At 33.1% G+C, this 72,089-nt stretch overlaps 3 protein-coding genes across 21 annotated transcripts; 2 read left to right on the forward strand and 1 right to left on the reverse strand.

The window, feature by feature from the left end:
* Positions 1 to 26,817: 26,817 nt before the first annotated feature.
* Positions 26,818 to 35,874, forward strand: LOC112292505 (uncharacterized). Of its 8 annotated transcripts, none has more exons than XM_024541054.3 (16): positions 26,824 to 27,432; positions 27,839 to 27,881; positions 27,980 to 28,488; positions 28,629 to 29,091; positions 29,363 to 29,524; positions 29,730 to 29,909; positions 30,179 to 30,331; positions 30,521 to 30,700; positions 31,205 to 31,387; positions 31,594 to 31,776; positions 32,321 to 32,617; positions 32,808 to 34,077; positions 34,330 to 34,507; positions 34,676 to 34,790; positions 35,048 to 35,149; positions 35,271 to 35,874. In XM_024541054.3, exons 3-16 carry the CDS (start codon positions 28,139 to 28,141, stop codon positions 35,340 to 35,342), a joined length of 3,888 nt encoding a protein of 1,295 aa, XP_024396822.1. In that variant the 5' UTR covers positions 26,824 to 27,432; positions 27,839 to 27,881; positions 27,980 to 28,138; the 3' UTR covers positions 35,343 to 35,874. The 8 variants fall into 8 exon arrangements, with proteins under 8 accessions (XP_090112242.1, XP_073395366.1, XP_073395365.1 ...); XM_073539267.2 differs by having other exon boundaries at positions 28,070 to 28,488; XM_090256117.1 differs by lacking the exon at positions 26,824 to 27,432 and having other exon boundaries at positions 27,823 to 27,881; positions 27,980 to 28,183; positions 28,410 to 28,488.
* Positions 35,875 to 38,951: 3,077 nt separating this feature from the next.
* Positions 38,952 to 44,150, reverse strand: LOC112292842 (uncharacterized). The gene is made up of 10 exons (XM_090256119.1): positions 44,024 to 44,150; positions 42,943 to 43,096; positions 42,589 to 42,643; positions 42,037 to 42,373; positions 41,496 to 41,654; positions 40,556 to 41,013; positions 40,160 to 40,339; positions 39,770 to 39,935; positions 39,539 to 39,672; positions 38,952 to 39,392 (listed from the first exon to the last, which is right to left on the reverse strand). Exons 2-10 carry the CDS (start codon positions 43,065 to 43,067, stop codon positions 39,192 to 39,194), a joined length of 1,815 nt encoding a protein of 604 aa, XP_090112245.1. The 5' UTR covers positions 43,068 to 43,096; positions 44,024 to 44,150; the 3' UTR covers positions 38,952 to 39,191.
* Positions 44,151 to 46,327: 2,177 nt separating this feature from the next.
* On the forward strand, positions 46,328 to 50,086 carry LOC112292883 (ureide permease 1). 12 transcript variants are annotated; one of them, XM_073539313.2, is made up of 6 exons: positions 46,328 to 47,911; positions 48,181 to 48,346; positions 48,711 to 48,793; positions 48,984 to 49,268; positions 49,410 to 49,522; positions 49,726 to 50,086. In XM_073539313.2, the coding sequence occupies exons 1-6, from the start codon at positions 47,536 to 47,538 to the stop codon at positions 49,894 to 49,896; spliced, it is 1,194 nt and encodes a 397-aa protein (XP_073395414.2). In that variant the 5' UTR covers positions 46,328 to 47,535; the 3' UTR covers positions 49,897 to 50,086. The 12 variants fall into 12 exon arrangements, with proteins under 12 accessions (XP_073395414.2, XP_090112250.1, XP_090112247.1 ...); XM_090256124.1 differs by having other exon boundaries at positions 49,212 to 49,268; XM_090256121.1 differs by having other exon boundaries at positions 46,328 to 46,784; positions 47,551 to 47,806; positions 48,984 to 49,522.
* Positions 50,087 to 72,089: the final 22,003 nt, after the last annotated feature.

Genomic DNA, 72,089 nt, shown 5'->3' on the forward strand with positions numbered 1-72,089 from the left:
CTGTCGAGAGTAGGTCTTGTTGGAATTGGCTGCCAAGAGCAGGTTCAATTGGAATCGGCTGCCAAGAGCAGGTCTAGTTCGAATTGGCTGCCAAGAACAGGTTCAATTGGAATTGCCTGCCAAGAGCAGGTTCAATTGGAATCGGCTGCCAAGAGCAGGTCCAGTTGGAATTGGCTTCTATGAGCAGGTTCAATTGGAATCGGCTGCCAAGAGCAGAACCGGTTGGAATTGGCTTCAAAGAGCAGGTTCAATTAGAATCGGCTACCAACAACTCAATGCATGTCTGCCAATTAGAATTGCATGGCCGACAATTAGAATTGGCCGCCTTTTCTTGCTACCATTGCTCCTTTTTAGGGCCTGGCATGAAGTAACTTTAGGAGGTTGGCAAGCATAAAGGAATCGGCCAACATAACGACAGGGACGGTGGCTGGCGTTGATGGCAATGAACACGATGGCATGAGACGAGGAATGAATGCACCGTATGGCTATTGGCACTGCAATGCCCAATTGGGTGTGAATTGCGGAGCAGGGTGGAGGGACAGGTGGGGGATTGAAAAATGTCTATCGGAGCATGAGTCCTTCGTATTTGCTCCACATTTTCTCAGACCGGGTCCTGACGCCTCCTTATCGCACGTTTTATAATATGCATTTCAATGTTGGAAGCACAGGTGCTGGTCGTACCCTAAACGCTTGAGCAATGCGGTTAAGCTTCAACAACAACAACAACATTAAGATCGAAGACGCAGATTACTACGAAGTCTGGAAGCCATCCACTCATAACCATATGAGCTGCACAAAGCTCCTAAACCTTGGTCGCAAATGGTGATGTCCAAAGCTGATGATCTCACAATAGATCAATACCTTGGTTTAGGGTACACAATTTATAGTCTTAGTCTTCGAAATAAAAGCTTTTAGTGGCAATTTATAGGTCCAAAGTATACCCTACAAACAAGAGATGATCTGGATTTCTATTCCTAAACCTAAGTACCCTATAGTTAGTCGGAGAGGAAGATGGAATACGTAGAAATATATGAGGTCATATGGCTAAAATCAGGTTTAATGAAGGAGCTTGGAACTATAGTGTCAAAAGCAAAAGACACAAGTGAAGTCTGAGAGAAGTGGTCGACCATGAGTGTGACACCCAGTTGAGAGCAGTCCTCTTTTTTCGCAGTTCATCTCGCTCGTCGTTGTCACGGTGGAGGTTCAAGTCATGACAAGGGATGGCTGCTGCAAAGCGTTTGTCTTGGGTCGTCGAAACTGGCCACAGGAGTAGTCGTAGACTGAGTAAAGCCGGCCATTTCGACAGTTGTGAACAGGAGGGGAATGAGGTGAATACAGTTGTGAAACACAACTCCCTCGCCATATCACCCTTGTGTAGCAATAATCCACTTGCTGGATGCCATTTGTACTTCCAATATCAAGACTGAAAATGCTTAGAGATACACTTTAGTTCCAGCTGCAGAAGAACAATACCAGTTCAATAATGCCACCACTACACCTCCATTCAAAAAAGTACGATTTTTGCGCAAAGAATCTATGTGTGTTGATTGAGAGAGAGTTTCCACCTTGAGTGCCATGGGTCATAATCAAGAGGCGACCTCTTCGTCTTCCTTCACCCAAACCAACACCCTCATCTACTACCGTTTCCGTAAGGACCCGAACCATTATAAGTAGATAGTTGACAATTATCTCAACTCAAACATGAGGCGAAGCACAAAACTGTGAGCCGAACACACGAGCAGGTAACCATGCTGTGAAAATTATGAATTCATAGATGCGGGTTCGTAGAAGTGAATATCACCTGTGAGGTCCCAGTCGTGATCAGGTTTACACCCAAAAGCGGGCACTTGCGCCCGCACAAGAGAAAGGCACATGAAGGGCACCGTCCATCCCATACTGCCACTATTCCTTGGATGCCACTCTCATTACCCTTTCCCCTTCTACGGGCTGGTCCAAAACCTGGTCGCCTAGTCTTCCAATCGAAGGCTGCCTTAGGCTTCACAGAAGAGCAAGATAGTGCGGCGCATGTCTCAACGAACACATCGTTCAGGTTTGTTGCAATGCACGGAGAGAATGAGCGGTCGGAGGGCAGTTCGAGGTTGGGAGAGACGGAAGTATGGCCAATGAGATGCAACCAAGGGAAGGGGGTGGAGAAAGACGTGGAGTGAAGAGGAGCAGGGGCTTGCGAGGGAGACAATGGCAGTTTTGGAGAGGCAGCAGGTTTAGGGTTTCGTGGGGGGAGGAAAAAAGTCACCGTTTATGAGCGACGGAGCGGGGAGACTGGCATCGGTGGACGGGGGAGTTGGTGGTGGCCATCGTTGTATGAATCGATGGGTGACTACATGCCTATGTCGTAGGATGTGCAAGCGCAGCATGCAATTCGGCGGTGGACCTCGTTCTTACTCGCGGCAATGCACGATGCAGAGGCGCCTCGAGATGATGCGTTGGATGGGGTGTACCAGAGGAGCCACAGCTTTTGGGGGTAGGATTTAGGGTTGCACGCATTCAACAATTTCTTTTGGAGCCCGCCGAGGTCGTCGATGTCCAAGGGTGAAATTTCGAGGTTTTCGATGGCAAAGGAGGAGTCGCAGATCGAGGCGGGGAGTGGTGAAGGGGGCTTTTTTGAGGAGGCAGGAAGGGAGCAAGTCGATCGGACATGCAAGGATTGAAGTTGGGATCGGCGTCACTGTTGGGGGTCGAGGGACCTGGTCGCTAGGATTACAGACATTTTTTGATGAGTCGTTCAACAATTTTGTGTCATCGAACAACGAGGACGAGGAAGCGTGGGCAGTGATAGACATGTACGGGTGCAATGAATTCCGGATGTTGGAATTCTAGGTGAGGCGATGTATGAGAGAGAGGAGCCATGATTGGACAGAGGGCCCATTTGCCCACCCGGGCGAGAAAGCCAGGCGTTACAATCCGCGGCGGTACGAGGACTCGGGGACAGCGTGTTGGGAGTTTCGAAAAAGGGAGCTCTCGGAGAGGCGATGCGTGCGAGTTTGGGTGCATTTAAGTATTTGAGTATTGGCTGCATTTGGCTCAGTACTTGGACGCAGCCATGCAAGGATGGGCAGAATTAGCATCGTGGAGTGTGGTTTTTGGTGCATACGTCGGAGCAGCTGCGGTGGATACCTGCTGCGGCACAGGAGGCACAGGAAGCGACGACAAGAGATCGGAGCACAAGGCGTTACGAAGGATTGCCGCAAGCCGGTGCACCGGGGAGCTACGATCGAGCGTCGAGGTACAAGGACTTGTCTTACGACGGACCATCGGGACGTGACGGTCTGAGCCAGTCGTTGGAGCATTCGAGGTCGGCCCAGTGGAGTGCAGGGTGTGCGGCATTGTAGAATTCATTGCCTAGGTCGATGCTGGTCGGGCTCGCACAGTACCCGCTGTCGCTGAGCCCTCTGTTGTTGGAGTCGGTTGAGAAATGGGCATGAGTGCGAGGTGATTAACGAGCGTGTCGATGTCTGATTTTGCAGAATTTGTAATGTGAGTATAGGCGACACTGCAGTAAGCGGCGTAGTCTTGAAGGCTGCACTCATGGATGCATTAGGGGTAGGCACCTTGATCGCCTGCGGGAGTCTTGCAGAAGTCGACGATGGAGCTGATATTGACTCCGTCAATGATGGTCCTGATGGAAGGAGAGCCGGTGGTGCAGTAGGTGGAGAGCGGGCAAATATATAGGGGCGAGCAGCTTGAAGGACTCTCTGGACTTGGACTAGGTGAACTATCTATCTATGGGGGATTGCTTTGAGTAAGCAGTGTTCTGTATGCATTTAGACTCCATACACAGTTCTTTCGTGAGAAAAAATATGCAAGTGAGAACTCTAATCAGGGTTTAAAGACCCTAATTAGGATTTTCAAACCCTAAATTACAGAAAACGAAACACATTTTTTTGAAAAACAAAAATTTTTATAGAGGTCTTTAGGTGATTGTAAGCCTTGGCAAAATTTTATAATAGAAAAAGCTGTGATATATTGAGAGATATTGAGGATCAAAAACCTCTAGGACACCCATGTAACCCTAAACCCTAAATCCTAAATCCTAAATCCTAACTCCTAACCCCTAACTCCTAACTCCTAACCCCTAAACCCTAAATCCTAAACCTGGTATGGAGGATACTTGGTTCCATGATGCCAGTGGAGTATATTACAGATACCTCTGTTGTTCCTTCTCGTAGTTCTGGGGGTTTGATGCAGACCCTTGATTAAAATTAGAACTTTGAAAGTTATTGAATGTTCGATTTTGTCCATTAAATCGATTTCCATTCCATCCATAGGTATTTTCTATTTGAACTTGATTGACTTTCCATTGAGTCGATGGGATCATGGTCTGATTATTGAATTATTATTGCCTTTGTAAATGCGAGTAATTTTAGGTAGGATAATTTCCTCCACAAAATATACATTGAACACCCATTTATTTGAGTAATGGACATTCCATATCAAAATGACCTTGTCCCTTATAATTATTACACTATATATTAGGTCTCGTATTAGAAGGCTTATGTCATTTCTCCTTGTCTTTAGCCAAATTCACAACCAATTCTTCCATCTTCTTTGTTAGATTTAATAACAAGGCTTCATTTAGATCTTTAATAGTCACATTTGTAAACAATTTCGGTTGTTGATAGGTTGGCGATGTAAAATAAGGTGTCATTAATATTGGCGCTATTGCTTGGACTGGTGTAGCATTAATTGATTTTTGCAACATAACATTCTTCATGTTGGAATCAGCCATTTGTGGATAATTACCTATCAATACATTTCTTGATTGTATTTTTTGGATTTCTGAACTTGGAATCATCGTGGCCCCCACTATTAATAATTGGTCATAATGACATTCTTTCCACACCTTTGCTCGTGCCAATGATGCTTCTACCAGGTAGCTGATCGAGCCTCTTTTACAAACATTTTTAATTCTGGTGGATGCAAACCATTGATTAATATCGACAATATAAATGCATCTAGCATTTGATTATTTGACCATTTACAAAGTATATCCATGATCCGGCCATAATAAGACTCTACTGATTCCTTCGCAAACATCTTGCTATTCATAAAACTTTATTCTAAGCCGATCTTCAAATCCAATCGGTCTAAAATGGATTAGGAAGGCATTCTTCAAGGCCTTCCAGTTGAGAAATCTATCCACTGGTTACCGATTATATCATTCAAAAGTTGTATCTTTTAAAGTTGCTAGCAATCATCTCAATCAAATGTCTTCAATTCTACCATTATTAGCTATGTAGGCTGCCAAGAATTGAGATATATGGTGATCGGGATCAAAGCTCGACGAACCACTAAAAGTAGGTAATGGTGCCACACTTGTAGTTTGATCTCTTACTACTCTCATTTGTATCGCAATTGATACTTCTCGCACTCCCACGGCCATTGGTGTTATCACTGGTCTCTTTGCTATTTGAATTTGAATTTTTCTTTCTTTGGTTTTACTTGGACCTACAATTCCTTTTTGTTATTTCCATAGGATATTTCTTATGCGTAATCGTTCCTATCTTTCTTTTGCTTGTCGATTAATTCTTTGATAATCCTCTCTTTCATGATTATTACTCATAATCTTTCATTCTTCTTATACAATTAATTTCTAACATTTCATATTGTTATCATTTCCCCGGCAGCAGTGCCAAAATGTTGTTCTCGTTGTGTTCAAGCTTCAATATACCAAAGTAATTGAATTAATAGAGGTAGATTCAAATATAGAAAAAGACTGGTTATATGAATTGGGTCTGTTAGTGTGACAATTGACTGTACTCTGGCTATCTGAAATCAGTTATCAAACTACAAAACACCAAGGCTTATTACTTCTATCTTAATTCAATACATAATCCATTCTACGAATATCAATTCAATAATACTTCCATATTCTTATCAGTTCCTGTCCTGCATATTCTCTTTCGATTGTTATATATTCAATTAGTGATCTTCAGCTTACCTATTGTATTCAATTTCTCAATTCATCACTTAGAATTCAATATCTTCACTTAATACAACACAATTCAATAATCTCAATTCATCACTTAGAATTCAATATCTTCACTTAACACAACATAATTCAATAATCTCAATTCTCAAGGTTACAGATTTTTTCCAAAACGATCAGTCCAAAATCATATTCCACAATATTCTAATCACAGTTTCAAGAATACTTCTCTCAATCACAATTCTTCATCAAAAAATAATAAAAGCAAAGAAAACAAAGAGGTAGCATCAAGCTTATCCTAGCTTACGACTCTCACGATCTGGCTCTCAGCTTACAACTCTTACAGTCTGGCTCTCAACTTACGACTCTCACTGTCTGGCTTTGATCTCTCTTTCCTCAACCTATTTATCTTACCAAAAAGATGATCTCTCGGCCAGTGGATTTCAAAGGTTATGATCCTTTGAATTCTTAACCATTTATTCCACTAACAACCTATTGTTACTAACTAAACTGCCTAACCATCAGTCTAATTCTCAAGGTTATGAATAACCAACCAGTAACTTACCACAAAGTTTATTTTCCTATTCCACACTCTGCAACTTCTAATGTCAAAAAAAAATTTTACAAAGAGAGGTGATCTATTTTGTTAAAAAAAAAAATTAAGATTTAAAAAATTAAAAAATATTAGATTATAGATAAGTTATCTAAAACCTTCAAATACAACAATAGGAGTGAAATAATCCACTTACTCCTAAAATAAAAAATATAAAAAATGAATCCTTTACTCTTATTAAATTGTCAAAGATATGAATCAAAATAAGAAGAATCTTAAAATATTCTTATATAAATCAAAAAAAATAAATATTTATTTTAAGAGTATTATAGTATTGAGATTAAAATAACTATTGCCAAAAATAAAAAGAATATAGACTCTTGAAAATAGACTAAGAACAAGAAAGATGTTTATAAGAGTAAAGAAAGCTTGATTCTTGCCTCTATATATACTATCTAACAAGAAGCTATGTGACAACATTCTATAATATCTTTGAGACATGTTCAAATTATGAGACATATGTCTTAACTTTCAAGACAAGTATCTTATATGTGTGCATTATTGTTTGCTTGTACCACAAGTTTTCAATATGTATGACAAGTGGCTAACTTGTTGACTAAATTTTTAATCTATTAATTATCTATAGTCACATATAAAAATAAATTTATATTTATGAAGCTTCTAAAAAGCTTTATTATAATTTATTATCAAATTAACCTACTTTTATCTATTTATAATATCTAAATAACTATTAAAGAAAATATATATGTTTATAATATTTTATAGCATTTTTAGAATAAAGTTGAAGATTTTAGATATAAAGTCAATAATTGACTATTTTATATAATAATATTAAGCACAAATGGATTCTTTTGTTTCAACAAAAATAAATTTATTTGATTATAGAATTCATTGAAAGACAAATATTTTATAATTTTTTAAATTCAATAATTTTCAACTTCAATCATATAGGTTTACAAAACATATTATACACAAAATGTGTAATAAAATTGGCTATAGATAATTGGATTTTAAATCAATTATTGACTAATATTTATTTAAAGTTAAAATCTATTAAGAATTGTGTTATGACATTCTTTCTTTAATATAAAAGCAGATGCTTGACAAGATACTTTTTAATATATACATAGTGTTGAAGATCAATAAGATCTTGCATAGTTGCCATGACATAGATTTAAACCATTGTAAGTTGGAAATAGTTAAAAGATAGCTAGGAATTAAAATAAGATATTATGGTATTGGCTAAAATTCTACATAGCAACTAGGTTAAGCAAAATCTAGAATTTGATTCGATGTAATAAAGTGTCAAGGATAAAAACTTGATGAAAGAAAATAAACAAGTAAAACTTTCTTAAAGAATTATGAAAAAAAAGAAATAAAAAAGTATCTTTATTAAAAAATAAATTGAAATAGCTATTGTCAAAAGATAAGAAAATTAGAGTTTCTTGAAACTAGACTAGAAGCAAGAAAGGAGTTGATAAGGTAGTTAATAGATCTTTTCAACTATTGCTAATGTCTCATTTTAGAATAAAAAGACCACCTTATTATTTGACCATTGTTGAAACCTTTGTAATTTTTTTCAAACAAAATATTTGTAATACTATCAGGAATTATTTCTATCTCTAATAAAATCACCAAACATTGAGAGTTTCTTCTCAGGTCATGATACCAAACATATTGTATCTTGCCATCTATTCAAAGAAGAATATTTCATTCTTGAAGTTCTTTATCTCTATTATATTCTCTTAAAGGATGTGATAAACATAGTATCTCATCAAATAAGTTAGCAAATAATGGCTCTAACATTGAATCCATTGATTATTGATTTTCTACCTCTTTAAAGCTATAATTATATAGAAACTACAAACAAGGATAAAAAGTAGAATTCAATCTTTTCTAAATTGTGTTTCTTTTATAGAAAAAATTTGCTAACTTTCATCTTAATTTTGATGGATGTTGTTGATAAAAAGCTTTGATCTTCTTGACTGTATTTGTAAGATTTTTTTGCTAACTTCGATGTGAATTTTCTAATATTGTATTTGTACTAATGAATATGATATTCTAACCTTTATCAACACTGCCTTGAGTTTAAGGCTTCTTCCACCTCAAATTCTTGATTATTATCTACTTTTATAGGAGGCGATGATATTTGTCTTTTTTCCAAGATATTTACTATCTTATATGGCTCTAAAAGAGATGCATAAAATATGAGATGGATTTTCATATACTCCAATAGATGTAATTAATAAGTGACTAAATTGACTTATTTATAAAGAAGAAATGATCCAAGTCTATAATAATCCAATTTGTGATAAGAGCGAATAGTTTTAATATTACAACAAAGTAATCATAGCTTATCATCAATGTAGAAATGTGGTTGTTCTTTACAATAAGCATCTACATTATTCTTTTGTAGTTCTTGAGCCTCTTTTAGTTGTACCTTCATTATTGTATGTAGCTCAGATAAATAATTTGTCAAATCTTTTATTGTAAGATTATCAAGTTTTTAAAAGTCAAAAGCATCAAATCATAGATAATAACCATAATTAATAAAAAAAGATATTTTTTACACAAAAAAATGTACTATTATCATATTATATGTCATCATATTTGGAAATGCACCAAGTATTTGGTTGTGGAAGGTGAAATTGTATTTTACAAGTATTCAAGAATTTTAATATGTTTTACTCTTACTAGAAGAATACAATTTGAATTTTAATTCAAAAGTGCTTAAATCCAATACAAAGTGCTCAAAAATACTCTTCATAGTAAACTCAATTATACAAAAACTCCAATTTCCTTATTACTTTTATAATTAGGCAATTTTGATTTTTCTTTGGAAGCCCTAATCCTAATCAGTAAGCTTTAATAAGCTGTAGCTCTTAAACTAACTATCCACTTGGAAAAAAAATTATACACAAATGCTACTATAAGTCTTTTATAAGCTCAAAAAGAATTCACTCCAATTTAACTTATAGATCATGAGAAAATATCCAAAAACCATACTAATGTTACTTGGCAACTAACTAGAAAGTTGATACAAATCTTTCAACATCAATTCATTCCTTTTCAACTATTAACTTCAATCTAAAAATTAGCTCCTAGCTTCATCTTTAAGTCTTCTATTAATGTGCCAAATTTCACTTTGATCCAATTAGTAGAACTTTAGATATTATAGAAACTCTATTCAACCTCAAACTACCAACTTTCGATACCTTCTTGTACCAAAACCTACATATCTCTCAATTGCATTGTTAGATTATTACAAAATTTCACACATATTTAGTACACCCAATTAACCAAGTATTTTCAAATTATGAACTATAGATGTAACACCAATTTTACAAACTAGCTAAGAGTGCTAGTTTTATTTGTATTGCGTAAATTCCAAGTCACCAATATAAACTTTGATTTTAAATAATAATTGCTAAGTCAAATCAAACCCTATAAAAACAAAACTTATATTTTTATAATAAATTTTAAGCTAGCTCTCAAATTCTAATTGTTAATCTTCAAATGTTCCTCTATTTTGCCCTAGGTCATTGTTTTAGTAGTCAGAAGTCTGATTTCAACCTTATTTCTCAAATAGTCTATCCCCAAGTATCAATTTAACCTATCCTAGGGAATTTTTAGCCCAATCCTATCTTTAATTTAATCTTAGTATCAACTATGTTAATTATTTATCTCTTTTAATATGATTTTATTAAATTATGGTCTTTTTAATGTTGTAAAAGAGACTTTATAGCCTTGAAAATAAAATTACAAACCAACCTTTAATCTATTAACTATTAAGAAAAAAATAAATTAAGTGACTTTTATATAAACTATATTTAAATATCTTAAATTATTATTAAATCAAGATAATTAGATATCAATTAGAAATTTATTTTTGATATAAACCTAAATCCTTGTCTTAATAGCTAATAGTTTATTTCACCATATAGTCATATTACAACATGACATCCACCTCCTTTAAACTTGTGCATCCTCTGGTATATGCCAAATGAATCATATGTCACAATTGGCATCACACCATCTCTTCATTTTTTGCATCAAATTTTTTATTACTATTTTTACCATATTTTAACTACATATTAACTAATAGTCTAATATATTACTATTTAAATTACTATCATAAATAAATATCCAATCATCTTTTTTAATTATTCTAGGCATCAATTGATGTTGCTTATCAAATCAAGTCTTATTTTTCTAACATTGCCTTTTATAATCGTTTTAATGCTAATTCTACAACTTTTGATCTTTGTTCAAGTTATCAAATTTTAATAGCCAACAATTCTTCCATTGACAATCCATCTTTCTATTGTAGAATACTCCAAGTTGGCTCATGTTCTTCAATTGGCATAATTGGTTTTTGACTTGTTATAAGTTCCACCGACATATATCTCATCATTGAACTATATATTGTTTGATTAGTCCATAATGCATAAGGCAAAATTTAAGGCCATTCTTTCACTCTTTTATTGCAAGCTTGAACCAAGGCTTTTATAATTGATAGATGTCCACATTCATTCTTTGCATTCCTCTCTAGATTATAAGCAGTAGTCAATGATAATTTAATTCTATATCTTTTAAAGAATTCATGAGCTTCATGATCATCCAATTCTCTACGATCTACAGTGAACTTTCAAACATATCCATAGCGACAAATAACATCCTTAAGTAAAAATCTATAAATTCCTTCTGTGGACTTTTTTTTAGTGCCTTGCCTTCTATTTGGTTTAATAAATTTTTACGAGCCAAAACTAAATATCTCATTTGCCATAGTTCTATTGGCATAATAATCAAATCTACAACCCATTTAAAATGAATAGCTAAAGGATATGCAAGATTATTTAATTATTTGAATTTGAATTTGGACTTGTGAATAGTCAACTTTAGGATTAAAATATGTTATAGAAATAATGGTAGTGTTAATTTTACCAAAAAGATATTAATTTTTGAATTATAGGCATTTTTAGCCTTAAAATTGGATTTACGATTAACATGATTGTAGACCTTTGATCTTAATTAGGAATTTTTTGATTTGGATGGTAGAGATGTTGATGCCACCTTTAGGCCTCCTTCCACCTAGTTAAGAGGGCTTAGGTGTCCGAACTCCTTCTCTCTCTTCCTCCTTTTGAAAAGCAAAGCCCTGCCAAATTGATTCTAGGCTTTAAATTAAAGGAATTTTTTCCTACCTTGTCACCACTTAGGTATTTTTTTACTCTCAGCCATTCAATTATTTATACTTTGAGCAATATTTAGAACTTATATTTTTCTAGTTACTAACTTTTCAATGACACAAGCCTTAAGTAATTTAAAGCTTGAACGGATTTTTGGCAAATTTTCATGTGACATGGGAGGCTATTGTCTTTGGCAACGTAAGAGAGTTAATTTCAAAAATTTGTAATTCACTGAATTTTAACTCAAATTTAATATAATTTACTATTTTGAATATAATTTAAAGTCTAATTTACTAAAAAATTTGAATCACTAACTTCCAAATTTTAACAAATTTTTGATGATTATCATTAATTAATGTTATTTAATAATTTCTAAAAACTTTTTCTTTATTCCAATAATTAATGATAAAGTTTTATATTTTTATTTTTACCTTTTAATTTTCATCTTAGTTTATAATTTTTATTTTTTATCTTTAATTTTTTATTGTAGTTATTTTAAATTCTTCACTAAACTTTTAGTTATTAATTCTAACTTATTTTATTTTATTTTGATTTATTTTAATTATAATTTTTAAATTTTAAGCTTAATCAAGTAAACCTTGGAAGGTAAATAATTAATTAGACTTTAATATGGAAATTGGACTAGTATCTATTATAAGAATTATCGATCTATTGTACTTATAATCAATTTTTTTTAACACTGGAGGTGATGTCAAAAATTTCTTCAATCTTTATACTCCTTTAATATTTTTTTTCCTATTTAAATAAATAACCCTTGCATAATACTTCATACAATGGATCTACTATATGAGCATAGTGAAGAATCTAAATACGAAAAAATATACATGGACCTAAAAACCTATAAATCTTTGTTAAAAACTACAATCTTCTTTCATTCTCCCAATTGCATCAACCTTGCTTGGATCTGGTTTTCTTCCATAAAATCTACATAAATGTCTAATAATTATGACTTTTTTTTACTTCAAATATAGATTTTGCACCTGATTCTGTAAGATGAACTTCTTCAAGTCAAGTCAATATTTTTTTACAATCTTGTATATGATTAGCAACACACTTGCAACATCCTTATCTAAAGTTTCATCCTTATCTTCTTCTTTTCACCTCTCAATAGGAACATCATTTAAAAAAGACATAGTCTTTTGTGAGTATAAATTTAATTCCTCAACCACAATTATAAGATGGCCTCAATTAAGAGTTGCTTATAATTAGTGGTGTGAAGTGAAGTATGCAAATTGGCAAAAAACCAAAGAAGAAAAACCACAATATAAGTGAAAGAAATAAAATCAAGTAATTACAACACCTAAAACTAAGTCACAGTCTATTCACTATGTTTTGATCCAATAAAAAATAAAAATGAAGAATAAAAAGTATATTTGTAGATAGGTAATTTTATTATCTTTTCAATGAAATAAAAAACATGTAAATCCGAATTAGTATGAGTAAGTTGTGAAGTTTTAAAGATAAGAAATGAATAATTGAAAAGCGAAGTCAAGGATAACTTGCTTATAAATCAAGGGTTCAAGCTTCACCAAGGCTCACATGTAGTGTATAAGGGTGTTTAAAAGAGGCCACGAGGCCTTAGTCTTATCTTCTTAACTACTTTCAAGGTACTACAACCCATGTAGGACTTGTGCACCCTCCTTCCTACAAGGACTACAGTAGCTACTGGTCCTCCTATTTTCTTCTAGAATGACCAATATTTTTGCATTTTTGACCTGACCATGGTATTTAAAAACATCCAATTAGCCTAGAAACTTGATGTGGCTTTCAAATCTTATTCCATTTCTTCATGAAAGCTCCCAAAGTAATAAAAATTATTTTTACTAAGATCTTAAAAATTGCTCTAAAAATTCCTAAAATATATTATATAAATTTTAAATAAATTTTGAAAAAACTTCTAATATTTTTATAATATTAATATATATTTAAGGCTGAATTTTTCTACCTTGGTGATTTTTGATAATAATAAAAATTAACTTAAATCTACTATAAATCTTATTTTTTATATCAATAACTAAAATAACATGAGGTTCTTTCTCATGCTTCTTCTAACTACTAACATTTAAAGGTTTCATAAGTAGTACATATAGATAGATGACCAATATAAATATTGGTCTCAATAAATAATCCTTAATATTCAAGAATGAATAAAAATACTAAATCAACAAAGATAATTACCTCCAAGACTTACTAAGATTCTATTTCTACTACTAACATTCTAATTTTCTATCTTTCTAAAGATTTTTATATTACTCACTATATATTGTGATTTAAAGTATTTTAAGTATATATTTTTATTCTAAAATAATAAATGAGTCAATTTAATGACTCAAATCTTTTCAAGAATAAAATCCCTCAACACCTTGTTATATTGTTCATTCCATGTACAATTGGGTTAGCTGGACCTTGAAGGAGAATATGCATTCTAACTAGCCCAAATGGTTTTCTCATTGTTTTCATATCTCTAATTCTTTCTGCAAGTTGAAATCGGTCATAGTCCTAATACAAATCATCTTGTGAATAGATTGCCCTTCGTACAAATACTTCAGTAAATTCATCCATGTGAGTGTAAATTTCACTCCAGAATCTCAATTATAAGATGGCTTCAATTAAGAGTTGCTTGTAATTGGTGGTGTGAAGTGAAGTAAGAAATAAGCTCAAAATCAAAGAAGAACAACCACAATACAAGTGAAAGAAATGAAAATAAATAATCACAACATCCAAAATTAAATCATAGTTTGTTTAGTGGAATTTTCATCTAATAAAATATAAAATTAAAAAATTAAAAAAAATATAGTTTTAGATAGATAATTTTTTTATCTTTCCAATGACATAAAAATCACATAATTTCAAATTACTATAAATAAGTTATACTAGATTAAAGATAGAATATAAATAATAAAAAAGTTAAGTGAATAATTTTTACCTTGAGAATAACTTGCTTAAGAAATCAAATCTTCGAGTCTCACAAAGGCTCACAAGTAGTGTATATGGATTTTTCAAAGAAGCTTTGAGGCCTTAGTCTTATCTTCCTACCTACATCCAAGGTGCTACAACCCATATGGGATTGTGCACCTCTCTTCTTATAAAGACTACACTAGCTGCTGGTCCTTCTATTTTCTACTTGTAAAACTATTTTTTTGTATTTTTGACTTCACTATGGTCAAAAATATCCAATTAGCTTAAATACCTTTTATAGCCTTCAAATATTACTTCATTTCTTCATAATGGCTCTCAAGATGGTAAAACTTAATTTTACCAAGGTCTTGAAATTTTCTCTAAAAATTCATAAAAAATTCTAAATAAATTCTAAATAAATCCTATAATATTTCTATAATACTAATATCTATATAAGACTATATTTTTATATCTTGGTGATTTTTTATATTCATAAAATTAATTTAAATTTGCTAAAAATCTTATTTTTTATATAATTAATTAAAAAGACATGAAATTATTTTTCATGCTTCTTCTAACTACTAACTAATCATTGATAGGATTTTATAAGTAATACATGTAGATAGAGAGCCAATAAAGAAATTCATCTCAATAATTAATTCTTAATATTTAATGATAAAAAAATACTAAATTAATTAAGATAATTACCTTTAAGATTTACTAAGATTCTATTTTTATAATTTTCCTCCTAATAAGACTTTTTTAACTTATAAATACTTCTAAATTATAATAAATACTTAAAAATTCAAAAAGACTCTTTAATCTTAATATTTATATAATTAAATGACTTAAAACTATATTTTTAATTAATTAGTACATTAAAAATAACCATAGATGTTACAATATTTGAATCCACATATCCAATTTTGTAAGGTTCAAAGGCAAATGATCTACCTTGTTTTGCCAACATCCCTTTGAAGCAAATAATTTCTTCTAGAAACAAAGAACCATCAAAATCAATCTTCAATTCCTCAAAAGTTTCTTTAATAAATTTTTGTCCAATATTCCTTGAATCTTTTAAGTTTTTTTTCCTTGATGCTTCTTCTATCTGTTCTTTAGAAACTTTTAACAAAGGTTTAATAATAGATTTTATATTCTTATCTATTGTCTTATATTTAGTCTCAACAATAACTTCTGGTACTTAAAAAGATTCAATTATATCATAAATTTTTCTTGAATGAGTTTATATAACTTTATCATCATTATCTAATCCAATAGATGCAATCAATTCTAAAAAATCCTCTAGTTCATCTTCTTCATAAATACCAGTAATCCTTTCATTATCTTTAAATATTTATAATCCACATTATTCTTTTTCAATAGCACATAAACTCTTTTTTTCTTTTCTTTTTAAGTCCTCAATTATCTTATACGTAATACTTTTATTTTCAAAAATATCAATAAATCTTGCATCAAAGGCACTTACATCTTGTAAGAGTACTTCTACTTTTATACTTCTATAATCTTACTTTATAACAGTACCTCCAAAAAATCCTTAAATTCTTCAACAATCCTTGGCAATTTTCTCAATTTATGTCGATTTTATTCATGATTTGGAAATACAATCAAAAATTATACTGTCCTCCTTCTATTCTTATTATAAATTTGTGCATAAGTTGAACCATCATCTAGTATCTTTATTTCTATCTAAGTTGCATTAATATATGGTTGTCCCAAAATAAGATGATAAGACATTGCATCTTGAACAAAGAATTTTTTTTCCATTACAATATTAGCAATTCAAATTTTTACATCTTGACAAGCACCATATAACTCACCTTGTGTATTATTAGCTACATATATTGTCCATCCATGCTTCATATCAATTGACCACTTTTGTTTCATGTAAAGATCTTTAAGTATAAGATTTATATCCAAACCATGGTGAATCAAAGTAACAACTAGCTCATCTATATCTCTAACATTCACTAATACTTCTATAGTTGCTCTAGCACAATACTTTCTAGTATAATGACTTGAAACCTGTTTATCCTTATTACTTTGTTTATGACTATTCTCCTCACTTGTTGATTGTTTACAACAATTATCAATTTCATCTTCTTCATCCTCATATATATGTGTGCATCAATAGCATGATTCAATTCAACTTCTTATATTAATTACCTCTTTCATTTAATACTGTCAATAATAACATCATCAAATTCTTTCTTGGCAATTCTCAAAATCTCCTTCATTGTAAATTCAACCTTAGCATTGAATACATATTCCTCAAGCACTTCCTTTAAATTTGTTGTTGCTTCAATATTAGAGAATAATTTGTAAGTTATTAATTTACCTTTATCTTTTGTCTCCTTTACTTTTTCTTTCAATATTATTTAAGTATCTATTCTAATAATGATTTCTTGATTATTCAATGAATATCCTCTAAAAAATACTCATCCTTCAATGCATATGAAAATACCTCCCATGAACTTTCAAATTATTCCATAATAGATCTTATATGCTCTCTTATCTCTAATACCATAGCAAGCTCAAATAATTGAATCATCTCCTTTTCAAAAATATAATTCAATTCTATTTCTCGCACATAACATCTTAAATATTTGAAAATATTCCTCCCATAAAATTGGTCAACCTTCTTGACCACCACTTGTAATGCTTTCGTTGCCAAAGCTTCTTTGTGATTATTGCTTTGTTGCTATTGTATAAATAATGTAAACGCTTGAAACTTTTTTGCAATATTTGGATCAAAGTACATACCTTATTTACTAATAGAAAATGCACTTGAAGCTCTACTTAAAGATCTACTTGAAGCTCTAGCCATGGCTCCATTAAAAACTCCAAATTCAACCTTCTTGTATTCTTGAGCCATCAATTTCAAATAACCACAAATACAATCCATTACCTTCAATCTCAAACTTTTACATTAGATTCACTACTTATATCATATTACGTATTGTCATCTTTGAGAATGTATTAGGCATTTGGCTCTGAAAGGTGAAGTTGTATTTTATAAGTATCCAAAAATTCTAATATATTTTTCTCTTTTAAGAAGAATATAATTTAAATTTTAATTCAAAAGTACTTAAATCTAATATAATATACTCAAAAATACTTTTTTTTAATAAATTTAATTATAAAAAAACTTCAATTTCCTTATTACTATTATAATTATGCAATTTTGATTTTTTTTTTGCAAATTCTAGTCCTAATCAATAAGTTTTAGCAAGCTGTAGCTTATAATTTAACTATCTACTTTGAACAAAATTTTGCACACAAATGCCACTATAAGTCTTTTATAGGCTCAAAAAGAATTTACTCCAATCCAACTTATAGATTGTGAAAAAAACCATACAGATGTTACTTGATTGCCAACTAAAAAGTTGATGCAAATGTTCCAGTACCAATTTCTTCTTTTTTAACTATTAACTTCAATTCAAAATTGGTGTATACCTTGATCTTTAAGTCTTCTAATACTATGCCAAATTTCACTTTGATCTAATTAGCAGATCTTTAGATATCATGGAAATCCTATACAATCTCAAACTACCAACTTCTGATACCTTCTTGTACCAAAACCTAGATATCTATCAACTGCATTATTAGATTATCAAAAAAAATTATATACACTTAGTACATCCAATTAACCAAACACCATCAAATTTTATATTATAGATGTGATACCAATTTTACAAACTATCTAAGATTATTAACTCTAATTGTATTACATAAATTCTAAGTCAGTAATACAAACCTTGACTTTGAATAATAATTGCAAAGTCAAATCAAATCTTGTAAAAACCAAGCCTACATCTTTAGGAGAAGCTCTAACTTAGCTCTATAATTCTAATTGCTGATCTTTAAATGCCTCCCTATTTTACCCTAGATTCTCGTTATAGTGGCTAGATGTCTAATTTCGACCCTATTTTATAAATGGTCAACCCTTGAGTACCAATCTAATCTATCCTAGGGATTTTTAGCCCAAACTTATCAACCATACTAATTATTTATCTCTTTTAATTTAGTTTTGTCAATTTATAGTCTTTCTAAGGTTGTAAAAGAATCTCTACAAGCTAGAAGATAAGATTACAAACCAACCTTTAACCTAGTAACTATTAAGATAAGAAAATGAACTAAGAGGCTTTTATAAAAGCCATGTTTAAATATCTTGAATTATTATTAAACCAAGATAATTAGATATTAATTAGAAATTTATTTTTTATTATAATTTCACCATATAATTATGTTACAATATGACATCATATTATTATAAGAAAATTCTACCAATGGCAAAAGAATTTTCCAATCATTTATTTTATAGTTAATAGTACACCACAAATACTACTCCAAGTTTTGATTTACATGCTCTATTTGTCTATTAATTTAAAGATACAAAGCCAAAAATAGTTTTATATTTATTTTTAGAATCTTTAAAATTATTCTTTAAAATCTTGATATAAACTAAGTTCTATTATTCAATATAATATCTCTAGGCTTTCCATTATAATAGTAGATGTTGTGAAGAAAGAGCTTGGCTATTTCTTTGCTTGAGATAGTTTTTGTATATGGTATAAAATCTACCATCTTGATGAAATAAACTACTATTACAAATATAGAATCATAAGAACTTGAAATTAGAAGAATCATGATAAAATCCATAGGAACAAAAGACCACAGTTGTTTTGGAATAGATAATGGTTGAAAAAGTCCATAGGATTGATGACAAGGATTTTTTGACCTTGAACAAATGTCACATAACTGGACAGAGTCTTTCATTGCCTTTCACATTTGTAGCTACTAAAAATCACTAGATATAAATTCTAAAGTCTTATTGTATCCAAAATATCTGATTGTTGGAAAGTCATGATGTGCTTGAAGAATACATAAACCTACTTCTTCTTCTTCTAGAATATATAAGCATTGTTTGAAATAAAGTAGGTTGTTTTTGAACTTGAACTTAGAAGCATTATGAGACTTAGAAAAAAGATTCTTGATATCATCAATGAGAGGGTCAAAGAATATACTTAATTGAATTTGCTTGACAAAGATTGAATCAACAATCAATATTGATTATATTTCTTGAAGGTGAAAATAATCCGACTTCAAGAAAATTATTCTTTGTTGATCAAAAGATTTGACTCTTTCTTTTGGTACAAAATAAAAATAACTAGAAAGAAAATCTAACAAACCTTGTTATTTTTTGGATTGATAAGTGATCTTAAAATCAAATCTTAACAAAGACATACTCCAATGAGCTTTGCAACAATTCAAAACAAATGCTAACATAAAATATTTAAGATTCTTGTAATCGATATAAATAATGATTGGATTAAAAGCACCTTCTAGATAATGGGGCCATTCTTAAAAGGAATTGACAATTGTAAGAAATTCTTTGTTGTTAATCTTATTGTTTATCTTGATTACTAAAAATTTTCTTGAATGAAAAATTATTGGATGAAGTTTATCATTTGTTTCTATTTGTGATAATATGACACCCAAAGTAAAGTCTAATACATCTATTTTTATAAAAAATAATTTATAAAAGTCAACACAATACAAGATTGATGCAAAAATAAAGGCTATTTTTAAAGCTTCAAATATTACTTTTGTCACTTGATTCTATTGAAGTTTGTTTTTACAAGTCAAATGTATAAGTAGAGCTATAATTTGAGAGAAGTTTTTAATGAAGATTTGGTAGTAGTTGGCAAATTCCAAAAAACATTGGACATCTCTTACTATTTTTGAGATCTTTTAATCTATAATAATTTGAACTTTTTTAGGATCTATCATAAGTCCATCATTTGAAATGATGTATTCTAAGAAGTCAACTTCAGTAGTGTGAAATATACACTTTTTCATCTTAGTATAGAGTCTTGCATCTCTTAGTTTTTATAATATATAATAAATATGAAATTCATATTTTTTTGTGTTCTTAAAATAGATTAAGATATTTTTTAGGTTATAGAAAACAAATTCATCTAAAAATTCTCAAAAAATATCATTTATTAAATATTGAAAAACTACTAATATATTTATAAGTCAAAAAGGCATGATGTGTATTCAAAATATCCATATCTTATTTAAAATGTAATCTTCTATTGATCTCCTTTTTTGATGCTTATCAAATTATATGCTCCTCGTAGATCTATTTTTTTATGGAACTTAATTTAATTCAACTAATGAAGAAATCTAAATATCAAAGGTAGCGAGTATATATTTGTGATGGTGATTTTATTGAATCCTCAATAATTAATATACATTTGCAATGATTCATTCTTTTTTTTCACAAATAAAATTGAAGTTCATGGTAGAGATATGGAATGGCATATGAAGTTCTTAGCCAAATTTCTTTAATATATTCCTCAAGTTTAGCCAATCTATTTTGTGATAAATTTTAATTTGATCCAAATGATGGTTGAGTTCTTTCTTGAAGGTCAATTAAGCAATCATAGGAATGATGATCTGGTAGAGTATCTGCATTTTTCTTCTCAACTATATCTTTAAAATATTGATATTGGCTTAAAATGTCACTAGAAGTCTTTCTACCATTAGAAATAGATGCAACATAAATGATAAAAGGTAATCTTTTTTTTATAGCATGCAAAAAAATTCTTGCACCTACAAATATAGGTTTAATTGTAGTAGATTTATGACTTTCTACTTGATCAATTATACTCTTAGTTATACTTTCAAAAAAATTAAGACTATAAAAAATCCAATTTATTTTTGGATTATATTTTTTTAGCCATGATAAACCTAAAATGATTGGATTAGAGAGAGATCTAATAATATTAAATATTATTAAGCTACTATGACCATTAGTTTTTACTTCTATAAGAAGATTTTAATGGATAATATTTTTTGAAGATAATAGATGACTATCTATGATTTCTACTTGAGCATATTTAATTTTCTTTATTAAAGGTATGCTATATCTTTTAGAAAATTTTTTATCTAAAAAATATATTGAGGCTCTTGAATCTAATAAGACAAAGGTTTTATGATGTTTAGATCCTAAAATAATATTTATTATAAAATAAAGAGAAGATTTTGAGAAGAAAATAAGACCTTCATTAGATGTTGTATAAGGTTCCAATCATATAGTTTCTATTGTAGCTAGACAAACTTGTTTTTTGACATACTATCTTCTTTGGCAGTTGTACTCCTTATTTTGTAGTTATATTACTTTTTTGAATAATATTGAGCAGTATGCTTAGATTCTTCATAATGCACGCATAATTCTTTTTGATGACAACGAGTCTTTTCTTGCACAGTGAGAAGTTTGAAATATATTGCATCAATTTGCATATCCTCTACTTTCAAATATATGTATAGAAAAGACGTTGGTATTGTCATTGAATTACAATAACATTAAGGTACACTAGTACGACTCTCAAATTGAAATTCAAAAAGTCGATTGTCATATCTCACAACAAAATCAATTGCTTGATTCAATATTTGAAGATCACATAACTTGAGCATCAATTTTTTAATTTTATATTATAATCTATAGAAAAATTAGTTAATAAGTGCAACATCATATCACTTGATATCAATTACAAGTTGTCAAAACTATGAAGCATATAATGTTATTGATTGATTACTTTATTGTAAAATACAGATCTTATTGGTTGCAATATAAATTGCATCATGTTTTCTATACATGGATCAAAACTTATAAAAAAGCCTCCAAATTATCTAATATTAGATCTTATTGTTTAAAAAAAGATAAAAATCATAATAATGATAAATTTGAAAGGAGTATATCAATGATTCTAAATTGAGGTTGAAGTTTAATTATAAGTTGTATTTGATTGATAAATCCTCAAAACTTGGATCTTTTGTCATCAAACTTTTTAGGCAATATAATCCTTAATTCTATAATATTAGAAGGATATTCTACCATAAAAAAAGGGACATGATTTGATGTAGATGTTGAAGTAGCTCCAATCATCTGTATATCTTTCTTCCTTTCTATTCTTATTATTTCGTGTAGTAGTAAATTGAGTTGATACATTGTAAGTATTAACTTCTTCAATTGTTCTTGCATTTATACCATTGCACTCTTTATTTCAAGAAGTTCTACCATAATAATACTTAAAAAAAGAAAGATATCTAATATTGTTCAAGATAAATAAGAAAAAAGACTTGAAAACAAAGAAAAATTATTAAAGATAATATTAGTTTAGGAGAGGATAATCCACAATTCCTATTAAACTTAAGTCTTATGAAGAAAAAAGAGTAATCTTCTCTTAATTAAAAAAAGACAAAGCTTTGATATTATAAGTATATTTTTATTAATGTATCAAAAATAAGAACTCCATAAAATCAAATAAACAAGTGAGACATTGTTAAAGAAATATGAAAAAATAAAAATAGAAAAGTATGTATATTAAAATAGAAACTTGAATAACTATTGCCAAAAGATAAGAAAACTAAAGACTCTTGAAACTAGACTAAAAACAAGAAAAGAATTGACAAGAGTGAAGAAGATGTCACTTTTGTCTCTATACATACTATCTATCTAAGATCCATGTGGTAATATTCTACATGACTTCTAAAAATGTATTGACTTTGTATGACATGTATCTTAACTTGCAAGGTAATTTCTGTATATAGATGCTACATAGTTAGCTTATTCGACAAGCTACCAACATATATGGCATGTAGTTTGCTTGTTGACTAAGTTTCAAACCTATCAATCAACTAAAAATACATGTAAAGACAAAATAGTATCTAAGAAGCTTCTAAAAAATTATTTTATAAGATATTTTGAAATTAATCAACTTTTACCTATTTCTATCTATTTATATTACTTAGATATTAATTATAGTAGATATATATCCGTGACACAAAGAAGGATGAAAATAATTATAGATGAAGTTCATCTATAATAGATATAAACTTCAACTATAAGTAAAGAGTGTTGAAAGTGAGAGTCATCTATTCTCCATTTTTTTTTGTGTGCAATCTTACTAATGCTAAGTATTGCAGCTTCTAATTTCTACAACTTAGTTACTATATCTTAAATTCTAAATTCTACAACTTAGTTACTATATCTTAAATTCTAATTCCTAAACCTAATTTGTAAAAAAATAATTAATTGTGATTTTTTCTTAACGCAAAAAATATTAAAAAAAAAATTGATTAGCCAATCTTTATAAAAACTATTAAAACTATTATATTTATAATATATAAGAATTTAGATTAACTATATCATAAAGAATCAAGCAATAATTTTGTATAGAAAACTTCTTTAGTTTTATGCCTAAAATACAATTTTGATATAATAACTACAAAATTCAAGATTTTTTTTTAAATCAAAATTATTTTTGGCACATTGTTAATTTATTCTAAAATTCTTCTATAATTTATAGCATAAGTGATAGAAAAATGGTGGTGGGTATTAAAAATAATAATAATAATAATATATATATATATATATATATATATATATATATCTTATTAGATAAACCTGATGATTTATTGAAAAATATGGTATATATTGGTGTGACCATATACAATCCATTGCATAAGCTTAGATCATGCTTTATATTATTTCAAGTCGTTTATATGTATATTTTATTTAAAAAATAGTCTAAATATAATCATTTTCAACAAAAAAGTAAATGTATACTTATATAAGCAACTTATTTTATTTTCATAGTTTAAATAGTCTAAATAAAAATTAGTATTATTATAATATCTTATTTTTTTGTCATACGGTAAGAAAAGGATCACTTTGTAATTTTGAAAGTCTCATATCTTCTAAACAATGAGTTTCTTGAAAATTTTAAAAATACCATTAAAGTTAAAAACTTCAAAACTAAAGAGATGTGTCAAATTAAAATTTCAGAAGGACAATGTAAAAAAAAAATCAATAAAAAAAAGATCAAGTCAAAGGCTCTATATCTTAAATTATAAAAAATGATAGAGTGTTCTAAGACTAGTACTATAGATTAAATGAGGTACTAAAATAAAATAATATGAGTAAATTCAATTAAAGAAATATTTAATAAAATCTAATTGATATTAAGACAACCAGTAAGAGTAATTTAAAATTATTAAAGAAAAATTAAAACCTAAATCCAAATTTAAAAAAAAAAAGATTAAAAATAACTATCAAAATTTTTAAAATAAAACCAATAAGCTAATATGTATAAAAAAAAATCAATATTAGAATTGTGTATGTGAAAAAAGGCCATTCAGTGTGTATAAAGAATTTAGTTTACATAAGTTTTTAGAATTGAATGTAGTTTTTACACTTTTGTATAATTAATCATGCTATAAGTATTTGTTAATTTTGATTTTGTTGAATCCATTTTTTTCCAAAGTTAACATTTTGTTTAGTCTCTCACAACATTTATATGTCTATATTATAATCTAGAAAATAATTCTAAATACACAAAAGACTAATAATTATAAATAAAAAATAAATCCAATATTAAAAAATTATTTAATAATTATTTAATAATATATTTATATGTTAATAAGATAAAGTCTTTAATTTTAAATCATCTGTAATAAATAGATGATTTTAAAAAAAAAAACTATAAAATATTATATATTAAACCTTAAATTATAATTTTTAGTATTATTTATACTTTAAAAATTTTAAATAAAAAATAAAATAAAATTTGAATAAAATAAAATAAAATTTGAATAAAATAAAGTAAAAAATTCATCTTTAAAATTTATATAATTAAATTTTAAATTTATTATATATTTTTTATAATATAAATAACAAAAAATATTTTAAATTAGTATTTTATTTACTTCAATGTAAAAAAAGTATACTTTGTACTAATAAATTTATTGTGATAGCATAAATATGGTTAATTTTTTATTATAAATAATTTAAAATTTTAATTTAGTTATTATTATAGCCAATGTTTAAATAGATTCAAATATTAAATTAGCCAATTTTATTACCAAAATATAAGTAGATTATAATTCTAATGACTTTAATATTTAACAATATAAATTATTCTATCTTTAACCAATTATTTAACTACCATAGTATAAATAGATTTATATACCAAACTAATTATTTAAATTACTATTTATAGGAATAATAAAATCAAATTTATATAATTATTTTTATATTTTCTATTTTTAGATGTTAGAAGTTATAGAAGATTGTCATTACATAATTTGAATTGTAATTATAAAAATTATATGGTAGATAAGCTGAAAACGTTTTTAAACAGGTGTTTGAATCTTGAATAATAGACTTGTAATTTTCAATATAAAACTTCAAGTCTTATATTGAATTCCTAAATTCCCAAATTCCAAAACCTAAAATCTAAACATAAATCTTAAATCTTCAACTATGTATTTCAAATCTTAGAGTCCTAATAATATATATATATATATATATATATATACATGCAATATTTTAACCCAAAAACCTGATTAAAAAAGAAATAAACCTTTTTTTTATTGTAGTTTGTAAACTTTAATCTTAAATTTTAATTTAGACACCTAATTAGACATTTGAGAATCACTATAAGGTAATTTTGTTAAGTTGCAAAAAGACTTAAAATTGAACAATAACACTTACAGATAAAAATTCTGGATTTAGATTTTTTAGTCTTATAATTTATGTTTTGCATATACATATATATATATATATATATATTTATATTTATTTTTTGTAATGCTTTATTTTGATTTGTGTGTTCAAGATTTGTAGTGGCTTGGCTCCATGAGTGACCTAATAATGTGAGTAGTTAAAATCATTTGGATGTAAGCCAAGTATTTATTATTGACAATGTGACTGGCTAACATCAATTGGATGTGAATGTCAAATGTCATCAATTCTGTTGTGACAGTTGCCATTCTACAATACACAGTGTGAGCCAAAATACTATGCACCTCTTAAAAGGTTTGATTGTGATGATCATTTCAGCATAGTTCTTTTCAAACACATTCAATTGATGTTAGCTAGTCACATTGTCAATAATTAATACTTGGCTCACATCCAAATGCATTCAGGCAGTGTGTAAACTTTAAAGTGCTTTGTGGAGGAGCGAGTTGGGATGAAGAGCAAGGTTGGAGTGTGTGGAGTGTAGTTTCGCCCTGCTTGCTTGCCTGCCTGCCTCCATGAGAATATATGCCACTGTGTTGGTCCCCAGAAGTACTGGGCTCTCCGGAAATGGCAACCATTGAAGGACATGACAGTTGTCACGGCTGTACATACACACATATTCCAGAATTGCTGGTGTGTGAGGTACTGTGCGTCGTATTTGGAAACTTTCCGTCCCTGGTATGCCATGGTCTTCGGAATGGAGAGCTCTTCGGGCAATACGGATAGCAGAGTTTCATGATCCCCCTTTCAAACTTTCCCATCCTATCTTGTTCCGCACTAGTTCGTATTTCCCCGTCATCTTATTGCTCTTCTTCCGCAACTCATGCTCGCCCCCACCTCTTCCTCCCCCTTCTCCTCCTCGGTTGCATTGTGGTTGTTGCAACGCCGCTGCTTCCCTTTGAATCCTCTCAATCCCCCCGCCCCCTCCATGATGGAACCACCCTGTTCCTCTTCATCGCTCCACCCCCGCCATCCCTGCTCCACCTCGCTTCTTGTTCGCCTCCATCGCTTTCTCAACAAATACGAGGATGGCGCCGACCCTGCGGGTGTCGACTGCCAGAACATCCTTCATTCTGTCATTGGCGCTGCCGCCCTGAAGAGACAGTTGCATACTATCACAGACCTACTCGAGGAAGCCAGTCACACCGATAGCAAAATCGAATCGTCGGACGAGTCATTTCTACGCCCAACCAGTGTATAACTTCTCATCCATTTTACTAACGACCTATCCAGAATTTTCAATTATCACCATAGTCGAAGAAAATTGGGAACTGTCTTTTTCGCCTTTGGTATGATATCATCTGTATAATAGCAAGCCAGGTTTAGAAGTCAAAATCACCATTGCGTTCTGCATCTATTATTGCTGATAAAATAGAGCTTTAGGTTTGCTGAGTAGAGGATTCCTGTAAGTGGTCATGTTTTGGTATATTACTTGCAACGGGTAGGCTTGTAATTTACGGACCCCTGCTGTTATGCTGAAAAATTTGATGTTTTTCAATACGGCCTTGGGTTTAGGGTTTCCGCATAAGAGTGGAATTAGCTTTGTAAGCTAGCGGGTGCTGCCTGACATCGATCAAATAGCATATTGCTAATGTTTACAGATTATCAACTGTTCTTCCATGGGCTGGTCTCGATCATAATCGGGTGAGAATACGGCAACTGGAGTCGTTTAGACTGGAATAGATTTTTAGGTGAATGTAATGACTTCTGCCATGGAATGACTGATTTGTTCGTTATCTCAGGAATACGACATAGAGATTGAAAGCTCCTCACTAGACACTCAAGTTGACCATTCGACGAAGGATTACAGCAACTATGTTGTGATTGAGCAGGCAGAGATCGAACGGATTGAAGCTGAGGTTAGAGGACGGAAGCTGCAGGAGCAGGAAAGAGCCGTCGAGATGGCAAACCAGCTTTATAAAACCTTCTCAGTATGGCAGCAAGAGGTTAGAGGAGCTGGAAGTGAAACTGGTAGTAGTTGTAAATATAACAAATATGGGAATGTTATCGCATGCAATACATTAGTAGAATCCAATCTTAGTGAGGGTTCAGCGGATGCCATGGACTGTATGACTCTCTGTCAGTTTCTAGTAGATTTGGAACTTGGGAAGCTGGAAGATAAAATCATGCATGATGCTTGGCAAAGTAAACGTGTGGCGTCGTCGACTCCAGATTTGAGTTTGAATTCGGAATCGACATCTGACATCCAGCAAGAGGATGGGCATCGCACAAGTTTGTCCTCTCGAGAAAGGTACCATATGAGTCGCTTCTTTTCATTACTTGTGAAATTAGGAACTTAAGCTACTTATGTCTTATGAGTGTCTTTAGAATGTTATGATCATTTAAATTTTGTGCAATATTTAATCATCCCTTTATGTTGGACTTTAACAGGTCCTTCACTGTCGAGCATGCTGTAGATGACGGTGCATATCACAAATTACAGCGCAAGTTGAGTTACCTGCTAGAATTTAGAGGAAAACTGGATGAGGAAAATTGGAGAGCGGGAGTGGACGTGGGATTGATCTTTTCCTATTTCAAGATTTTGCTAGAATTTTTGATGAACCAGGTTACAGCTTGGGTCACGGATTTAGCAGATGTGAAAGATCAGCTTCACTCAAATCAGGAAGATTTACGAATGACGAAGCTTTCCTTAGAGGAAAGCAGGTGCCAGGTGGAGAAACTGAGAACGGAGAACACCATTCTGTCAACATTCGTTGACCAACTCACCGAAGAAGTCGAAAGCTGCCAATCTGACATTCTAGATTGCAGGGATGCATTGAAAAATGCATCAATGCAATCTGCAGTGTCGAAGACTGAATTTCAAGAGCTTTATGAACAGACATTCACGCTGAGAGTAAGTCTCTTCTGGAGGTTAATGTGCTGGCGATCAGCTGTGACCAGATTTTTCTTGGTATCGTCAGTTACTAGGCGGCAAAATGCTTGCGAAACATGCCCGAGTGATGTTCTTGGTTGCGTACTGCAGATTTAATGTACAGGACTATGCATTTTGTTTTAATCTAGAATGAGGTTTAGGGCTGCAACCTCCTTCTATCAACAGATAGTTTTTTAGTTCAATTTCATATTTTGTGTATTGGTGTTTTGTTTTATTTTTTTTCTCTCATCAGAGAGAACTAGAAAGCCGGCTGGAGAAGGAGGTTGCAGAAGTGAAAAAATTATCGAAGGAACTGGAAACGGTGACGTGGGATAATGCAGCCGAATCGTTAGTCTATTTTGAGGTTGTTGATGCTATGTCAGAAGAGTGGTCAAATACGATTACAACCATGCAGGTAAAGCTCTTTCGGATTTCGTCGTGCAACTTCAAACTAGACTTTTAATTGTGCACAAAGTGGATTTTGGTCATGTGTTTTGATTTGCCGATATAGTCGCTGGGCTTGTAAATGTAATTACTGTCTCATGTAAAAGGGTCTCGGCACTATGGGTGCTACAGTATTGATTATTCTTTCATGGTTGTGTTGAATTCGCATTGTGAAGGTCGAAGTAAGAGGGGAGTTGGAAAAACAAGGTGCCAATGTGAAGAGGATAATGGAAAAACTTGTAGGAACCGAATGGGAGCATTCTGTACAGTCTTCAATTTACTTGGAGGTCTTGAATGGAATGGCAGTATCGAGTTCTCAACACATTAATTATTTGGAAAATAGACTTAGCAAAGAGGTGAGCATTTCATTGAAACATGAGATATAATTGCAGATATTGCCTCATGCAGATAATCCTGGCCTGTAGCTTGGAAGACCTATTACTTATTCTTGTTGTATTCCGTTCCTATTGTAAACGTCGAACTAAACATCGAGTTGAATAAGCAAGCTGCAAATGCGAAGACGGTGTTAGACAGTCTAGAACAAGCCGAATGGGAGCATGCAGTCGAATCTTCAATTTATTTGGAGGTTTTGAGTGAAACATCTCTGTCGTATTTGCAAGAACAGCAGGATACAAACGTGAAGGCGATGGTGCAAAACCTTAGGGAAAAAGAATGGGAACATGCGGCTGAATGTATCGTTTATCTCGAGGTTTTGTACGAAACAGCTGTGGCGTATTCGCAAGAAAGTAACGATATGAAAGAGAAACTCTGCAAAGTAGTAAGCTGCCTATGCATTCTACTTATGCTTCTATACATACCTCTGCATACACAATTGCGAGATTCACGTCTTTATATTTCTTGTGTGCTCTATCCAGACATTAAAAAGCTGAAAGATGCTTCTCGTTTTAAAAAATATGTTGAATCTCTTGTTTTGATTGTACTTCTTGATAATTGGTGTCAAATACAGCAAGTACAGAAAGGAATGCTCAAGACAGAGATCGAAGAGTTACATAGAAGGCTTGAAGAAATAGAAGACTCAACGTGGAGAAGCAAGACAGAACTATCGATTTATTTTACGGTGTTTGACGACACAGCACGCAAGTTGTCAGAAGAACTCCTACATTTGAGAGCTGATCTTAGCAACGAGGTATGCACTGCATATCAGTTCCTTGCTTTGCGTGCTGATCATGTACGATTGTAACTCGTACGTTCTCAATCGGAGTGAAACTCGTACATTGAAGTCTTGGACAGGAAATTGGGAAATATTAAACCTTATGAGGTCGACTGTAAAACCGGAGTATGTCGCTATTTAAGTATTAATCTCAGTGTGATGTTTAAGGTTAGCGAAACGAAATCTTTTCAACGACAGTCTTCCTGTATAAGATGATGGATATATTGTCTATAAAATGAGTTCTACAAACCAGGAACTTCGGATTTTCAATTTTGTACATTTACATGAGATATCTTGCAGAGAGTTGAACCTGATCTACTGTATGAGAAACCCTTTTGTGTAACGTTTATTTCCTCACTGCAGAGATTTGATAGTTGGAAAATATTCGTTGTCACTGGTTACTGTCTATTTTTAGAAGTGAGGAAATAGTTCAGTGGCATCAGGTATCTGAACTTACAAATTTTTATGCTGGAAATGCAGGGCGCGTCCTTAATGAAGCTCAAGGCGGTGTATGCAGAATTAGAGAAGTCAATGAAGGAGCTTGGAAAGACTCTGGTTGAGCAGAAGGTAGATTCTTCAATCTGCCTTGACGTTGTTGATGCAGTCGTACAAGAATGGTCGCTGGAAGTCAATAAAGCGATGTCAGAGTTGAAGAGCTACGAGGTGCGCAACTTTTCTGAATCTCGAAAATGTCGTACTCGTCGTTGCAAAATGCAGAAATGAGATGTTTTCCAGATCTTTTCATGTGTCGGCACCAAGAATGCACAGTAGCAAAATGATTCTCTTGGATTGTGTATGCAACAAGGTAGATCTAATGCGGGACAACCGTCTACTGTTTGAAATGTTAATGTGGTAGTTTTACTTGGTAGGGAGCACTAGAGGGGACACTGGAGCAAAAGGATTTGGAAATAAAAAGGTTAACAGAGGAACTTGAGTTGACTATATGGGAACACGAGATGGAGTCATCAATCTATCTTGAAGTTGTTGGTGAGAGAGCTTGCGAGTGGAGACAGTTAATCGATTCTTTATCAGCTGACTTTAACAGAAAGCAGGCAAGAAAATTGTGGATCGGCCACACATCTTTAAAGCCCTTGCACCTCTCCGCTTACCACGAATTATTTATAGAATGAAGCGTGCGTTCGTTTCCTGGCATGAAATCAAAACTTGGCAGCTTGGTATTTATGAAGTCTATGATGATTGCAGTAGTCGCTACAAGTGAATACCATCTCATGTTTTAGGTCACATGTAGAGTACGATGGTGTGAATTTCTGAATGTCTATTGTCGACTCCTCAATGTCGACCCTTCAATGTCGATTCCTGAAGTATGCAGAGAATTTTAGAAATTGTAATGTTTCATTCATAATTGTGATGTGTTTTATAGTCTTCTCAACTGCAAAAGGTTTCATAGAGGTTATCCCTTGGTATTTTAAACCTTTATCCCATTACCTATATTAGAGCTGCTGTCTGTGTTAGAACATTTTAAGAGTTTCTTCCGTCTTGTTATTTTTAAATCTGGTTGTCTAAAGAATATGCCGTGAAGAACTAATCATGTCCAAAATCTAATGTGGTGAAGACGGGTGTGACTTCTTGGAACAGATCGTGCGGAGGAAAGAGCTGCAGGCTTCTTGCAGCTTTTCTGGTCGAACTCAGAAAGAAAATCAGGCCTTTGAAGATTCATCTCCACTTGCACAAGGAGATCTGGAGGGTTTGAAATCTGCCTTGAGGAAGCCCTCCCCATTGAAGGGTTTGTCGACATTAAGCGATCAATCAGTATCTAGCCCTGGAAAGGCAACTGATCCAATATATGTGGTTGTGCGACGAAACACTCAGGCTGCCGTGGAGGGGTTTATGGTGGATATTGGGGAATCGCCGTCTAAAAGAACCAACAAGGAGGTGCTTCCACGAGATTTGATGGATTTGGTGTTATTAACACAGTGTACTTTGTGTCATATCTCGTGTTCTGAACTGGGCCTCTCCATGCCATAGCATAGTAACTCTGGCATGTCAGGGATTATTTTTTTTTGCTTATTTTTTTATTTATCGTGAAATCTCTCCAATAATGCGATGTTGGACACTTATGCAGGTTGTATCCTCCCTCAAAATGGAAGTTTTGGATTTGCGGAGAGAAAAGGAACAACTTATAGAGCATCATTCGGATGAACTGAATAAATTAGAGTTTGAGTTTAATATGGAACGTGAGAGGATGAAGGTTGAGCTTGAGCGGGAATTTCAGATTGAGGTTGCTAGGCTGCATGACAAACTAGAGTCTCAACATAAGAAGGATGCTGAGCAGATCCAGGAAGAACTAAAACAGACATTCCAAATTAAGTTCGCAGATTTACATGACAAATTGGAGTCTGAGCATAGGAGTCAAACCGAGGCGATGGAGGTAGATCTTGTACAAAGATATGAAAACGAAATTGCAGAACTACGAGGAAAAATGGAACTTGAACACAGGAATAGAATTGAGGGGATCAAGTTTGATGTGGAACACAAACACCGGAAGGAAATTGCAGACCTGCAAGAAACTTTAGAATTGAAATACAAGAGGGAATTAGAAAGAATAAAGTTTGAGCTTGAGCAGAAACGTGAAAGTGATTTAGCAAAACTTCACAAAAGATTGGATCATGAAGCAATGATGAAAGCTGACGAAGAAAGAAGAAATAATGAACTCGAACGGATATTCCAGAAAGAAATTGCGGCTTTGGAAGCAAAGTTGGTGGCAGTTAAGCAGAAACTAGAACAAGGATCGCAAGAGAACAAAGAACTAAAACCTAATGCTGAGGACGGCAGCACCGTCTCACCGGAAGACCTTATGTTAAGTACTCCAAAGGAGATTTGTGATACGAAGGGCTGCATAAATGACACGTTACTTACACAACTTGAATCAGATGTGGTGACACTGGTGACAGAACGAGATGAGCTTTGTGATAGAGTTTTAAACATGGAAATTCAAATATCTGAGTTACAAGACAAGGTAACGAAGCTTGAAGGAGAACGAAGTTGGCTTGAGGAAAGAGTTCCTGGATTAGAGAAAAAACTTGCCACAGAACAAAGCAGGCTAGAGGATACAGTTGCAGGTCATGCATTTGAGCGGGATCAATTAAAGTTGATTGTATCTAGCCACAAAAATGAGCAAACTAAGCTAGAGAACGAGCTTGCTGAACGGAAGGCTGAACGAAATCATCTAGCGACTGCGATCGCTTTGTTGGCGATAGCGTGTAGAAACTTGAAAGTTTCTAATCAGAATGAGAGGGAGCGATGGAGGTCTGCATACATGATGGCCTTGAAAGACATGGAGAGAGCATTAAGTCGCACTCAAAAGCAAGTGAAGGAAGAAAGGGCTCAAAAAGGTAGGTTATGAATGATAGGTGCGATGGCTTATTACTGGATTATTAAGTTGTGAGTATCTTCAGAGAGTAAGTTAAATTCATCATGAAAGAAATTTAATTGGGTGCCCTTATTTATACTTGCGTGCAGTCTTCAACTTCATCTACATTTTGTGTGAAGTATATTTCGATTTTTCACTGCCTCCATCTATATTGAAGTTATTTGTAGGTTTTCCAATCTAATAGGAGTATTCATGTTTCTGAACTACTAATCAGGAAGCGCCGAGAGCGATGCTCAGAGGATGAAAGCTGAGATTTACACAATGCAACAAGAATCTAAAGACGTATGGAGGCTCTTAGAGAGAACCATTGCGGAACATATTAGCCGTGCTGTTGGAACATCGCAGCAGGTGGAATTTGGACTTTGTCGGAAAATACATCAACAGACATTGAGGTGAGACCTGGCCGTAGGTGTTTTAGGCTAGCAATGTATTGTTTCCAAGAGTTGCGAGCGATTTAAGGTAGTGTAAGCAGCCGATGCCAATCAGTGGGCCACGTAAAAGTTACTGGTCCTTCCCACTCATAGCTAATGCTCAATCTTTTGTGTTGTACCGATGGCCAGGTTTGAAGCAGTTCAACAACAGGTTGATAATCTGCTACAATTGTTGCGGCAGTCACAGATGAGCGAGATGGATTATTTGCGCACTGTCGAAAATCTTCAGAGAGCAGAACAAGAGGTTAGAAAGAAGTTGATAGAAGCAGCGGTGTTCGTGTAGGGTCTGGTTGCGTGTAATTTGATTCGCCTTAACTTTTCTCTACTTGTTTTGAACAATCTGGTCGTTCACGGATAATCATAGTGTTCTTAAACAGAACTATGCCTCTTCTTTTATTTTATTTTATTTTATTTTATTTTTTGTAAGCTGTTCGTTAGCCTCAACTGCTGGCTTTTTCCAGAGCTAAAGTTTTGTTGGGATCGTTACATCTTGGTGTCCAGGTGGACGTTCTTGGGGATGAAGTTGATTCGCTTGTAGCATTGCTCGAGAAGGTGCACATTGTGATGAATCAGTACGCGCCTGTCCTTCTCCACTACCCTGGGGTAAGATTCACACTCTCTCACTCTCTACTGTGTAGGTAAGGTAGTCACCTATCATTTCTACAAATATCTGGTCGAAACGCTGTAAGTACTGAAGGTCGACTTGTGAAATGACATTATGCAGGTTGCAGAAGTTGTGAAGTTGGTACAATACGAGCTTTTCCAAAGAGACATGATTCCCAGCGTGCCTGCCTAGGTTCACGGTTGTATCCAGGGTGCCCAACTTTTGAAATCAGTGATTGGTGAAAGAGCATGCGAGGGTTTCCAACTGAAATTGCGTCTTGTTCATACGGAAATTGATGGAATTTATTGGCGCTAGCAAGGAATACTCATTCCAAGCGCTTGTACAAAATTCGAGTCTTTTTGGCAAATTATTTACGCTTGGTTGGATTTATCAAGCAAGTAGGCTAGATGTTGTGCATACAACCTTGAAGTAAATTGGGCATGAAATTGGAGCTAACAATCGATTTGAGCTAGTGAACGAATTCAATTCCACTCTTCTGCAGACAGTCAAGTTTATTGCTGTAAGAGTCGCTCCAAGGCAGCATTGCCGAGCTATATGCGTTGTAGCTGCGTCTTCCGCAGCGCCCAGACTCTCACTGCTTCATCAGCCCTCACGATCACGGGAGTCCAAAATTAGAAGGCGATGTTTAGAAGGCAGAGCTTATTCGTTACTCTGGTGGCTTCTCTCAAGAAACTGAATTTTTAATTTTATCATTTATTTATTACTTTATTATCTTTCCTGATTTGAATATTAAATGCGTTTGATCAAATAAATCCGGTAATCCGCAGCACAGGTGAAATTTCTTCAGTCCACAACACAAACGTGGTTTGAACAACAAAGAATTTGTCGGATTTCCTGAAATCTCTGGTGATCTTTGTGACTATCAGAATTAGAACAATATGGTCGTGTCAGGGTTCAACTATGCATTGTCGGAACAAAGGTTTAAGTAAGCTGTGCGACTTTGTATACCTTCAATATAACTAGTTAATGACCTGCGGCAACTCTTTAGCTATAGAGAAATTGAAGATATTCAAGACTATCTTCTCAGAATGAAAGCAAGCCTCATGATCCTTGACCTTCACGAATCTTACCCGATTCAGAATAATAAATTTCTTTTGGTACAGGTTGGGGGAGTGAGAAAAAAACTGATCTGAATGCAACATGCTCTAGTAATTGTAAGTCGTAATTAGCTACTTTATTGGTTTAGGGATAACCAGATGCATTCTAGCTCTACTTGGCTTGATATGTTTCTGCTGATGTCATCACTTCATTATCTTTTAGACGTGCTTCAAGCTTCTCGTGCAATTGAACTTTGTTGGAATAGTACTACTTTAATCATCATTTGAATTAAATTTGCAAATCTATTTCACTTTTTTAAACATAACCTTACTTCAAATATTCTCAAAAAGTATATTATATCAATATTCATATGCATACTTATTTATATATGGGTATATACACATACATAATATTAGTTCTAATAATTTAAAAAAAAAATTGCAGGTTGTAAATATATATGTAAAACTATTAATGTAGTAGTAGTTATTATTATGTATTATTTGCTTATCTAGTAATAAAATAATTATTATTACTTGTCTAGTAAATATTATTTTATATATTATTATATATATTATTTACTTGTCTTGTATGTTGGCTACTTGTCTCAAAAACCTTTTGATTTTTATGAAACCACTATAAAGACTTCTCAATAGCTAATATATGTCAAGACAAAAGTGAGATTATCCTTACTCTTATTAAAAAGCTTTTAAGACTCTCCAACTTCTTTGAACTTAACAATAACCATTGTAGTTATTTTTTATCTTATATTTATATATTTTTTTTCTTATTAATTTTCTTCATTCTTTAATATTGTATGAGTTTATTTTATTTTTGAGTTTTATTAAGACTTATGCTTATGATTGAATTTTATTACGATAATTTTGATGGTTTCAAATGAGAAAAGATGACACAAAATGTTTTTTGATTATATAATACTTAATTTAGAGTAAAGAGTCTATGTCATTGATTCTATGATTATTTTCAATCTCTATCTATTTTAAAGCAATCTTGGTCATCGTTTGCAATGAATTTTATTACAAATATTCTAATATAAAATTCTTATGACTTTATTTTTGTGATGGTAGACTGACTAAATAAAGTGGTGCATTTTATATCTTATGAAAAAATTATTATGGATGGAGAAACAACCAAATTTTTCTTCAATAGTAACATCTATCAATATCATGGATTTTGAAGTAATACTATATTTAATCAATGACTCCAATTTTTATTAATGTTTTAAAAGAGATATATATATATATATATATTTTAAAATATTAAAGATTGATATTAAGACATCTTTAGTTTTGCATCCTTAAATTGATGAACAAACAAAATGTACAAATAAAGAATTGAATGATATTATCATTACACTATTAAAAAACACTGAGGTAATTAGAAAATTTCCTTGCTATTAGTAGAAATTTCATGTGATACATTCATGTATTCAACAAACTACATTCTTTTGTAAATTATGGTTATTATCCATAATTTGGTACTTTTAATTTTTCACAAGATAAAACTTCAAGATTAGAGGATTTGAAAAGTAGAATAGTTGAGCTTTGCAAATCAATGAGGGTATATGTAAAAGAAGCTAAAGAACAAAATATAAAATAATGCAAATATTACAGAAAAGAATAACCTTCATTCAAAGTTGGTAATAAAATATGATTATTCTATTCTAATATCAAAACTAACCAATCTTATGACAAGTTGAATTATCAAAAATTTGGCCTAAAATCATCTTAAAAAAACTTATTTTAGTTTATTTTTCACTACAATTACCATGGTTAGTTAAGATTCATCATGTATTCAACATCTTTCTAAATTAAAAAATAAAAATTAATTCACCTTGAATGTTACATACTAGGAATCTTTTAATATATATATTTTTTAAAACACAAGAATATATTTTTGGTAATAATTTTTTAATATTTGTTTTTCACTTAGGCCAATAGAATAATTAAATCAACATATTATTTATTGTCTTATATGTTATTTTACGATAAACATGAATAAAATTCATATCAAGTATATTTTAGAGTGAGCAACTTATATATATATATATATATCCAAAGATAAGAATTAAAAAAAATTAAGGTTGAAATTTAAATAATTAGATTATAAATAATAAAATAGTTATTTGATAATATAGATGCTAGTGAAAAAATCAAAGGAACCTTAAGCAAATCAGCATATGATTTATTCAAGAAATTGATGAATCATTTGCTATTACCAACTTATTATGTTATCTCAAATGATTGTGAAGTTTTCTTCAGTCAAAAAATATTGAAAAGAAATTTACAAGTCAATCTTTACACAAATCATTAAAGGATTTTCCATATAAAAAATGCAATAATTTGGAATAATTATATCATAAAAGCATCTAGCAATAATTTTGCAAAGAAAACTTGTTTAGTTTTCCCCTTAAAATGCAATTTTGATATGGCAACCAGAGAGCTCAACATCTTTTCCTTTTTAATCGAAATTATTTTTGGTGCATCGTTGTATTATTCCACAATCCCTCCATAACCGCTAGCATCACTGATAGACCAATAGCCTGAAATGAGATTTTGTTCTTGGCTTGTGCTGCAAGACATGGTGCACTCTCACTATAATAATCACCACTAACGAATAACTGAAAACATGAAAGAAAGCATCATGTACAATAAAGTTCACATACCAGGGAGCACCACTGATCTCCAAACCAGTTCTCACATGCACTTCAATCAGGACAACATATTTGACAGAAGCATCACCTCTCTCAAATTCTGAAGAGATTTACAACCACCCGGCTGATGTGTCAACACGCGTGCCCTCGAGAGGGCAATCTACAACCGTCACTTCCAGCATAATTCAATTCCAGGTTTCACGTAAGATTAAAACAGACGTGTGAGCGTCTCTCTCTCTCTCTCCCTCTTCCTCTCTCACTCAGATTAATAATGTACAGTTGGAAGCAAACAAAAGTAGAAGCGAGTGTCCTTAGCTGCGAGTGTCCCATGGAAGGACATCAATGGGTTTGGGAACCTCGCTTGCGCTGGCCTCCTTGTCTGACTGCTGAAAAAACGAGGAGAAAAGCTGACCAGCCGAACCTGACTGTTGCTGCAGCGTCAATTGTGCAATGCCCTTTCCTGCCGCCATAAAATCTACTTGTGGTCGCTCCATTGAACCTCGTATTGGAATCTGCAGTTTCATCAAGCACCCATCATTCTGCAACTCAAATTGTGTTGTATATGCGGAATCTATCACAATATATCCGAAATTTCATTATATCACCAAACTTAGGCTAAAAGTCGACAATTGACTTGATATCGGGTTCATGAACGTACCTTGAGATAGTAATCGTGGGCAAGGCGAGATAACCCTAGAGTTTCCCGTAAAGTACTCCCAGGAATGGCAAGTGTCATTTGAACTGTCTCATGGTGAATGTCCATGATGCCCCAAGTTGCAACATGCACGCGGTCTACAAAAAAAGTCACCAAAAAACACGAACATCTCTTAAAATCAAACCATAAATCGCGTGTGCAGGAACACAGAGTAAAACATAACCTTCACGGTACCTGCAAGAAGAAGGTCTATACGATCACATGCTATGACACCCGTTTTGAGGTTGATGGAGGCCTCTATAGGTGATGTCAGAGCCGTAATTTGCGAGCGACCCTTAAGAAGATCTTGGCGCCTAAGAAGAGTCAGGACTCCATCCACTAACTGCCCCTTTGCAAGCGTCTGCACAACAAAAGGAGAGGTTGATGTAGAGGTAAACAGAGAAACCGAAGCAATCTAACTGCAATCACATAGAGTAAAATTAGTGCTTAACGTTTCCACCATTATGCCGGTTGCATACGCATGATAGCAAGTTTGGATATTGTCCATAAACATCAGACAAACCTTTCTATGAATCCGACAATAAAATTATCACTGTCATCCGTGAGTATTCGTGAGGACAGTACCGTCCTCATGGGTTCAATGCGAACAGAATACTCGTCCGAGGGCAAAAGAAAGTCTTTCGGAGCTGCGTAAATGGTAATGTCTGGCAAGTCGTCCTCACTAATTGCCGGTCCGATAATTTCCCCTAGTAGAGGATTCACGCGCACCAAATAGAGTTTTCCGAATTCAGGTGTCAAATCCAACTGCAAACGTTTAATACTACGAAATTAGTGCATTCATGAACAGCAGTATGTATTTTCTGCATCTAAAGCAAAGATCTATATCTAGTCCTTCAAGCGATATTTCCTTCAAAAACTAGCCAACTGTTCTGTGACTATCTACGCTCAAACATCTGTTCCAGAAGCTTGAAGAGACTTGTAAACTGTATGACCAGTACAATTAGAGGTACGCTTTCTCACCTCAGCTTTAAGTGGTCTTAGAAGGTGAATCTGGCCTTGAGGCAAGCTTAAAAAACCCAATCCTTCGGCTTGCGCTCGATCTGAGTAAATATTCCCACGAATTGGTAATTTGCCCCGATATTCGTGAGCCGCCGATTCCAAAGCATCATCGGCCTCAGTTGCGAACCGACCAGCAGCTACGTCAAGAAAAATACTTGGACCAATGGCAGTCGCAGCATCTTGAGGGAGAATGACCTTTCCTTTAACAATCTCCATACCTCCATTTGGAGCTTTAACACTAGCTGCCAGAGCGACGTCCCTTGGGGGCTCAATGGCCACTGATCGCTTTTTGCTATTGTTCAGATTTGGTTTGTTTTCTTGAAGTTTCGCTAGTGGGGTAAGTGCGAGGGCCAGGTAAGGTTGTCCACTTGCTGGGTCTTGTTGAAGATCCACCACGGGTGCCGTTACAGTGGAATCGCCTGAACAAATCACCATCATGTCCTTCATTGTTTAAGTAATAATTGATCAGTCAGTGAGCATGTTGGATAACCCATGCTTATCAATCAGGGTTTGAGATAATTATACTAGCCATACGGATAGACCTACATTCCAGTTTACATTGGACAGATAAGCCCCTTAGCGTACATGGTTGCCCGCGTGCACGCACTCTGTACTTGATAAACAGTCAGAAATCTCGTGACTCATCCACATAATGAAGACATTAAAAGAATTTTTAAAAGGAAAAATCAAAGCAGGCTGTAAAAGTGCTACACCCTTGAAGAAAACACAGGAAGTTTTGATAGATTCTTGGCCAAAACAGGTGATTTGTTTTGAGGCAGGAGAATCCACTGGGCAAGGAGAAACGATAGTACGATATTCAAGTTCAAGTGAGCTACAGAAATAATTTTTTGATTTCTTATCAACGATAACGAATAAAGGATGCAAGAGAGGAGGTTCGCACCAAAGCCAGCTTTGCCACTGACAATCGACCAGAGCGACGCTCGAGTTTCGATTTTCGGGATATATAGCACCGTTTCACCGTCAATGCCTTTCAATGTGACCCCTTCCAGATAAAGTGGTTTCCTCCAGCCTAGGGATGCACGTGCAACCGATACAGTGCCTGTTTGCCGAAGTCATGCACTACAGTCAGAAAAGTGAATCCACTTTGGCGCTTAAGAAGTGCAGATATTGCAGCGAGCGCTATGTGTTCCGGACGCATGCATAAGCATGCTTGGTTTCAGCTAGGATAATAATAAACACCAATTCTCTATGGGGATCATATCATAAGTTGAGAAAAAAATACGGAATCATGCATTAAGAAAGAACTTACAAGTTCATTCGAGATGTTGTAACTAGAGGATGGAATAAACAGGTGGAGGATAAAGAGCTTGAGAAACAATTCACAGTAACTAATCTGTATTCGACATAAAATCATCAAGGTGCTCAAATAAAGTTTTCTAGGAACAAAAAGAGTCTATGTCCAGCGTCTTGAAGATACTCACCTGGAATAGTGTGACTGGCCATAGACATGATTGTCTTGAGACCTCTAGGCGATGAAAACATGGAAGGAGCGGCAGCAGCAAATATTGTTGCGAGGACAAGCAGAACACCTGCTAGCTTGACAACTTTTTTAATGAGGATAACTGTAAATGACATTAAATTGCCGGATTCCTCCTTGGGAGATGGCTGCTTGTAGTCGCTCCGATCGTCGTAGTCCCCGCCATTGCCTCCTTTGCGTGCAGAAGCATGAGCAACACCTGAAGGCTTTATGTTGACACAACTAGGTCTATCGAGAGGGCGAAGCATGAATAGCGGATTTGCATCCAGGAAATGACAGATCTGTTTACATATATGCGAAGTGAAAAGAAGAATCAGCTGTACATCCTCGTGTACTTCGTCCGCGTGAGAACACTAGTCAATAAAATAGAGGGGAAGTACTTAATGATAACAAGTAAAGAAAAGAACAATCATTCAATAAAGCCCCTCATCTTTCAACCCTCAACAACTCCATGCGCATATATATATTTTATCATGGACTGAAGACTAAGCAAAACCTGGGAATTGAGCAGCAGGGTGTTCGAGGCTTTAATGTTATGCTGAATTAAGTTCCTGGGCAAGATAACCACGAGGCACGTATGAAGAGAAATTCGGTGACGGAACATACAAAAGTAGGCATAGCTATGTAAGAACTGAAGAAACTTGAGCTTGAACTGCGAGACAAATATAGTACAACCCAATGATGAAGGTCATGTATGCACATTCAGACTTTCATCTTAAACCAACCATTGCAACTCAATATCACTAGCTTCAGCCACAGATCTCTCCTATCTTCTTTTCACCCAGCTTGACGGTTGCGTAATGAAAATTACTAAGAACAAAATTATTGTGTGAGAAGACGAGGAACAAACCGAAGTGGTCGCCAGCAAAATGACGCTGGGTTCCCTCTATGAAAAGTTGCGGAGCGGGGGCGAGCTGCAGAGGGACTAGCATCATATGATGTGTGATGCTGCAAAAGCTCCAATCGCATCGCCATCGCTGTACCAACCACCTTTTTGAAACAACCTGTTCCACAGAAGCTTCAATTGAATTTCTACTAGATATGATTCGTGTTCATTACAAGCATGACCTTGTTCTTAACCATGCCGAGTCATGGGATACAATTAGCGCCATTTACTACACACGGCCGACCCTCAAGACATAACTTCTGCTACTCAGCAAGAAAACCCTACTAGATCCATGAGACTTTCATCGTTGTAGAAGCCAATTGCGGGTTGGAGAGCATGAAAATATAAGAACAGATTTCTACAAAACCTACGACGGCAATGTATGTCAGTAGATACGATGCCTATTTATGAGATAACGCTCTAAACTAGTCTTGGTTAAGCGCAGATGATCCACTCCGTTTCTGTGTAGACTGCACAAACATTCTGAGCATCCAAGTTTTCAATTACCCCTCAAAATCAGAGACTGTAAGCAAAAATCTCTAATGGAACCCTCACAGATCGCGACACCGCTGGTAAACTTTATTACTCTGCAAGAGAAAGAACAGGCAACAGCGGAATAATCACAGTGATATGATAACACAAGCATCCACTACTAGTGCCTTAAACGTGCTGCTGTCAATTAATCATGGAAATCTGTCACCCTCAGAGGAGCACGTCGAACAGGCTCCGCAACTTGTACAAAGAAAATCACGTTGACGATTAAAACAGCGTGAGAAATCTCGAAGGAGACATTTCTGAAACAGATGCAATGTATCCTGCCCTGCATAACCTAGGTGCTGTCGGAAGGATGTGCTGAAACAGAAGAAAGCTCACATTGAACGGGATTCGAGTCCCCTAATCATAATCTTTGTGCGCGACTACATATGAAAATCTTGATTTCAGAGAGAGAACAAGGGCGAGAGAGAAAATGTTCAGACCTGTGCACATTGACAACGAACGGAGGGCGAAAATGTCAGCATAATGCACAAAGCTCGAGTGGGCTTACCAAGTTAAGGAAACAGAGGTCAACTGCAGCACAGGGTCAGGGACACCGACAATGTCAGAGCAAGGGCCTGGGTGAAGAACCCAAAGGGATCGAAGACGAGAGCTGCTGCCTGCGAGCGGCAGAAACAGGTACAGTGATTGTAGAAAACATCAACATTGTCGAACTTGTCAAAGCAGAGCAAGAATTTTGTGAGGAGTGGATGATCCTCTGCCACTTGGGCTGATAGGTTCCCTGCCAGCTGGCGCCATCTCACCATATCGTTGGTGCTGTGTGAGGAACGGGAATGCGTGGAGAGTGGTCGGCGCGATCTCACCTCTCCGCACTTCCCACCTGCCGATGCAGATACGACTTGGAGTTGCTTTTCCCCCTCGAACAAATGCATCTGCTTCATTCACGTCGGGCAGTAACGAATCCCATGCCCTCCTGTAATAAATCCCATGCCCTCCTGTAATAAATCCCATGCCCTCCTGTAATAAATCCCTTCTTCTCTCCCGACCCACCCTTGCCCTCTGCCACCTCACATTTACCCTCCCCCACGGTCAGTGTGTTGCGCACGCAGCCTCCTTCCTTCTCTGCAGATCTCAGATTTGTCACCATGTCTCTTTCTTCTCGCTCTCTTCCCGATCATGTGAGAGAACTATCGCTGTCTCTAACCCAAAACTTACGAGTGGAAATAAAGCTCTCGGTTGGTCTGTTGTTCTTAACCCCAACACGGAATGAAGCACATGAAATAATCCTTTCATTCTGTTTGGCCAGTTCAAGACTTAGATTTGTGTGTGCCAGTCCTGCAGGCATTTTTAAAACCTGAACAAGCGTAGATAGACAAGCCGTACACCCAAGTTGTGGGTAAAAGCTACTTCTCATGTTATTGATAAAGATGCAGGGGATGGTACAAAGTCTTTTGCACCAAGAGTTGAGTTGAAGCCTCCAAAATTACGTTTTTCTTAACCATTCAAAAATGTTACTGCAATTAATTGCACTCTATAAGGATTTGACTGGACCTTGGATTGATCTCCAGCAGAGTTTGGTATTATTTCGTTAAAGGTTCATTCGTGGGAGCGAAGGGATATGCTGGCCCCACAGTACCAGAGTAGGATTCTTTTTTGCCAGCATCAGTGTTTCCAGCGTCGTAGCTGGAGAACCTGAAATGATCGACACAGAAGCGTCTAGTACACCTCCCTTATCTGCAGGCTTCCGAATGATTTGCTACAAACAGTTAAGGGATGTTCCAATAAATGCAGTCTCATTACATCGGACCATGTTTGGTACTCAAATCGCAAAAATGTCCGAACACTTTGGACATGCCATGGTCACAAGAGCTTACTGGAGCAGCCGTGACATTCACCTCAACAAACTTGTCATCTAGTGATTATTGCAAATCGACTGCAATACAATCATAAAATCACGCCTTTTCCGCAAAGTAGCTGGTTAATCAAATTGCAATAGCCAAAGCAATCTGAAATCAACAAGTTCACGAGTCGCTGCAGGTCAAAGCCCAAAAAAAATCATTCATCAGGATATGTTGCATGTGCATTAGAACTACGATAAAATTAGGCTTAGAATCAATTGGTTCATCAGTTTACTCTTGAAGGTTAAGCCTACACTTCAGTCCCGGTTTCCTATGATTACTGGAATTTGGGAGGTTTTTCTGAGGTCCTTGAGCTAAGCAAATAAATGGTGTGGACTACGTTTTCATAGAGTATCATAATGTTCTTATTAATCAACATTTCCTGACGATGAGATGAGCCACACTTGATAAGAGAAATACAATACTGGTTTGGAGCATAAAAAAGGCATCATCGAAAGAGGCCGACTTTAGCCTTGCTCTGCTTCAACATCTCTCTTAACCACAAAATTCAAATGAGCACTTAACCTTCTTCAGTGTGGGATGCATGAAACTGCGAGAGCAAACAGGTGGACTACTGCCGTGGAGCGTTCAGGCGATGGAAAAGCCTCTCCATTTCCTCTTCGTCATGGAGGTGCACATATACTAAAGTTCCTGCATGATGCATGATTTCATCTCTAGTGAAGGTATTGTCCACTAAGTGCTCACAGCCTGAATCTAGTACCCTAAGGAAATCCTCCCAAGTGTTGGCATTCTAAGTTTCCACTGCATCACAACAGAGAAGCACGTCTCAGTTCAGTAGGAGGACAATTACTCACAACTGCTAATGACTTTTCTGTCGCGGCAACAGCATCTTCAATTGCAGCCGTCGAGATGTCAGAAGCCACAATGCCCTTAGTCATCGCTACAACACACTATTTATAATTCAACTGCCCCTTCATGCCCCAGTCCTATCTAAAACCTTCGCTTCGCGTTGCACCTGCCCCTTCACACATATTCGCAACTTGATGGATGTTCCGAGAGCTGTTGGTATTGTCTGCTCTGCAATCGATGCACTACTTCGTCTTCCGCCCTGTCGAGTGCTTCCCAACGCCAGCGTAGGCAGTCTCCATCATCCAATATAGTTCTGCCGACATATTGCGATGCGCGGGACTTGCCGTGGCCACAGTCAGCGTAGCCAAAAGATTTAAGCACCTCACGACGAAAATGACGATGGCTATGAGAAGTTGACAACAAGGAACAAGTATTGTTGGAGAACGGAGGCTTCAACACCACAGCCAGATGCATGGCATACATGTCATCATTTGACATTATTGCTCGTAGCAGTGGACCATATTCTCAGTGTGCCCGTGCCATAACTCCGACCTACCGACAGTTTTGTAGGCGCGATATAGTGTAATGTGCATGTAATCCTTTGTGAGTCAACGCTTGCCATTCACGCTTCTGTTAGGCGTAGAGACGTATGGGGCATACTGATTGTGTTGATGTGCGAGGACTGCTGCTATTGTGGATCCCGTAATAGCAAAAACGGACAGGATCGTTGTGTTTGCGAGGGGCATTCGTCAGGTGTTACTTGGATTTTACTTGACTTAACTCGCAATCCACAACCTGAGACGGATTAGAATGAATCCTAGTATCTTGTGAGTACAGAATCAGAACAGATTTGCTTTCTTGCGATGGGATTTAGAGCTGGGAGTGTGTTGCACCATTTCTGGTGAAAAGAAATAGCTTCGTGTTATCGGATCCGCTGACATTCTTCGGGGGTTGCTTTCTCTAGGTCCAGTCTGTCTCACCAGAGCATGCGCATTAATACCAATTTCAACTATGGGTCATATTCTAGGCAAAGGTTGGGACCTAGGGATGGATTGCTCTGCATGATCAATTTCTTAGCGGGCAATTTGCGATCTGGGCAGCGTTGCGAGGGTCCACTGGCAAGCCATGCTTCTTAGATCATCGCCAAAGCTTGGCATTTCTGGACTGCATTGAAGACTCAGAACATTTTGTATTGGACTTCTAGGGTTTGGGATGCTACACAGGATTTATATTCGAAGACTCTGTCGCCGCTGAACCTAAATGAAATTTCTTCTCTGCGTATCCTAGCTACCTCAGTCAATCATAAGCACTGATTCAGAATTTAGCTGTAGGGTTTAGTACAATTAGTGATATCATGTATGCTATGCAGGACGAAGCAGGAGCGATCACTCTGATGATCGTCTCCTTATGGTGTCTAGGATCGTGGCCGGCGCTGTTTAACTTGCTGGAAAGGAGAGGCCGAGTTCCCATGCATACTTACTTGGACTACACTTTTTCCAATTACTCAGTTGCATTACTTTTCGCCCTCACAGTAGGGAACATCGGCCCCGACACGCCCCAGTCACCCAACTTCCTCAAACAACTGTCTCAAGAGAATGGTCCTTCAGTAGCGTTTGGTTTGGCTGGTGGGTTGGCCTTGTGTTTGGGTAACATTTGCCTTCAGTATTCGCTAGCATTCGTGGGAATCTCTTTGACCGAGGTTGTGTCAGCAAGTGTTGCTGTGGTTCTCGGTACGAGTTTGATCTGCTCATATTCACTGGTTTAATGTTGGACAGGATGGATGCATGCTGCCTTTCTTAGTCATATTTGTTGCAACTAGTGACTGTGGAATGCTCGTAGTTTTGCTGAGTTGAAATTGTCCTCCATGGTGAACTTTCTGGACATGGATGGCATTAGTGGTCGTCTGTTAATAATCAGCATGGAGGACAAACCTTTGTTGGCCGCAACTTTGAAGTTGGTGCAAATGGTTTAATGGGTTCGATTGTCGGATTCCTGCCAGGAACGACAGCAAATTACTTTCTGGACGATGGTTTAAATCGTGCGAGCATATTATTCCCTGGTGTGGCATGCTTTTTGGTGGCAGTTGTGTTAGGATCATTCTGCCATGCCTCTAATGTGGCCGATATGCAAACCAAGATTAAAGCTGCGGAACCACTTTCACAAATGTGAGTCTTCTAAAAACGTTTCAGTAACCTCATATTTCTCTTCTTCAGTTTCTTTCATCATATCATGTGTACGATAGTGAGGCGTCTCTTCCGAAGAATCGAAATAATGAAAAGTTTGTTCGCGTTCCTTTGAGCACATCTGTTTGTGTCCATGACATCTTGGGTGCATCCATATCATTGCTTTTTAAGTTTTAACGTGAAAAAGAATTCGCTAGTGTGTGGTGTGTATCTGTATGCTCAAATAGGTGGCACATGGTCGTTCAATCTGTGTCAGTAACTTTTCATTTGGAACAGTTTTTAGCATGGGCTTCCAAACATATCAAACTTCTCACTCTTGCATGCATGCTGCGAACTACCGTCTTAGGTTGGAAGACATGAAGAGCCCAATGAAGGGCTCGGAAGAATTTACAGCTCTGTTAGTAAACTCCTCAAACAATCATGAAGCTTGTGAGTAGACGATCTTTTACCTACATATGTACTCGTATATGTGATATGCATAATCATGACTTGTGTTAGGATTTGTGGTACTTAGCTTATAACAGACTTGTTGGTATTTGGTGCTCTTCTCTCATGTTGGAGAAATGGACTGGTGCTAAAGGGAAGCCACTGATGTGTAGTATGATCGGCTCTATTACAGATACCGAGTATCATGGTGACGTAAAAAGAGTGGCAAGTTCGTTGAATGTTTTATCGTCAAGCCATAATAGTGATTGTAAAAGCAGGAAGCCAGAGCCACTTTCTAAGGGCGTGGTCGCCAATGCTGAATATTTGCTAAATTTGGAATCGCATAGAGCAATCAAGGTGAATGGCAAGAGTGTCGTGTTTGGGCTGGGAATCGCTCTCATCACAGGGTTGTGTTATGCAGCATTCTCGCCGTTATTCAACGTCGCTACTAATGATCAGTTCCACCTCTTGAAGCCCGGTATACCTCATCTGGTGGTCTATACCAGTTTCTTTTACTTTTCAACTGCCTTCCTGATCTGCTCAGTTGTTTTGAACGTGTACTTGCTTTACCATCCGGTCTTAGGAATTCCCAAATCTTCTCTTACCATGTATTGCCAAGATCGCGAAGGCCGCCACATTGCCATCGTTGCAGGCCTGCTATGTGGCGTTGGGAATGGCTTCCAATTCATGGGAGGTCAAGCTGCTGGTTATGCTGCTGCAGACGCTGTGCAGGTTGGTTTTAGTTTTTTACCTATTTTAGGGTATGCTGTATCCCTTCTGCAATTCGAGCATGGCAGTATGCTGGTTTCTCAATTTCTTATACTATGTGGTGTTCTTGACTAAATGTTGCTTTCACAGGATTTCTACAGTCTGCATAGAAATGCTTGATAGAGAAAGGAATGCCTAGTTTAACGGACTGTTGGGTTGGATGGCAGGCTCTACCCCTGGTGGGAACTTTGTGGGGTGTGTTTCTGTTTAAAGAGTATCATGGCTCGTCCCGCAAGACATACATCCTCCTGATTGGTATGCTCTTGATGTTCCTTACAGCAGTGGTGATGCTTGTGGCATCATCAATGCCTCGGCATGGATCCGAGACTTTGACATGAACAGGAGTTTTCACCCTATCAGTTTCTTCTTTTTGGAATTTTTGCACAGTTATATGGTAGATTACGCAATTTACATTCACTTTCTGTAGTGCACTCCATGCGTGAACTACTTCGCTACAAGTTGTAACTTAAATGCAATTTGCAGCGTCCTTTAATCTAAGCTCCTCTGTCGTAACCGAGATGCCAAAAACTCTGCCTTGTGAGCGTCTTCCTAAAACTGGCGAAGAAGGAGGGCCAGGGCAGAGCCCGTGCGAAGGGCCCTCCTTGCTGTGCATGATTGCATAAGTGATTCCAAGACCCCTCCTCTTTCCTTTGTCCTTGAGTGGAATTCTCACAATGAAACTCAGTCATTCTTTCTCATTTCCAAACCATCACAAACCATCAAACACAAGCCATCACAAACCATCAATGTAATGGCTTGGCTTGTTGATTGTCAAGAATGCATGCAAGAGTCAAACATGGTTGGGGACTGAGTCACAAGAGTAGCAGTATTATTTTCATATGTATACAATCGATTCAGATAGGATCAAAATTTATTTGAGCAATTAAATATTGCTTTTTTAAAATAAAAAGATTAATTTATTTGAGCAAGGATTTGCACTTCTTAATTGATTGTATAAAGTGAAATTCTTTCTCTTGTCGAATTGTGAAATCTCAAAATTGTCTAATTTATTTTAGTAATAATTCATTTAGGTAATAGGTTCATTGATAAGGTTTGGACATAAATGGTGTAGATACTTAAATCAAGAATTATATTTGAGTAGTTGTAGAAAAAACATATAGAAGCTTTTTTAACTACATATATTTATATTGTAGCAAAGATATGCTAAGAAAAAACTCCCAAGTCTCCAACATAGATATCATTTAAGAAGGAAGATATAATAAAAATTTGCAATATTTATAAAAGAATAATAGAAAAGATGCATAGTGCGAAGAATACTACTGAGTTGTATATGTATAGTGTGGCATTGCAAAGAGTTTCATGGTATAAAATAGGTAATAATTATATAGAATATCAAGAGAGACCAATATATAAAATTATTTTTTTTTACAAACTTTAATTTTTATATTTCAATTCTATTTCTATATTATATATCTTAAATAGAGATAAATATTTTATATATATATATATATATATATATATAGAAATAATCATCTTTAAATCTCTTTCAAAAAGCATTAATCTAATATTTTAAATAAGACTATATAGGTTATTATTTTTATTTTTCTATATATATATATATATATATATATATATAGATCTACATCAAGAATATTAAAAAAATATCTAATTATATTAATATTCTTTTTAAACATTATCAATACATCTTTTAAGAAAATAGAATCTTTTAAATTTTATTTATATTTTATTTTTGATTAGCTACTTAACTAATGGTATAATATCAAAGTTTATTGATTATTTTTTATTTATATATATATATATATATATATATATATATATATAAAAGAATTAGGTTATATTAGTATTTCTATTATATGGTAACATCTTTAATAATTAAAGGCTTATATGTTAAACATAAAAATTCACCAAATCTTAAAAAGAAGAGTGAAAATTTATCTTCTTGTAGATTCTATTCCATAAATAAATAAATTTTAAATTTGAATCTAAAATGTATGTTGGAAAAAAAACATAGTATTAATAGAATATATAACTCCGATTAGACATAAAGTAGAATAGACAATTGACATTGTTTTGCTAATTGACAAGTTGTAGCTGCCATTTGTTGGTGGTAATACCATTTAGCCGCCATGACCTACTAAGCTATCATATAACCTAACAAGATAAATGTCTAAATGTTAATTGGATATTGTTGAATAGAGTAGTTGTTTGTGTGTTCACACTAGAAAGTCCATGTAATTAGACTATGGACTTGTATTTTATAAGGAGTAGAAGTAGAGGTTCATTTTAAGCGTTTGTTCTCTTAAATCCTTAATAGTAAAGTAGAGAATTCTTTTGTATTTGTTTCATAAAACTTCTATCTTAGCAATACACTTCTTCTTTATTTTCTTACATGGTATCAGAGCCTTGGTACTTTAGATTTATCCTTTGACAAGTTTAAGTGAATCAATTCAGGTTGTTTTATAGGAATTGATCTTTTGATCAACTTTGACGAGGTTTTATTTTTTACATTAGATTGAGAGGAATTGAATTTCTAGTGAGCTTAGAACTTTATCCACTAATGTTTTTGGTAGCTCATAATTGAAGCAATGAAGCATTAATTTTGAAAGAGAAAAAATATTTTTAAATTTCAGTGCTACAAGCAATAGGTGCTACAACTTGCAATTGTTTATTTGATCAAACCAACAATAGGATCTACTAGTAGTGGCAAGACTTGACAACAAAAGCACAACCCAACAACAATAGCAGGACCTGACTATAGGAGTAGGACCAACACAATCCAAAGAACTCTAGCAAGAACAAGGAGCTCCAAATTTAATTTTTTTTTTCAAGTTTTTGGACATAATTTCATGCAAAAAGCTTTAGATATTACAATTTTTGGAATTTTAAGTTGAATTTTTTTTAAAATGTTGTGATACAATTTTACACATTTTAAAAATATTTTAGAAATTTTAGAAAATTCTTTAAGATTTTTTTTATTAATATTCAAAAAATTTATAAGTAGGTGTAAAATCTTACCTAAATGTCATTTCTATTCACCTTCTATTTATTTTTCCATTTTTTTCAATTTCTTCTATTTAGAATATATTTTTTATAAGATGGCAATGGAATACCACATCATAGAAAAATCTGATGGAGACAATTGGTACTTGTGGAAGGAAAAAATCTAGTTTTTCCTCATTGATAAGGATATATGAAAGGTTGTCTTTGAAAAATACAAGAAACCTATTGGATTACTCGTAGATCCATAAGAGTTAGAGAAATGGAAAGATATAGACTAGAGAGCATCATTTACAATTTGCCTATATCTTACAAGTACAAAATTTTTGACCATAAGTAAAGTAGAAAGCGTATAGGTAGATTGGCAAGGTCTGGAAGCAATATACAAGGTTAAAAATACTTCGAGCTTATTATACTTGATTTGCAAGTTTTGAACCATATAAATAAATGAAGGTGACAACTTTGTCATACATATAAGCAACCTATGGGAGATTGCTAAGCAACTTTCTTCTATTAGTGAGAAGATTTTTGATACATAATTTGCAATGGCATTATTGAAGAATCTCTTAGAATCATACCAAATATTGGTCATGACATTAGAAACAAGATCTTTAGTAAAATTAATATTATAAATGGTCACAATTCAACTATTATACCAAGAGTCTCACAACAAGAATGTAGGATCAACCTTTGAAGTGGCATTGATTCTAGAAAGAAAATCTAAGTCATGTTTTCATATTCGTATTCATATAGGATCTTCATATGATTACATGAAGGATGTCAAATACAAATATTGTGGCAAAAAAGGTCACTATAAGAAAGAGTGTCGGACCAAGAAGAAGGACAAGAAGTCAAGAAAGTTAAAGAAGACTTTTCAAAAAGAGCAAGCTAATATAATAGACAAGAAAGATCAAAAGGATGATGAATCTGTCTTTGTAGCTGCATTATCTGTCACTATGAGTGACAAAGAATGGTATATCAATTTTGGTACTTCTTATTACATAACAAGAAATCAAAGTTGGTTTTTAAGTTATGAAAATCTATGACAAGGCCCTAAAGTCTATTTAGGTGATGATACTAGATTTTCCATCAAAAAGAAGGATAAGATCTCTTTCTAATTTTTAATTAACATTTACAAAGATGTATATGATATCTTGTATGTTGAAGGATTGGCCAAAAATTTGCTTTCTATTAGTGAAATAATAGATCAGGGTATCAAGGACAAGAATTCGATGAAAAAATAATTCACACAAGTGAGCCTTCACTCAAAGAGAGATAACAAAATATATATAAACAAATATATATATTGAAAGAGAAACTGGAATGGCTATTGCCAAAAGATAAGAAAACTAGAGATCTTTGAAACTAGACTAAAAGCAAGAAAAGAGTTGACAAGAGTGAAGAAGCCTTCACTCTTGTCTCTATATATACTATCTAACTAGAGGCTATGTGGCAACGTTCTATAGGACCTCTTATATGTGTTGACTTTGTAGGACACATGCCTTGACTTACAAGGCAAGTTCTTCTACGTGTGGGCCACATAGTTAGCTTGATCTTCAAGCTAACAACATGTGTGGCACATGGCCAACTTGTTGACCACGTTTCTAATCCAAAAAGTCAATTAAAGACACCTATGAAGTCAAAGCAACGTCTATGAAGCTTCTAGGAAGCTTCCATATTAAATACTATAGAATTTACTTACTTTTACCTACTTTTACTTACTTCTACATATTTGTATATGTAATTACTAGCTTACATGATTATGTCCGTGACATTACCCCCCCCCCCTTCTAGGAATGAGTTTCACGAGGAGCAGTCATCATATGTCGAGGAAATCTATGATGCGATGAATTGTATTCGCCACATACTCTGATCTTTGTTCTCTTTGAAGATGATTGATAGGGCCTCTCAACCATCGGTAAAGTCCTATAATAGGGCGAAAAGACCACCCAGTTATTTGATCATTGTTGAGGCCTTCGTAACTTCCTTCAAATAGAATATTTGGAATACCATCAGGAGTTGTTCCTACCTCTAGCACAATCACCAAATATCGGGAGTCCCTTCCCAAATTGTGATACCAAATGCATTGTATCTCGCCATCTATTCAAAGAAGAATATGTCGTTCTTGAAGATCTTCATCTCGATTGCATTGTCTTGAAGGTTGTGACAATCGTAATATCTCATCTGGTAGGTTAGCAAATGAAGGCTCTTGAGTCGAATCTGCTGGTTGTTGGTTCTCCATCTCCTGAGCGTCACTACTACAAAGAAGCTATGAACAAGAATTGAAAGTAGAATGTTATCTTGTCTAGATGTTGTTTCTTTTATAAAGAAGATTTTCATCTTGATTTTGATGGATGTCGTCGATGAAAAGCCTCCACCACCTTTGCTGTATTTGTAAGATTCTTTATTGGCTCCCGTGTGCGTTCACTAATACCATATCCGTGCCAATAAACAAGATGTTCTAATTTATTTCGACGTCGCCTTGAATCTAAGACTTCTTCTACTTCAAACTCTTCATTATTGTCCACTTCTATAGGAGGAGGTGGAGCTTGTCATCTTCTTGATATATCCACTGTCTTGTATGGTTCAAGAAGAGACACGTGGAATATTTGATGGATTTTCATTGACTCCGATAGATGTAAACGATATGCAACTAGATTGATTTGTACAAAAATAGAAAATGGTCCCAGCCTTCGATAGTCCAACTTGTCACAAAGACGAGTGGTCTTGATATTACGATGAAGTAGCCATACCTTATCACCCAAGATGAATGATGGTTGTTCCTTTCGATAGACATCCGCATTGACCTTTTGTTGTTCTTGAGCCTCTTTTAACTGCGCCTTCATCGTTGCATGTAGCTCTGATAAATGAATTGCTAAATCTTTTGCAGCAAGATTATTAACTTTTGAAAAGTCAAAAGTATCAAGTCATGGATGATAACCATAATTAATAAAGAAAGATGTTTGTTTTGTAGAAGAATGTACCATGTTATTGTAAGCAAACTTTGCTAATGGCAAAAGAGTTGTCCAATCATCTTGTTGGTAATGAATGGTACATCTTAAATATTGCTCCAAAACTTGATTAACACGCCCCGTTTGTCCATCAGTTTGAGGATGGAATGCCGAAGATAGTTTTATATCCACTTTAAGAATCTTGAAAAGAGTCCGCCAAAATCTTGATACAAATTGAGTTCCTTTATCTAATATAATATCCTTGGATAATCCATGATAGCGATAGATATTGTCAAGAAAGAGCTTAGCTGTTTCTCCACTTGTGATAGATTTTGTACATGGTACAAAATGTGCCATCTTGGTAAAATGATCTACTATCATGAATATAGAGTCATAAGAACCTGAGATTGGAAGATCTGTGATGAAGTTCATAGAAACAGAAGACCATGGTTGTTCTGGAATAGGTAATGGCTGAAGAAGTCCAAAAGGTCGATGACGAGGAGTTTTCGAGCTTGAACAAACATCACATGATTGTACAAAATCTTTAACTGCCTTCCACATTTGAGGCCACCAAAAATCCCTAGATATCAGCTCTAAAGTCTTATTATATCCAAAATGTCCTGCTACTGGGAAGTCGTGACGAGTTTGAAGAACACGTAAACGTGCTTCTCCTTCTAGAACATATAGGCGTCCTTCGAAATAGAGTAGATTGTTCTTGAATTCAAATTTAGAGGGATCATGAGATTTAGAAGAATTATTCTTGATATCATGAACAAGAGGGTCTGCAGACATACTTAACTAGACTTGCTTAAGAAAAGTTAAATCAATAGTCAATATTGATTTTATTGCTCGAAGATGAAATTACTCCGGCTTCAAGAGAACCGTTCTTTGTTGCTCAAAAGTTACATCTCCTTCTTTTGGTGTGAGATAAGAATGTCTAGACAAGGCATCGGACAAACCTTATTGTTTTTCTGGCCGATAAGTGATGATGAACTCGAATCTTGATAAAGACATGCTCTAACAAGCTTGGCGACAATTTAATATGCGTACTGACATAAAATATTTGAGGTTCTTGTGATCCGTATACACGGTGACTGGTTTGGAAGCACCTTCTAGATAATGATGCCATTCTTGAAAAGAATCCACAATTACAAGAAGTTCTTTGTTGTGGATCTCATAATTAATTTCTGGTGCTGAGAATTTTCTTGAATGAAAGGCTATTGGATGAAGTTTTTCATCTGTTCCCATTTGTGATAAAACTGCACCCAGAGCAAAGTCTGATGCATCTGTTTTCATAAAGAAAGCTTTGGAAAAATCAACACGATATAAGATTGGTGCAGAAACAAACACTATCTTCAAAGATTCAAAAGCAACTTCCGCTTCTTGATTCTATTGGAGTTTGTCTTTACAAGTCAAACGTGTAAGTGGAGCTGCAATTTGAGAGAAGTCTTTGATGAAGATTCGATAGTAGTTGACAAATCCCAAAAAATATTGGACATCTCTTACCGTTTTTGGCATCTTTCAGTGTATAATAGTTTGAATTTTCTTAAGATCCATCATAAGTCCATCATTTGAAATGATGTAACCTAAGAAATCGACTTGAGTAGTGTGGAACACACACTTTTCTATCTTGGCATAGATTCCTGCATCTCTTAATTTTTGTAACACACGACGAACATGAAGTTCATGTTCTTCTGGATTCTTAGAATAGATCAAGATGTCGTCTAGATAACAGACCACAAAATCGTCCAAAAACTCTCAAAAATCATCATTCATTAGATGTTGAAAAGCTGCTAGTGCATTTGTAAGTCCAAAAGGCATGACATTGTATTCAAAATGTCCATACCTAGTTCGAAACGCAGTCTTCCATTCATCTCCTTCTTTGATGCGTACTAGATTGTATGCTCCCCGAAGATCTATTTTTGTATAGATCTTAGCTTGATTCAGCTGATCAAAAAGTCCAGATATTAAAGGTAGTAGATACCTGTTCTTGATGGTAATCTTGTTGGTCCTCAATAATCAACACACATCCGCAATGATCCATTTTTTTTCTTCACAAATAGAATTGGAGCTTCTGTCAGAGATTTAGAATGGCGTATGAAATTCTTGGCTAGATTTTCTTCAATATACTCCTTGAGTTCACTCAATTCATTTTGCGATAAACTGTAGATTGGTCCGAATGGCGGTTGTACTCCTTCTTGAAGGTCAATTGAGCAATCATAGGGACGATGTTTCGGGAGTGTATCCGCATTCTTTTTTTCAAATACATCTTGAAATTCTTGATATTGGCTTGGAATGCCACTTGAAGTCTTTTCACCAATAGAAACGGTGTCTTATTACGTGTTGTCTTGTTCGGGAATACACTGGGTATCTGGTTTTGGAAGGTATAGTTGTTTTTATAAATAACAAAGAAACCCTAATAGATTTTATCCATGTATGAAGAATATAATTGAAATATCAATTTCCAAGTATTTAGAAACACTCCTCATAGTCATTTTAACCATACAATATTCCAATTGCTTTATTTCTTTTATAATTAAGTTGTTTTTGTTTTTCTTAACAAGCCCTAACCCTAGCCAGTGAGCTTTGACAAGCTGTAACTTTTGATCCAACCGTCCACTTAGTGTGAAATTTTGCATCCAAATACCAATATAAGCCTTCTATATGCTCAAAAAATTTTAGCCCACCCCAACTTACAGATTGCAAGAAAACGCCCAAAAACCGCACTGATGACACTCAGCCGCAACCTTGAAATTTGATGTAGAAACTCCAGAAGTGATTTCTCCTTTGTCAACCGTTAACCCCAGCTCAAAATTGAATAGCCGCTTGATCTCCAAATCTTCTATTACCAAGCCAAAAATTACATCAATCCAACTGGTAGATCTTCAGATATCACAAAAACCCTATCCAACCCTAGACTGCCAACTTCCGACAACCCTTTGTACTAAAACCTAGATATCTCTTGATTGCATCGTTAGATTAACACAAATTTTTGTATACACTTAGCACACCCAACTATCCAAACAATATCAAATTTTGAACCATAGATGTTATACGACTTACACAAACCGATTGAGAATGCAAACCATCAATGTTTTATATAAAATCCGAAACACCAAAATAAATAGTGACTTTGAGCAGCGATTGCTCTCCCCTCACAAATCCTAATGAAACCAAACTAGTGACCTTGAAAAGAGCTTGAAGCTAGCTCTTCGATCCAAAAACTCGATCTGAAAAAATCCCCGTATTTTGCCCTAGGCGGCCGTTTTAGTGGCTGGAGGTCGGATTTCGACCCTGTCTCATTTCCGGCCGACCCCCGGATATCAATCTAATCTATCCTAGTGGTTTTATAGCCCGATCCTACTCTCAACTTAACCCTAGTATCAACCATGCTAATAAATTATCCTTTTTATCCTTTTTTTACCATTTTATGGCCTTTCTAAGGCAATAAAAAAGTTACTACAGCCTAGAAGGTAAAATTACTAACTAGTTTTTATCTACTAGCTATTAAGTGAAGAAAATAGGATTAGAGGCTTTTATAAAAGACTTGTAAAATATATTGAATGCTTGTTGAACCATGATAATAGAATATTAATTAAAATATCATTTTTTTTTTGTCATATTTTCACCATATAGTCGTGTCACAACACGACAACGGGTGTGGCATAAATAATATATGGTGATTCTTTCATAGCAGCATGCAAGAAAGCTTTTGTACCTATAAATACTGGTTTAATTGAACTGGACTTATGACTCTCTACTTGATTAACTACACTGTTAGTTATACTTTTAGAGAAAGTAAGAGTTCGGGAAATCCAGTCTATTTGAGGGTTGTATTTTTCTAACCACGATAAACCTAAAATGACTGGATTAGAGGGAGATCTAATGATATTAAATACTACAAAACTATTATGACTATTGATTATTACTTCTATAGGAAGGATTTTGTGAGTAATATCTCCAGAAGACAATGGACGACCATCTATGACTTCTACATGAACAGGTTTAGTTTTCTTTATTAAAGATATGCTATGTCTTTTAATAAATTCTTCATCTAAAAAACACGCTGAGGCTCCTGAATCTAACAAAGCAAAGACTTTGTAATATTTAGGTCCTAAAATAACATTTAATGTAAAACAAGGAGAGGGCTCTGAGGAGAGAATAGGACCTTTACAAGATGTTGTGCAAGGTTCCAGCCGCACGGTCCCTATTGTAGTTGGACAAACTCGTTTTTTGACATATTGTCTTCTTTCACAGCCATACTCCTCATTTTGTGATTGTGTCATTTCTTTGGACAATGTTGAGCAGTGTGCTTTGGTTCTCCATAATATAAACATAATCCTTCTTGATGACGACGAGTCTTTTCTTGCTCAGTAAGAGGTTTGAAACGTACTGCATCAATTTGCATATCCTTTACTTTCGAATGTATGTGTTGAAGAGGTGTTGGTGTTGCCGTTGAATTATAGTAACGTTAAGGTCCACTTGTACGGTTCTCAGATCGGAATTCAAAAAGGCAATTGTCGCACTTCACAGCAAAGTCAATTACTTAACTCAATGTTTGAGGATCAAGTAAGTTGAGCATTAATTTTTTTACCTCATATTATAATCCGTAGAGAAATTGGCTAATAAGTGCAGCATCATCCTACTTGATATCAGTTGCAAGTTGTCGAAATTTTGAAGCATATAACGTTACTGATCGATTGTCTTCTCATAAATTACGGATCTTATTGGTTGCAACACGAATTGCATCATGTTCTCCATACATGGATCGAAACTCCATCAAAAAAGCCTCTAGATTATCTAATATTGGATCTCGTCGTTCAAAAAAAGATGAAAACCACGATAGTGCTGAACCTAAAAGAAGCGTACCAATGAATCTAACTTGCGATCTTGGAGTTGGATAGCTTTGGGATTGAAGTTCAATCACAAGTTGCACTTGATTGATAAATCCTCGAAACTTGGATCTGGTGCCATCAAACTTCTCGGGTAGGACAATTCTTGGTTCTCTAACATTTAAAGGACGTTCCACCATAGGAGAAAAGACATGGTTTGGTGCAAATATTGAAGCAGCTCCAACCATTTCTATATCTTCACTTCCTGCCAATCTTGTTGCTCATTGTGGTAGTAAATTGAGTTGATGCATCGCAAGCATTAACTCCCTGAATTGCTCTTGTATTTTTGCCATTGCACTCTTCATTTCAACAAGTTCTACTATGATAACACTTAGAAGAGAGAAGATGTCTGATATCGCTCAAGACAAATAGAAGAGAGGACTTGAGAACAAAGAAAATACTAAGGATAATATCAGTTTAGAAGAGGGTAATCTGTAACTTCTAATATGCTTATATCTTATCAAGAAAAAGGGGTAATCCACTCTTAATCAAGATTAGACAAAGCTCTGATATTATAGGTATACTCTTGTCAATCTGTCAAGGACAAGAACTCGATGAAAAAAAAATTCAGACAAGTGAGCCTTCACTCAAAGAGAGGTAACAAAATATATATAAATAAGTATATATATTGAAAGAGAAACTGGAATGGCTATTGCCAAAAGACAAGAAAACTAGAGACCCTTGAAACTAGACTAGAAGCAAGAAAGGAGTTGACAAGAGTGAAGAAGCCTTCACTCTTGTCTCTATATATATTATCTAACTAGGGGCTACGTGGCGACGTTCTATAGGACCTCTTATATGTGTTGACTTTGTAGGACACATGCCTTGACTTACAAGGCAAGTTCTTCTACGTGTGGGCCACATAGTTAGCTTGATCTTCAAGCTAACAACATGTGTGGCACATGGCCAACTTGTTGACCACGTTTCTAATCCAAAAAGTCAATTAAAGACACCTATGAAGTCAAAGCAGCGTCTATGAAGCTTTTAGGAAGCTTCTATATTATATACTATAGAATTTACTTACTTTTACCTATTTTTACTTACTTCTACCTATTTGTATATGTAATTACTAGCTTATATGATTATGTCCATGACACAAGGTTACAAAGTCAATTTTAATGCTGATACATGTCTCATAAAATAAGACAACACAACCATCAAAGGTGTTAGACATGGTAGCTTGTATAAGCTATTGGAATCTTTAGATAAAGATAAAAAAAACTTCTCTTATTACTTAGACAATACGAACTTTGAAAAAGATTGATCTCAAGCATCAATGATATTGTCATCTTGGCATTTTGGGCTTAAAAAAACTATAAGTAGGTGATATGGTCACTCATCTAGACATAGGCAAGGACACAAAGTTAGAATTTTGAAAGGGATGCATTTATGGAAAACAACATAGTGATGTTTTTTCAACAAAAGATAGTACTTGTACAACAAAAACTTCAAATTGATACATTTTGATGCAAATGGTCCTATAATAACAATATTTCATAGAAGAGTAAAATAATTTGTTACTTTTATTGATGATTTTTTCAGAAAAACTATTGTATATTTCATGAAACAAAAGTTTGAAGTCTTGGATAACTTTAGGATTTTTAAGTCTCTTGTTGAAAAACAAATAAGCTTGTAGATTCAAAAATTATATAGTAAAAATGGTAGAGAATACACATCTAAGGCCTTCAAACAGTTTTGTGAGCAAGAAGGCATTGAAAGATAATTTTCAATGCCTTTTACATCTCAAAAAAATGGAGTTGTAAAATACAAGAATCAAACATTATTTAAGAGTGCAAGGTGCATATTACAGCATAAACAACTTTCAAATGCAAAGTAGATAGAAGCCATTAATACTTCAATATATGTCCTTAATCAAGCTCCTACTATAGTTGTGGAAGAAAAAATACCAAAAGAAGTTTGATCAAATATAAAACCTTCAATACAATACCTTTGTGTCTTTGGGTATAATGCCTATGTGCATGTTCCAAATGAAAAATGTACAAAATTTGACTCCAAAGATAAGAAATGTATATTTTTGGATTATATTGAGGGTACTAAATACTATTATTTATATGATATTAAAAATGGCTCTATAATTAAATATTTTGATATTAAATTTGTTGAGTATAAAGACTCTAAGCAAATAAAAGGAACTTTAGAGGTTTTTAGTGATAAATCTCAAAAAACAAGGACTAAAATTGAACTTATGGAATCTTCATCAAATTAAAAAAAATACATTGAAGATACAATGGGAGATTTGGACACTAGTAAAGGTCATCAACAACCAACTATTGAATCTTCATCTTTTTTTGAGATATTCAAATACAAGCTCAAGCACTTAGATAATAACGTGCAACTTTAAATCCACCTCCAATTCCACCTCCATCTCCACCTTCACCTATAATGATACATGCAAGAACTTGACTTTTGGGACAACAACAAGTAATTGATAAATCAACATTGGCTTGAATTCTTTCTAAGTCATTCATATCTTCAGCATTGTCATATTGTAAATACTTACAGTATGTAAAAATTAGTTAAAACATATTATATGTTAATAAATCTAGATGTGTGTTAGAATGGCTAGTAGATTAAATTAAAAGGAGTTGGTATAAGAAACTTTACTTTGTTTCTTTATTTGTTTTGATTTTGACATAAAAAAAAAATAGGACCTAAATGTTTAGTATGAAGCCTTGGAAGAAGGTAGAAGCCTAAGGATGAAAATCTAAACTAGTAGGAGGCTAATTGGGAGGGATGAAAAAAAGGCATGGTCGGATGAAGGCAAGAAATGGGGAACTTCATCCCTATTGGTCGAATACCATGCCCAATGGGCTTTGAGGAGGCTATCTGCGACCTTAACAATGGTTTTGGCAACTTCAAAGAAAGCATTTGAGCTTTAAAGGCTAGGATCAGCAAGTTTAGGATTTTGGATATAATTTGGATGAAGAGTTTGTGTGATTTCGAGTTTTTGTGAAAGAGATATAGGTGTTCAAAGTTAAGGTGTCAAATTTTTACCTACTGTCACTCTTTGAAGCATAACATATGCGTACGGAGAGAAATGAAAGTTCGACGATTAGAGTTGGAGAGGAAACTTTTTTGGCTACACTTTATATATACTGTTTGATGAATTATAAGTCTAGATGAAGGAGTTATAGGGCATTGAAGACAACACATGTAATTCAAAGGCAGTAAGTGAGTCATTTTATTGATAGTAATGGTTGGAGCCATATCTTGAGTTTTTGGACGAATTTTTGGCTCACACTTTCTAAAGATGTGAGTTATTAAGTTAAGAAGCTATAAATCAAAGTTTCATGGTATTTCAATACTTATTTTGTGAGATATGAAGAAATTAGCACACAGGTGTATGTAAACTAGGGTTTAAAGCTACTGTTAGGGTTTTGGCGATATCTCAAGATCCGTAATGAATTTATAGTTGAATTTTTTTATGAAAGTATTTGAAAGTATACCAGTACTTCATGTAAAATTTAGGATTGTTTGGACGGTCCGATCGTGAGATATGAGCTGTTGAACTTCAGAAAACATCTCTCATAAGGATATATAAGGTTTTAAGATCTTTATCATACATTTGGGTGTTTTCTTGGTACTTGGGCTTGTGTTTTGATGCAATTGTCCAAAAAGAGAAAATATTATATGTATAAAGTTGGTTTTTTATATATTAGACTTAATTGAGTATTTAGTGGTAGCCAAAATCTTAGCGCTTTCTTGAGGCAAACTCTCTCTATCCCGATAGAGTGTATAATACATGCTTTTTACATAAGCACTGAAGAACCAGCTACTATCACTAAAGCTATTCAAAGGAATGATACTTGAAAGTAGAAAGAAGCAATGGATTTAGAATACTAGAGTCTTATTGACAACAAGACTTGGACTTTGATACTATTATCATCAAACAAAAAATCAATTGGTCGCAAATAGATTTTTAAGATCAAATATAATACAAATGATTTAGTGGAGCACTACAAGGTAAGATTCGTTATTAAAGGTTATGTTCAAAAAAGAAGGTAGTAATTACAATGAAACTTTTGTTCCACTAGCAAAAATGACCTTAATTTGTATACTTCTTGTATTAGCTATAGTTGAAGATTTGGAAGTTCATCAAATGAATGTCAAGACAACATTCTTGAATAGAGATCTTGAAGAAGAGATTTATATGGACCAACTAGAAGGCTATATATTAGAGGGTGAAGAATGATTAGTATATTAACTTTTTAAAACTCTCTATAGACTCAAACAATCTCCTAGGACATGGTATAGAAAGATAGATGATTATTTTGCCTCACAAAGTTTAAAAAGAAGCCATGTTGATCCTAAAATTTATGTATTATGGATAAATAATGGATTTTTCATCATCATTGCACTCTATATAGATAATTTGATGCTTGTGTCTAATAACAATGAACTTCTTTTAGAAATAAATAGAAACTTAGCTGAAAGATTTGAAATGAAGGATTTAGAAGAAATACACTATATTTTAGGTGTGTAAATTATGACAAATCGAAAGATTCATAAAATCTACCTCAATTAGCAAAAGTATGTGGAAAATATTCTTAAAAGGTTTGACATGAAAGATTATAAATCTTTGGCTACACCTTTGGATTCTAACACTAAATTGTCAAGAGACATGAGTCCACACATTCGTGAGGAGGTTGAAGTAATGAAGGAGATTCTATACCAAAATGCAGTGGACAGTTTAGTCTATGCAATGATAGATACTTGGATTGATATTTCATATCTAATACGAGTTGTTAGTCAATACATGGCAAATAATAGTCCACAATATTGTATAGCAATGAAACACATTTTGTAATATCTTCAAGGCATATTAGAACATGTGTTATAATATGGTGGAAGTTTTTAAGTTTGCAAAGGGTTGATTATTATAATACAGACTATATAGGAAATATTGATATATAATGTTCAACTACTAGTTATATTTTCTTATTGGTTGGTAGTACAATTAGTTGGAATAATAAGAAGCAACCAACAATTGCATTATTTACCACCAAAGTAGAGTACATGGTAGCTACTCATACTACAAAGGAGGCAATTTGGCTTCAAAGGTTTTTTAAAGACATTGGATTTTCACAAGACAATCCTTTGATTATTTTCAGTGATAATCAAAGTTGCATTTTTCTTTCAAAGAATCCTATATTCTATACTTATACTAAGCATTTTGAAATTTAATATCACATAATTTGTGAAAAGATTGAAAGTGGCAATATCAACTTACTTTTTTGCAAGTCTCAAGACATAGTTTTGGATGTTTTAATGACTTAAATCCACATATAGTTGTTAAATATTTAACATCTAAAAAAATAGAACATCATTTAATTTATTTTATAATATAAAAATAATACAAAGTTAGAATTAAATAAAATTTTGTTAGATCTTATTCAAAATAAATATGCTTATTTATAAGGATAATATAGTGACTAATTTATTATAAATTGATATTCAACGAAGATAATGGTATTTGTAGTTTTTCTTTAAATATTTTTTTTTCCCAAGTTTTAGGCTTACATATTATCAAGGAAATGAATTACAACAATAAAATCCTTAAAATACTCTTTTATTACTTAAAAAGAGTGGTATTAGAACTATAGTATATATTTACTTAAAATATAATAGTATTAGAACCAGAATGACTATTGTCAAAGACAAGAAGAGTAGAGACTCTTGAAACTAAACTAAAAACAAGAAAGGTATTAACAAGAATAAAGAAGGCTTCATTCTTGCCTTTATATGTATAATCTAATAAGGAGCTACATGACAACATTCTATAAGACCTCTAACATATGTTCAACTTGTAAGACATATGCCAAGCTTACAAGACAAGTTTCTAAATTATCAATCAACTAAAAATATGTCTAAAGCCAAATCTATGTCTATAAAGCTTTTAAGAAGCTTTTTCATATGCTATTTATCAAATCTATCTATATTTATATTCTATCTAAGACTTCTTATCCAAATAAATATGTAGTCTATGATACATATTAGAAATGACAACTAAAAAGGTTTTTTTTATATAAAAATTTATTGATAAAAATAATGTATTGTTTACATCAAATCCATGTATATGTGTAAATTTAATTTAAAAATATTTATTAGAAAATTTGATTTTAGAGCTAGATAGTGAGCAAAGGACAAAACTTGATTAATTGGATTTTTTAAGGTTTTTTGAATTGTTCACACTAATAGCATGGCTGAAGAGGTCATATCATACAACCAAAGAGTGGAGTAGAACACATCATAGTTTGGAACAAAGCATGTAGTCATATAGGATCTATTTAAGGAATAAGTTTTTTTAATTTTTAATTTTTGATTATTTTAAGATTATTAGAAGTTGGAAGAATTGTATTGTATAATATGACAACATAAATCAAACAAGATAAAGGGATATTTTAGCCAAATCTAAAGAACATAGACTCAAATAATATGTGTGGTCATTTGCTAATAGAAATGAATATAAAATGAATAGTCTTGATTTTTTTTTATATATAAGGTGAAATATGTTATCTTCATTAGATATGATATATACTAATTGAGACGTTTCTATATAAATTTGCAAGAAGCTATGTATGTTTTTTGCTCTATATAAAAAAATCTTTATTAATTATGAAAGATCTCATTTAATTAAGAGCGTGAATGCAAAGTTATCATACAATTGCATCAAAGTAAACTCAATGTACTTTATTGGTAGTAAACCAACAAATAAAGTTCTTGATATTTAGAAGACAAATCTATGAAAAAATTATTAATAGCTTATAACCTTTGATAAGAAGCACAAACAATGATATGTCTACTTCAAAACATCCTTGGCAAAGGTTATTCAATTATAATAATATTTTCTTTGTACAAATTTTGTATTGGTTTTTGTGTAATTTAAGTTTGGAATCCAAATTTCGATCCTAAAGCTATTTGGAACTTAAATGGTAATATTTTTTCTAGCTCTTATAAGAATTCAATTTGAATCACTCTTAGAAATCTTTTTTTTTTTTCTTTTTTTTTATTTATATCAAAAAAAATTACAATAAATCTTAGAAAATTCTTTAAAGTTGGTCCAAAAAATGTGCATCTATTAGAACCACAATATTATATAGTCATGGAATCTAAAGTAAGTTGGAATATTGAACTAAAGAATCATAATCTAAAAAAATAATAAAATATTATTACAATATTATTACAAAATTACAAAATATTAATGATAGTAGATTATTATTTATAATGATTTATTTGTAATGATTATGATTATGATAGTAGATTATTATTTTTACTGATTATTATTTAAAATGATTATTTTGAGTGCTTTCAATGATAGTGGATTATTATTTGTAATAATGTTGAACTAAAGTATCATAATCTAAATACTAATATTATTTTTTGTTAATTGATTATTTAAACCTTCTAATTTGATAATTTTTTTTTTGTTGTATACCATCATATTAAAAAATATGCATTAGGAATTGATATAAAAATATAGGTCTAATCAACATATACAAATATTTAAATTATCTTCTTTGATATTTGCTTAAAAATCAACTACTAATAAAATACCAATGCCACCAAACAATTCCAATAAACAAATGTCTTTTTTAAAAGGGTGCCAAGTAATTAGTATTGTCACCAATGGAGAGATTTCAAAAATATCATATGTGCCCTCAACTCTTTTGAATGATAAAGACCTATTATTCCATACCTTAACTAATGTGTCTTTGGCTTATGTAGAAACTTTTCTTTAGACTTCTATATTGATATTCTTTAATATACTTTAGCGAAATATGTCTTCTTGCCACTAAATTTTGTAAGAATTATAGGAGATGCCAATTATTTTTTAGAAGTAGACCATTCATCGAATAAGATATTTTTTTTTTTTTCTATTATGGTATGTTTTACTTGGTGACTCTCTTCTTGATGTATAAATTATGCAAGTGGAATAGCTTGGCATCTATCACCAATTTGCCATCTAATTCTATATGATGCTATTTCATTTCAAAAATCCAAAGTAAAATCTATAAGATATAATATTGAAATATCTATTAGTATATTATATGACTCAATATGGATGACAGTAGCTTTATTCTTAATAGTTGTTGCATCCACAATGTCATTGAAAAATAATTTTATCAATAATAGCCAAATTAAAATTCTAGTGGCATTTTCTAACCTTTCAATAGATGTACTATTTGTAAAGGAACAAGTCTCCAATGTGCCTTTGTATAAATTCAAAGATTTAACAATGGCCTTGCCTAACATCAATGATTGAACTTCAAAGTCCAAATCCCTATGAAGTATGAAGACCCATCTATTAGGTCCTATAATTTGCAACAAATCCTATATGCTATCTAGTACTATAATTCCTAGTGTAACAAAATATCTTTCAATGATTAATCTTGATAGCATGGTTTGAACTCAAGTTATTGTTATATAAAGGCTAGCTTTTTTTAATAATTTATCCATTGATTCATCTTCTCTAAGTGTCTTTGTCTTCATTGCTACTATGAATTGACATCTATTAGTCCTACATAGAGCAATAATTCTTTTAATATTCCAATTACATCAATTCCTAGTTCTTTAATCATTTCACTATTTAAGATTAAAATTAGATAAAAATCAATAAAATCTAAAATAAAAGACTCTAAACAATAAAAACAAATAATACAAAGAAAATTTTAAATATTAGTACATACATCCAATGTACAATCAAGTATTTTATTTAATATATAAATACACAAATTACAATTATTAAGAACCAAGACCATTTTATTTTTCTATAGAATAAGTAAAAAAATCCATAAAAAAGAGAAAGTCACAATATACATCAAGTTATAGGAAGTAATATTTTTCAAGGAAATCCTCTATCAAATTCTATAATATTAAGAAAAATTGTGATCCAAATAAGAACCACCATTCATATTAACAACTTGACAACTTATATTGCTTTGATTATATAAGAGCTAATGATGGAAGAATAATCAATACAATCACAATTACATTGGACTTTGTAGATAATTATAACATGTCAAATCTTAGTTGAAGCTACCAAAAGAAAATCAACAATTATGAAAGATATTTAAATTTTCTTATTGATAAAAATAAGTAATCCAAAGGTTGTATCTTTAGAAATAAATTTTGATGGTAGTCAGGTAGTAACATTGGAAGTACTCAAAACCAACCAAGAACATAGAGAGATTTTGGATTTTCTTTTTAGGATCATAAGACTATAGAAAATATTATCTTTTACTGATAAAGTAAATCTAGATATACTTCAAATAACTGATGGCTAGCTTACACACTCAACCAATACTATAGACCAATAATTGATGTATTTTAGCTCAGTAATTTACAAAAAACATATGAAATTAATCTCCCAATAACATGAGTGGTGCAATTATAAAGATTACAACTTTGATACAAAATAATTAAAAATTAAAAATTAAAAAATGGTATAAAAAATAAATGATTTATTATATAAGAATTAATTAACATGGTGTCAAATACTTAAAAAAATTGTATGTATTAAAAAATTACATTAAGAGCTATGAAATACATCAGATTCAAAACTAAAAAATATCAAAAATATTGAATTTATCTTCAATAATATTAATTTATATACAAAGGCTTTAGATCCAAGTTCAATAAACTAATGTAAAAAACTACTAGTTTCAAAATTAGAAGAAATATTGTTGTGATGTAAATCAGTTATAAGATAAAAGAAAAAAATATAAATTATATTTTAATAAAATATAAATAAAAGATAAGAAGGTACTAAACACATTTAGTAATAAAACTATTTTTTTATGAAAAATCTTCTACTTACTTTATAGGGCCATAAACAAGAAAAAACAAAGTAGATTAGAAAAAAATAATACATAACTTTAAGAAAGAATTAGGAATAGTCTTCAGCAAAAATTACATTGAAAATCTAGAAAATAATACTCACAGAGGATCAATTATGAATAAGGGTCAAAACAAAACCCTTAGGCATAAAACCATGCACCTATGACATTTCTAAGGTTTTTTTGTTGCTTGAAGTAAGGTATTAAAGAAAAAATTCTAAAAGATATTTTTCAAAATTAATTTTTAGTAATTTGGATTAATATTGAGATGTTAAGAGCTTTTAAAAATTAGAGGTGTTTTAAGTAATTTGGAATTTTAAAAAATAAAAAATAATTTATGTAATTAAAAAAATTATGAACATTCTAATAAATTGATAAGTAAAAATTAGTAGAGTTGTAAATTTGCTTATTTTTAATACATTTTGTGAGCTTAAGATCAATTAAATATTTAGATTGAAGGTTATTACAATTCAATTGGGTTAGAATCTTAAATTTCAAATTTTAATAAAGATTTAATTAGGATATATTTGAGCTTTAGTTAAGATTTTTTTGGATTTTTAATAATTTCTTTAGGAGTTTTTTTAGAATTTATATAAGAATTTTTAAAGTTTTTAAAGTTTTTTTTTCTGAATTTCTTTATAATTTCTTTATAATTTCTTTATAATTTCTTTATATTTTTTTATAATTTCTTTATAATTTCTTTATAATTTCTTTATATTTTTTTAATAATTTTTATATTATTCTTTGTGATTTTTCGATATTCTTTATAATTTAATTTTTTAAAAAAATAAAATTTCTTTTAAATTCTTTAGGATTAAATTAATATTTTATTCAAATTATTAAGATTCAAATAAAAGTTTGTTTATGATTTTATTAAGATAATTAGGTTCTTTGCTTATTACAAAATACAAGTTACATTTTACATCTATATACCTTATATGTTCTCAAACAAGACAATATACAATTTGAAAATTCTAGTACATATAAGTAATTTAAGCTTTAGAATATCATAAGGCAGCAAGAATCTAAAGACTTCAATTCTATCTTTGACTAAAATTAAAGTCTCATAATTTGGCATGCAATCAAAAATTCCAATTTTGATGGCTTGTATTTATTAAGTAGAATATAGATTTATTTAATTTGACTTATAGCACACATTGTAATATTCCATACTTCTCTTCTCTTATTTCTTCTTCTTCCATTGCATCAACAAAATATAATTTATGCAGCCACAAGTTGCTTTAATGAAAGAGTAGAAAGTACAAGATAAATTCTAATTTACCTTGTAAGTATAGGACGCCATAACATCAAGACCTAAGTGGTGGGCATATCAATGCACCAACTAGTAGCTTAACCTTGAAAGAGATATGTGAAGGTTGTTTGGTAGATTGTTGGTCTAGACATATATATCATCTAGGCATAGTAAGTAGCAATTTTAGAAGGCTTACATTAATTTATCTTTAAAAAATCATTCCTTTTATATATATTAATAGTAATAAAGATATGATTCATGATTTAGATTTTTTAATCTTTCAATCAAAATTAAAGATAGTAGATACTTTTGTATGATATAAAATTTAGTTTGAAATGCATTAGGTATTTAGTTGTAGAAAGGTTGCAATTTATTTTAAAGTGCTATTTAAAATAATTTATGATTTATTTAGAAACATCCATCTTAGCAATCATAATCCTTTTAAATCTTCAAATCAATTAATTTTTTATGAATTAATAAATATAAATGACCTAACTTAGATATTTTTTGAAGTAATTTACATGTCTTTTATTTAAACCAAATCCTACAAAAATCTTAACTAAATCCAAATCAAATCTTAATACAATCTTAACTAAATCC

Source organism: Physcomitrium patens, chromosome 15 (assembly GCF_059467195.1).
Source record: "Physcomitrium patens ecotype Gransden chromosome 15, ASM5946719v1, whole genome shotgun sequence".
Classification (NCBI taxonomy): Eukaryota; Viridiplantae; Streptophyta; class Bryopsida; order Funariales; family Funariaceae; genus Physcomitrium; species Physcomitrium patens.

Excerpts from the sequence above, each read along its gene's own strand:
- LOC112292842 (XM_090256119.1), bottom strand. The coding sequence starts at position 43,067 with ATGGCGATGCGATTGGAGCTTTTGCAGCATCACACATCATATGATGCT. Across the intron at positions 42,374-42,588 it reads CCCTGCTGCTCAATTCCCAG|ATCTGTCATTTCCTGGATGC; the intron begins GTTTTGCTTAGT and ends ATATGTAAACAG. Across the intron at positions 39,936-40,159 it reads GCATTGAACCCATGAGGACG|ACGCTTGCAAAGGGGCAGTT; the intron begins GTACTGTCCTCA and ends TTTGTTGTGCAG.
- LOC112292883 (XM_024541820.3), top strand. The coding sequence starts at position 47,536 with ATGTATGCTATGCAGGACGAAGCAGGAGCGATCACTCTGATGATCGTC. Across the intron at positions 48,347-48,710 it reads GCGGAACCACTTTCACAAAT|GTTGGAAGACATGAAGAGCC; the intron begins GTGAGTCTTCTA and ends CTACCGTCTTAG. Across the intron at positions 49,523-49,725 it reads CTGCTGCAGACGCTGTGCAG|GCTCTACCCCTGGTGGGAAC; the intron begins GTTGGTTTTAGT and ends GTTGGATGGCAG.
- LOC112292505 (XM_073539264.2), top strand. The coding sequence starts at position 27,061 with ATGCTCGCCCCCACCTCTTCCTCCCCCTTCTCCTCCTCGGTTGCATTG. Across the intron at positions 31,777-32,320 it reads CTGACTTTAACAGAAAGCAG|ATCGTGCGGAGGAAAGAGCT; the intron begins GCAAGAAAATTG and ends TTCTTGGAACAG. Across the intron at positions 34,791-35,047 it reads TTCAGAGAGCAGAACAAGAG|GTGGACGTTCTTGGGGATGA; the intron begins GTTAGAAAGAAG and ends CTTGGTGTCCAG.